At 49.5% G+C, this 72,089-nt stretch overlaps 1 pseudogene; it reads right to left on the bottom strand.

Moving 5' to 3' along the window:
• Positions 1-47,384: 47,384 nt before the first annotated feature.
• On the bottom strand, positions 47,385-67,636 carry LOC125941161 (uncharacterized; annotated as a pseudogene).
• Positions 67,637-72,089: the final 4,453 nt, after the last annotated feature.

The following is a 72,089-nucleotide window of genomic DNA, read 5'->3' as shown; positions in this document are numbered from 1 at the left end:
GGTTTGAATAGGCTTAATATTTCATCGGTGCGTCCCCTCTTGTGAGGCTGACGATCAAGTAAACGGGTAAATGCACGTGTTCCCATATTATTTTCGTTTATTTCGGCGGCAATGGCGGCCACCCACCACCTAGCTCAACGGGACGCTGCAGAACTTAACGTGTAAGGCTGCAGACGCCAGCCGTACATTGCTGCTATAACCCAATATAATATACCCAAGAGAGGGCACATACACAAGGTTAACCCAAGCCACCTATGAAAATGTATAAGTAACAGAAGAGAAGACAAGACAGGACGGGAGAGGAGACGGGGCATATAGGAAAGAAAACGTTCGGAGAGGGGGATAGGAAAAGGCGATCAGCCGATTTCGCCTGGATGGGTCAGCCCAGGGGTGCCGTCTATGTGAAGCAGAGGCCAAAGAGGTGTGTTGCCTCCGCCGAGGGCTCATAAAGGTCCACGCATTCAGCATTGGCTCAACCCCCAGGATCCCCTTTTCCCCGGACATGGCTATAAGCCGCGCACGGCTACACACGTGGACGTTTCAACCCTCATGTGCACGGGTACGTGGTGTCGCAACACACCAAACGCCTGCTTACGCAGACGCCCCTGCGGGCGCTTTCCGTACACTCAGCTGGCCGTTGATGGTCGAAAATTGCGGCATTAGGCAACGGAAGGTTAAGAATGCAGCTAAAACGGATCCTCAGCAAAGAAGAATTGGCAGAGCGATGTCGTATACATGCCGAAAGGGCTCGATAACGTTTTACTGGCACGCAAGAAGGTTTATTATACGAAAATAAATTCATGCTCACCGGCCGGTGCAAGTAGCGAGTGCCTGAGCGATCGGCGGGCAGCTATCTTTTATTCCTTTAGGAACGGGGCAGTCTCTGGCTATTCAGGAAAAAAGTCAGTTTTGTTCGGCATATTAATTCAAATTTAACGCGTACACGTCACTGTGACGCGGTTAGTCATCGCGGTTATGTGACGTCGCGTGACAGAGGTGAAGTGGGCGCTGCCCGAAAACTTTTGACCGATAGCAGAGGGGTAATGGAGAGAAGGCGTCGAATCAGGAATAAGTATTTTTCTTTTGTTGGGTTTAATCACGCGCACTCAGTGTGTACTCGTCATATCAGATGGGGAGCTCTCGCGGTATTGGTGACTTCGCGTGACAGACAGGCGGCATTGAGTTGGCCCGAACATTTTCACCAATCGCGGCGGGTTGATTGCAGAATTGGTATTGAAAAGTTTTGAAAAACTAGTCCTACTCCTTCCCCTCCCTACCTCCCCCCGGAGCCTACAGTGGGGGCGCGATGCCGCTTGGGCCGCCCGTAGTATAGTGCATACCCTTCCTCCGGAGCGTTGCGCGCGACTAGAAAACAGCACGCGTCCTTCCGGCTTCCCTCCCTTGCCTGCGCAAACATTAAGCCGCGATCGCCGGCTCACCCTCCCACGCTTTCACTCGCGCATAGGACATACGGCGACGATTTTATCGCCCTTGGACTTTATACGGAACCTCACGGCGACGACGACGGCGAGCGCAGAAATGAGCCTGGAGTGTCGATATAATTGCTATCGCAATAAAAATAAAGAGTAAACCTCTTCGGAGATTGCAAAATACTTTCTCAGTTTTTATCTTGTTGGGTCGTTAATTGAAGCTAGCAGTGCCACAAATTTGAAGACTCCGCTTCTGATATATATTGCGAGGCACAGGTAAACTGCGAGAATATACCCAAAGGGAGCAAATTATTATACTTTGTTTTGTTATTCATGCATTGAGCAAACTAATTTATAAAGCGAGTAGAACGGTAAAACAATCGATAGATGATAAAAACGAGGTTTTCTGCTGTCGGCCTTTGTTTTTTTGAAAATTGGATGGTTCGTATTGCTCGTTTCTGTAATCGACGTACCGCTATCGGATATTTTTTGAACGTTCTATTGATCTGAAACGTTGAAATTGAAATATTTAGCACATTTATTCGTAAGTAAATGCGTACGTACTTAGCGAACAATTAAGGTAACTAACATTAATTAGGTGGAAGTTACTTAATTACGTTGATTATCCTTCATTAGATTTAATAAATTCAATGTTATTCAACCGAAACTTGGCCTAATTGGCCTTAAGTAGCTTTAATAATTCTTACCGAGGAATACATAACTTGAGCGTAATTATCCTTGCATAGGCTAATTAATAAGTCCAGGTTAGGAATATTTAGCCGAAATCTTCTTAATTACCTTCAGTAATTCGTCATGTTAATTACCCTTGACTTATCTTGAGTAGTCCAAAGTAGTTCATTGTTAATCAATCGCAATATGTTTAATTTTTAGATCCCCTATGTGTTCTCGAATAGGCTTCATAATTGGTATATACCTTCCTTAATTATCTTCCTTAATTAGGCTTAATCAATCACTTACTGCGGCAACCGTAGTGGCCTGCTTTATTTCTGCACCAAATGTACGGTTTGGCCGACTGTATGGCATACTTGTTGCGGCAACATTCGTTGCCTACTTTCTTTCTTCACTAACTGTATAATATAGTTGTTTGTTGTAACTGTAGTGGTCTGTTTTCTTTCTGTAGCGATTGTATGGCATGGCTGACTGTATGGTATAGTACTTGTTGCGGCAGCTGTAGTGATCAGCTTTCTTTCTGCACCGACTTTTTTGTTTTAATTTAGCGTTGGTTCAGACACAGTGAAGACCTTGGATGGCAAGGCTAAAGGCAGGACATTCTCTGCCTGACTAAGACCTTGTGAACCGTACATTGCTCAACGGTCACTTAGCAATCATAAAATATATCATACATACATATCAGTAGCATGGTATGGCCGGCTGTATGCTACACTTGTCACGGCAACTGCAGTAGCCTGCTTTCTTTTTGCACGGACTGTATGGTATGGTCGACTGTATGGTGCACATGCTGCGGATACCATAGTGGCCTATTTTCTTTAAGCACTAACTGTATGATCTAGCTGTGGCAACTGTACTCTCTGCTGTCTTTTCGCGCTGACTGTTGCGGCAAGTGTAGGTGTTCTATAACCTTTCCTGACTAAAATCAAACGAACCCTAGTCTACTGTCTTGCATAGGCTTTGTTATTTTTTTGTCGAAACATGGTAGCGTTACTTGTTACGCAGACTGTAGTGGCCTACTTTTTTTCTATGCCGCCAGTAACTGTAGGGTGTTCCATATTTATAAATCTCAGTAGTCATACGCAGTCGCAAGGCACTGCATATGCACCCCCCATAGGACCCCGTATAAACCTATGTAGCGCATCGTGTCACGCGCTTAAGGCGGGCGGACAGATTTCCGAGGGAAGCAGCTCTAGAATGCTTACGCATTTAAAACAAGATCTAAACGCACCTTCGTCCGGAGTATCTGGGCAAAGGTAGATTACCAAAAGCTAAAATTACGCAGAAACTCCACTACAGTTCTTTAAAGGCACATTAAAGGCAAATATTAGGTCAATGTGGAATGTTAAAATACGATCACACAAACCTCGAAACGGTTGTTTCGTGCCAAGAAAATACTTATTATATGAAAAAATTGCGTCTGAAGCGTCCGCATACATTTAGCGCCATTTAAATCGCGCGCCTTCTCGAGCGAGGTGTCGTGACGTCATTGTCTCATAATGACGTTGTGCCGCCGTTGAGAAAGCGCCGCCCGCAGACGGCGCTACGGCTTTTTTGCGCAAAACGCAGGCGCGTGGCCAGAAACAGGGCCAAGAAGAGCCGACGGCAGTGCGAAAGCAGAAGAAAAAGCGCGCGCCGCATTGTAAACATGACGACTATCGATGCTCGTCGCAATGGACCTGACGACACTGACAACGACACATTGGCTCACGACGCTCGGCTCGATTTCGGCGATTTAAGGTCGGATGAGCGTGACATGCTGCTGAGGGCTCGCACTGGCGTGAGTGTTGCGTACTAGGACGGCGGCCTCGACACCGGCTCTTCCGAGCGCGAAAGCAGCGAGGACTCCAGCATTGCGACGTCGGGCGCCGAAGCTGGTCACCGTCTGGACGTGCCGTCGCGCGGACGGTTCGGGCATCCCGCGACATCAAATGGGCGTGGCATTCTGTGCTGCTTGCATTTTCAAGTGCGAGTTTAGCGAGCCAGCACCACAGCGCAGCACTACGCGATCTCGAAACTACTGAAACTCGAAAGCGCGCGGCGCAGAGTCTAGCGAAAACGAAACTTTTACATCACCCATGTCGTTATCAAGGGTAACGCCAAAAAGTTGTTTCTTCTAAGAATGTAATACAAGTAGGGAAGTAGCATTTTTTCCGTCTTATAATCCAACGAAATGATCTTTTTAATCCGAGTGGTTGAGTACTAGTGACATAATTTTTTTGAGGAGGGCCTTCGTCATCGGGTAAGTACCTGAATGTCCCTTGGGAGTCTCTTATCGTCTCTTGCATTTACCTCAATTTCTCAATTACTAAAGCTCTGTTCGCGATTATACTGACGCCTTAGACGTTCTAGAGCATTGCTCTACCATTTTAGCTTGCCTTTTTTATTTGCCTTTGGTGTCCCTTTAATTATGCATAAGTATTGTGCCACTTGCTCATCTCCACACAGTCTGGTGTCATTATCAATCTTATATAAGTTGATCCGGCCAGTATGCACCCTCAGCAACCGCTATCGGTCGTTATCAACCTTATCGGACTACATCATTCAGAGCTCGGTGGCATTTCGGTCGGTCAAGGAGAAGGAGCACAAAACATTTATGTGAAACCAGAGGCACGTGGTTTCTTCAGATGTGGGAGGCGACGGCGGTTATGGGTGAAGAAGCCCCCTCCCCATGGGAAGGGGCATCCCCCGACCACCTACACGCTTCGGGAATGACGCACGGTTGGCATTAAACTCGCTCAAAATGTGAATTTTCTAGATGTCTGCAAACCTCCAAGTCGGCTCTACATGTTCAGCGAAACATTTCTCCTTTGACATTTATCTTGTACCGCCGGTACAACACATTTGTATGGTTCAGATGTATATTCACCTACTGGAAGTGTGGGTGTTTAGCCCTATCGATAACAAACTCGCCTTCTGTGCGTCGGGTCACAGGTTTGAAATTCACCACCGCCAACGTTTTCCCTTTCGAATTTATTTTGAAGTATTTTAACATTAGTTTCTTTACGGCGATTCGTCTTATGTGACATACAGACTGACGGGTTTCCTTGTTGGGTAAGCACAGAAATGCTTACGCATTGAAACGGATATGTGTGTGAAGTGGAGGAATGGGTCACGTGGTGAATGCGTGAGTGATAACGATAAGAAGAGCGGTGTGTAGGGGCCTCAAGATGGGCAAGTTTGGCGGGTTGGTAAGGTTGCCAAGTGACCGATAAACAGTGCAAGAAAGACGATGCTAAGAAAAGAAGCGGACGTGACAAGCACTGTCACCTATAATTCTTCTCTTATTCCCCGTATGGTGAGCGATGTTAAATTCGTCACTATGCTAACCAAACACGTTCTCCTGCAAGTTCCGGAGAAGACATGGACTGACGGCGGTGCACATAAAGGGACATACGAGGAATACCGGCTGCTGTTTCAACGGGCGGAGAAACGCGAACACTTGGCAACTCTCCTCGCCGATGTGAAGTTTTTCATGCCAGAGGTGCGTCGGGCACCATTCAGAACTCCGTGTGATTGCTCTGATGTCAGAGCCTGCTAATGCAGCCAGTTAGAAGCTTTACAAATCTCCCGTACAGCTTCTCTCATAGTTTCAGTTACGCTACGGCAACTGGAACGCATTCCTCTTGTTAGTGTGCCAGAAGGTGTAAAGATAGGCACTGACGCACACGTTTTAAAGATATTCTAGGGCCTCATTCACTGCTCTCGTCCCATTCCTACTTCGGCGAAATGTCTCGGACTTCGTAGCAGACACAAATTGAAAAGCAAATCGATTGTCATGCTATTATGCATGAATTCATTCCAGTCGAAGAGCGGCCGAAAAACATTCCCGACTTAACCATTTCAGCCTGAATTCTTTTTAAAGCGCGGAAATCTTTTTCTTCGTTTTATATCTCAAAACTGAAAGCATCTCTGGAGTGAGCATATAAAAAACCTTCCTCTATCGATACTTTGCGGCCATGACTGGACGTATTCAAGGCATTTAAAGGCAGTGATCATGGCCAGGAGCACACGTATTAAATAAAATTTGTTGTGGCACATTCTGATTATATCGGGTAAATGCCCTGGAAAAGATTTGTTCAAATGTTCATTTTTTCGTTCCTACGAAAATATTCCCTTCAGAATATTGTCTACTAACATTTGCTCTAGAATCCACACGACTGTCTTCATGTTTTTTAACGTTGCGCCAAGTATTCTTGTTATATATCGCTCGTTGCACTCACCTTAATTTCATAAGTTTCTTTTTTACCTTCAAGATAGTGCTCGATATGTTAGTACCGATATAATGCAATGATCGCACTCTTCAAGAACTTCAAAAAAAGATCCGAGGTCACCTAAGCATTTCTTATTAGTTGTGAAGGCGAAAGCGTTACTGTCCAATGGAACGCCACTGAGCGGTCCTTCGACTTTTGCGCTGCGAGTACCGTCCGCTCTGCTCCGTCGAGGCGCGCTCGTGACGTGGCGTCACCGCCAATGGGAATTTAGGTGCTGTTTCACTGCCACAGACGCCGCCGGCTTTTTCACTCAATATACCATTTGATGATTTCGCATCAATAAGCTCCCGCTCTTGATTTTGGTGTGCCTGCCATATGCGTTTCAACCTATTCTGTAAATTTCATTCTCACGATCAGAGTTCCCGTTGAGTAATTGTGCTATATAAACACACTCTTGCACAGATTATAAAGGCTGACTGGAAATCATGAATTCTCGTGTTCTGAAAAATTAAAGAATTAATTAAATTATGGGGTTTTACGTGCCAAAACCACGATCTGATTATGAGGAACGCCGTAGTGGGGGACTCCGGAAATTTGGACCACCTGGGGTTCTTTAACGTGCACCTAAATCTAAGTAAACGGGTGTTTTCGCACTTCGCCCCCATCGAAATGCGGTCGCCGTGGCCGGGATTCGATCCCGTGACCTCGTGCTCAGCAGCCCAACACCTCGGGTTTTGTTCCAGGCTATTGAACACTACCTTGTCTTCTGTTGCATGCTAATCTTCAACTCTACTCCTACACTTTGTTGGCTAACGTCCTCAATCACTTGTTGCTAGTCATCCCCAGCATTGCTGAACAGGACAATGCCATGTGCAAACCATTGGTTTCATAAATATTCGTCGTTGATCTTCGCTCGTAAGCTTTCCTACTCAAATGGCTTGAATACTTCTAAGCATTCAGTGCTTAGCATTGGAGAGATTGTGTCTCCTTGCATCGGTATATCTTTTCGCTTTTCTTGTGGAGAATTAAGGTAGCTCTGCAGTCTTCATACATACTTGCTAAGGTATTCACATATGCCTAATTTACTCTTTCAGTACGTCATACCTCCAGGACTACTGGTATTTCCATTGAACCAGCATTCTTGTATGATGATGATGATATATGTTGTTTTCTGGCGCAAGGGCCAGCTATGGCCAAAGAGCGCCAAGACGTGGTGTACTGAGTGAGCAATGGTATGATCAATGACAGTGGGTAGGTGTAGGGTGGCTGTAAAGGGGCCTAATATCCTGCACACTAAAGTGGCGTAAAAGACAAAATTAATAAAATCATGACAATGACGTGATAGGGGCGCAATGAATATAATATAGTACAAAAACTTGTAAAAGATAGAAGGCACTACTGCCTCACAGAGACCCTTAGAAGCAAGGGCCTGGAGGAGAGTGCATTTCAAGTATGCGGTCGCAGCAGCGTCCTCTGAAAGAGCATGCCGCTACGAATCTCTCGGGCGAAGAACTTGCAAAATGTCGATGTCGTTTAAAAAGGCTAAAACTGAATCGTTCTGAAATATCGGGTCGTTATGTAAAAACATCGCTGGATGAAGGGGTATATTCTCTTTATAGGCTTGAACAAAGTGCTTTTTTCTTTCAGGTTCTATTATTGGACGCTGTATAGGATGTGAAGTACAGTAAGTGCTTCCCCACATCTAGTACAGGTCGGGGGTTCGCCTCCAGACAACAGGTAATTATGTGTGCCGTAAGTGTGTCCTATTCTGAGCCTACAGAATAGGGCATAATTTCTTCTAGATTTTGTGGTCGATGGCCAGTTCCCTAAACGGGGCTTAATTAAATGAAGCTTGTTATGAGTCTGGCCGTCCCACAAACGTTGCCAGTTGACTCTAAATCTCTTGCGTAGGTATGGCTTCATATAGAGAACAGGCACGAGCATAGATGTGTTGCCAGCTTTTGCCTTGATGGATGTGGCAAGCTGGTCTGCCAGTACTTTTCCCTCGATGTCTCCGTCTCCTGGCACCCAGCACACCACAACATGCTGCCCAGACGCATAAATACTACATATGAATGAATAAAGCGATACTATTACAGGATTTTTGTGCATCTTAAGAGATTTTAAGGCTTTTACTACGCTCAGCGAGTCTGTGTAGATGATTGCTTTTGGTATTTTCGATTGTTTGATGTATTTAAGAGCCGACAGTATTGCATAAGCCTCTGCTGTGAAAATGCTCGTTAGGGGGTGCAGGACGTCGGCATCTGAAAATGATGGACCAACCGCTGCATAAAAGACGCCAGCATGAGACTTTGATGCATCGGTGTAGAATTGCGGACAGGAGTATTTATTCTGCAGTTCAAGGAAGTGCATTCGAATGTGTGTAACCGGGGCGTGCTTCGTAACATGTAAAAAAGACAAATCACAGTCTACAATCTGCCACTGCCACGGTGAGACCTCTATAGTGGGTGTCATTAGATGATGTTCAAAGAGTGGGACATCCATTTCCTCAGCCAGACTTCTCACACGCAACGAGAAGGGCTGTCTTACTGCAGGTCGGTTATGAAAGAGGTGGGAGCTGGACAAATCATTTACGGTGGAATATGAGGGATGTTCACTGTTTGCATTCACTCTAAGGAAATACATAAAAGCTGTGTAGGTCCTCTGCAAGTGGAGTGACCACTCATTGGATTCCATGTAAAGGCTTTCTACAGGGCTTGTCCTAAAGGCACCTGTAGACAAGCGAATACCTAGATGGTGGACGGGGTCCAGCATCTTCAACGATGTTGGGGTGGCTGACTGATAAATTATGGCCCCGTAGTCTAGGGGTGTTCGTATGAGGCTTTTATACAAGTTTAACAGACACTTTTTGTCACTACCCCATGTAGTGCGTGACAACACTTTTAAAATGTTCATTTTTTTCATGCATTTGTTTTTTATATGTTTTAGGTGTGATATGATTTTTAGCTTTGTGTCATGAATTATGCCTAAGAATTTATGTTCCGTTTTTACAGGTAGACGCTGTCCTTGCAGGTCGATGTCGGGGTCGGGGTACAGTCCTCTCTTTCGCGAAAAAAGGACGCAGGTGCTCTTTTGTGGATTTAGGCAGAACCCATTCTCGTCTGCTCATTTAGCCACCCTGTTCAGACCAAGCTGAACCGGCCGCTCACAGATTGCAAGGTTGCACGATTTAAATCCAATCTGAACATCATGGACATACGTTGAATAAAACATGTTGCATGGGATGTATAGACGCAAGGAATTCATTTTTATAATGAAGAGAGTGCAACTGAGCACCCCACCCTGTGGCACTCCAGTTTCCTGCACAAAAGGTCGTGATAAAGCACTGCCAACCCGAACACGGAATGTGCGATTCAGCAGGTAACTTTCAATGACATTTAACATATTACCACGTATACCAAAGTGGGAAAGGTCTCTCAATATACCAAACCGCCATGTGGTGTCGTAGGCCTTTTCCGTGTCTAGGAACACAGATAAGAAGAATTGTTTGTGAACAAAAACCTCACGTATCTGTGCCTCAATACGTATCAAATGGTCAGTGATGGATCGAACCTCGCGATAACCGCACTGGTATGGGTCAAGCAGCTTGTTTGATTCTAGGAAATGTATCAGACGGCGGTTTATCATCTTCTCGAAGACTTTGCAGAGGCAGCTTGTTAGAGCTATGGGCCGGTAACTCGATACGGACGATGGATTCTTGCCCTGCTTCAGGATAGGGATCACTATGGCCTATTTCCAGGCAGAGGGGATCTCGCCGGAGGTCCATATAGAGTTATAGAGACAGAGAAGGGTTTTCTTCGTTTCAGAGGGTAGGTTTTTCAACATGTCATATAGTATACGGTCTGGGCCTGGGGCAGATTGCTTGCAACAGGTGAGTGATGCATGCAGCTCTCCTAGGGAGAAAAGTAGGTTATATGGCTCGTTCCCAGTGCTCTTTCGGTCTATCTTTTGTTTTTCTATTGCTGATTTATATCTTATAAAGGCTGGTGAATAGTGTGATGTACTGGGCACATGTTCAAGATGTGCACCCAGATGGTTCGCTTGGTCTCCAGGCTGTCTCCCTGCGTGTGTACCAGGGGAGGTGGATGTGTTTGTCGTCCTCTTACTCTATCGACCCTGCTCCAAACCTTGGCCTCATCCGTGTACGAGTTCATACTTGATAAAAATGTTTGCCAGCTGTCTCTCCTGGCTTGTCTGCGTGTTCTCCTACATTGGGACTTGATTTTTTCTTGAAATTTACAAGGTTTTCAGCAGTAGGATAATCGCGAACCTGTCTCCATGCTTTGTTCTGCTGCCTACGTGCATTCCGGCATTGTTCATTCCAGCACGGAACACGGCGTTTGCTAGAAAGTCCACTTGTTTGGGGAATACACTTAGAGGCTGCATCAATTATGAATTTAGTAAAATACTCGACGGCACCATCAATTCCGAGCGATGAAATGTCAGCCCACGAAAGCTTACTGGTAAGTGTTTGGAATTTATCCCAGACCGCTGCATCGACCTTCCACCGGGGGGCATGAGGTGGAGACTCGTATTGTCTTGTTGCTCTCAGCAGTACTGGGAAATGGTCGCTCCCGTAAGGGTTTTTTATAACTTCCCATTCAAGTTCTGAAAATAAAGATGGGAAAGCTATGCTATGATCAATAGAAGAAAAGGTTCTATTTGCGATACAGTAAAATGTAGGTTCCTTCTTATTCAGGAGACACGCACCAGAGGAAAAAAGAAATTGTTCAACAAGACGACCTCGCGCATCGATACGACAGTCGCCCCACAGACTGCTGTGTGCATTGAAATCGCCAAGAACAAGATAAGGTTCTGGCAATTCGTCTATAAAGGACTGAAATTCATGTTTATGTAAGCGGTAATGTGGGGGTATGTAAAGCGAACAAATGGTGATGAGTTTGTTCAGAAGGACAAGTCGAACTGCCACTGCTTCAAGGGGCGTTTGTAGCTGCAAACGTTGACATGCTATGCTTTTGTGAATTACAATGGCAACACCACCTGATGATGCGAGAGCATCATCGCGATCTCTACGAAACGTAACATACTGTCGGAGAAAGTTTGTTTTGATTTAAAGTGCGTTTCCTGTACACACAGCACTTTTGGATTGTGTTGGATAAGAAGTTCTTGGATATCGTCGAGGTTCCTAATAAGGCCTCTGACGTTCCATTGTATAATTAGTGCAGTAAATTGGTGCTGTGTGTAGAAAAAGGAAGTGTTGCCTTAGATTAAAGAGCCGTTTGTGGCCCTGTAATTTTGGTTTTGTCTTTTCTAGAGCGGTCCAAAGAATTTGGCCGCTCGTTATGTGCTGGCTGCACCACCTTGCTTGGAGTAGTGTCCATAGCCTCTTGCGAAGCGCTGCACACTCGTTCTAACGAGCGATGTGTACGTCGTGTAGCCTTCGCCTCGAGGGACGAAGGCTGTGGCCTCACCAGCCCGGAAGCCGATGGGTCCTCCTTAGCCTCTGAGCTGCGATGGCTGCTGCCAGCGCTGGTGGAAGCCTCTCGTGTGGCCGATTTCGAGAAGGGCAGGGCAGCCTTAGCTGCTCCCACCATGGGCGCGGGTGGCAGCCGCCTCAGTACGCTGCGCATGCTTTGGGCGACCGCCGGGGTCCGTCGTGATGCTGCCCCCTGTTGCACCACTTCGGCAAAAGAAGTTTTCATTGAAAATGAAGGTGACAAACGCTGTCGTGCTTCCCGGAAACTGATATTATCTTTGACTTTGATTGTAATTATCTCTTTTTATTTCTTCCACGCTGCGCAAGATCTGGAATATGCAGGGTGGTTGCCATCGCAGTTCGCGCAACGGGCCTCAGCAGTACATTCGTCAGCAGAGTGATCTTTTGTAGCGCATTTCGCACAAGTTTGTCGTCCTCGGCAGCTTTGAGAGGCATGGCCAAACCTCTGACACTTGTAGCAGCGTCGTGGATTTGGAATGCAAGGTCGTACACGCAGTTTAAGGTAGCCTGTTTCTATTGCATCCGGGAGTGTGCTAGAGCCAAACGTAAGTACTATGTGTTTGGTTGGTAGTTCTTTGTTGTCTCGCCTGATTTTTATGCGTTGTACATTTATAACGTTTTCTTCTTTCCGTCCATTTAGGAGTTCTTCATCAGTCAAATCCATGAGGTCGCCGTCTGAAACCACACCCTTGACGGTGTTCATTGTTCGGTGTGCAGTCACAGACATGGTTTTATCGCCAAAAGCCACCAGGTTTGTAAGTTTCTCATACTGCATTTTGTCTTTTACTTCAATCAGAAGGCCACCACTTGCCATCTTGGTGGCTTTGTAGCCAATTCCAATGACCTCCGTGAGACATTTTGAAACCAAGAAGGGTGAAATATTTGTCGCTTTCTTGTAGGTGTTTTCACAATGAATCACGTGGAAACGTGGGAAAATTTCGGTGGTCTTTGCGAAATTCAAGGTTTCATCGGTGCGCCCTCTTTTTATGAGAGGGCGATCAGGCAGTTTGGGGTATGAGGATGCCATACAAATTAAATTGATTTCGGCAGCAGTGCAAGCCGCCCACCGCGGAGCCCAACAAGGGGACGCGACAAGGTGTTATGAACAAGACCTGCCAACGCCAGCTGTACGCAACCACTATAACCAAATATGATATAACCAAGGTTGGCTATCTCACACAAGGTTAACCCTAGCTGCCTGGAAAGTCGGAAGTAAATAGAAGAGAGGAGAAGACAGGAAAGATTGAAAGTGAGAGAGAAAGACGAAGATTGAACAGAAGGATAGGAAAAGGCAACTACCGATTTCCCCCGGGTGGGTCAGCCCGGGGGTGCCGTCTACGTGAAGCTGAGGCCAAAGGGGTGTGTTGCCTCCACCGAGGGGCCATAAAGGTCCAAGCACTCAGCATTGGCTCAGCCCCCAGGATCCCCTTTTCCCCGGATACGCCTAAGCCGCGCAAAGTTAGACGCGGGAGGGGCCAACCCCCGTGTGCTCGGGTCCGTGGTGTCGCAACAAACCAAAAGCCTGCTAACGCAGACGCCCTGCATTCTCGTAATTTCTGAATACCGTACAGAGACGTCGGTTGTAGTACGCAAATCTCGGAAATACCTAATTGATGTCATAGATGTGATTCATTGTAGAATGCTGCTTCCTGAATCTAGCCTGTTCTCATGGTTGATTGAAGTCATGTCTCATAGAATTGGAAGTCATGTCTCTCAGTCTCGTATAAATTACCTTGTTGAATATTTTGTACCATACTGAAAGCAAGCCCTACCCCTCTCATCTCTACAATTCTAACCACTGAATGCTTAGGAGTATTCAAGGCATTTGAGTGGGAAAGATTACGAGTGAAGATCAACGACGAATATTTATGCAACCAGCGGTTAGCACATGACAGTTCTTTAACGCCTCCCATCACGTGGAATATCATGATGTTGGCTTTCTGCTAACTCTCTGGTACACTTGAAGCCTTAAGAAATTGCGTACAAAGGGTCAAGGTTTTCGAGTATGCTACCCCCTTCATCTGTGGTTAATCGACCGTTATTCCACCATCTCCTGCCACTTTTCCCTGGGACACGTCTTACACAGCCCTTCTAAGCTCATGGCTGGTTACACATGGAACTTCTGAATCCTGTTCGTCACTACATCTAGTCAAGGTTGCGTAGTTCATCTGTGTGCGCTGAAGTTTAGTATAGAATTGCACTACTGCCTGTACTACATCATCGAAATTGCTGATGACACTGCCGTGGTTCCATGGCAATTGTCTTGCTCTTTCCTACGCTAAGTACAATTCTCACTGATTTCATGCTGCACGCAGTGCTTTCTTACACACGTTTAATAAAGAGCGTGCAACAAAGAGGTCAGACAGAACCATGCTTTTGTTGCAAACATCGTGCTATTTCCTATGTCTGAATACCTCCTTACATAGATTTCATAAGAAAAAGCCTTCGACAATTAGGCCAGATAGAATACTTACGTTCGGGAAAAGTCTTGTAGTATCATTTCCAAAAAGATGTACCTGCAGTACTTTGCCGGTACTATGAACCCTCTTATGAAAGTATATGAAGTCGTTTACAACGCTCCAATTCACTCCATCGTATTTGCCGTATTCCAGTCCATTCTGGTATCCCTGTGTAACGAAAACAAAAGGTGGCATGTTGGCTTAGGCCGTGCGGTGTCTTCAAGAACCGCTTGGGAGGACACATAGTTAGGATATGGAGCATACGGGCTCAATGTACTGTATTGCAGCTCGCACAGAAGCGAGTGTTGAGACTTACACTGGCCATATTTGTCTAGGAAGTACATGTCAGTAGTGACGTGACGATGGGAATCGAGAAATGGCGATAAAAAGGGAGCCACCACCATGCCACCACCACCGTAGGTTTCATGTGCCTATAATAATTAATGCGTTATCTCTGTACAAATTTTTCGACGCGTAAACATTATATAGCATCAACGCATTCTGCGAAGCAAGTACCAGGTAGGCGCCAGCGAAGGACTACAGAAGTCCTGGCCAAAGAGCACCGAACACATGGTGGAATGAGTTGACAATGGTACATGACGTTAAGTATGTAACATGGCTTTAAAGGGGCCTAATATCAGTTGCTGCATAAATAAATAAAGTATACATCACTAAAAATATGACAATGACAAATGGGGTGTGCAATGACCATAAAATATTTGTTGCGAAGCGATTATAAAAAGGTAAAAGGTATGCAAGTAGCACTAACGCCTCACCCTGGCACTTGAGCGCACGCGTCCGGAGGTACATGGTCTAAGTCCTATTGCAGAAGTAGCCTTTGATAAGAGGCTGTGCGGCGGACCGCTTGGGTGTACAAGGTGTAATGCAACATCGCTTAAAAAATCTGAGACTAATTTACTGTCAAATAGCGGGTCATCGCCTACGAACATTGCTGGATCTAGCACGACTTGTTGGCGTTGTGGTAAACGAGAGTGTTTTCTTTTTTTTTCAGTGAGCCCCAATGCTCGACATTCCAGCAACATGCGCAGGACAGTCAACGTAGCGCCCCATTGATCACAGATAGGCGTCGTCGCCGGTCAAAAGGTACGAGTGCTTGCCATACGAGTGGTCCATTCTAAGTCGACGGATTATGACCTCGGTCCGGCGTATTTTTGATATGGGTGGCCAATTTCCTAACTGTGGTTTAATAACATGTAGCTTATTAGATATTTCAGTGTCCCAATAGCGTTAACAATAGTTCCAAGTGCCAATATAGGAGTTAGTGTCTTTTGTTGCTATTGATGTGGCGGTTTCGTTTGGAAGCATATTGCCCGCGATGCCTCTGTTTCCAGGGACCCTGCATATTTTAACATGCTGATTATGCATGTATGTTGCACACAGGAGTGAATAAAGGTCATTCAGTACAGGATTTTGACTTATATGGAACGAACGTAAGGATATTACACTTAGAATCAGTGTATATAAGGGGGTCTTGTGTTTTCGTTATGCCAACATATTGTTACGGGGAGTATTTAATTAACCGTAAACGGCTAGCGCTTGCCTAGTCAAGACTGCACAAAGTGCACAGGTTCCAGCAGGTTTCAGTCCGACATGAAAGCCTCTGACCCAACCCCACTACATTGTCTTTGTCTTTGCCATTGCTCGTGACATTATCCCCGGCCGATGAAGCACCGTCCCGGTGCTTGTTGTGATCAAAATGGATTATCACAGTTGTAAAGTTTGAGGCGGGAAACATGTACGATATCACTTCGCGGTGCGGCAGTCGATGAGGTGGATGCCATGGGAGATATCTCATAGGTGACAGGAGTCACCTGGCGCAGCACGCGGTAGGGTCCGACGTACCGCGACATTAACTTTTCACACAGGCCGACACGACGAGATGGGAGTCAGAGAAGGACGAGAGAGCCCGGTGGAAAATCAGTATCCCGGTGTCGACGTTCGTTGATGGCCTTTTGTGCGGTCTGCGATGACGTGAGCCGAGCGCGGGCTACTGTGCGCGCGACGAGCGCACGTGTGATGACATCTTGCGCATAGGAAGTCGTAGACGTGGAGGCCGGATCAGAAAGGAGCAAGGTATCAAAGGGTAGTAAGGGATGGCGTCCAAAAAGAAGATAGAAGGGTGAATAGCCGGCAGTTTCATGACGCGATGAGTTGTATGCAAATGTGACGAACGGGAGCGCAACGTCCTAATCATGGTGGTCATCGGAAACGTACATGGAAAGCATGTCGCTCAGTGTACGGTTTAAGCGTTCGGTGAGTCCATTAGTTTGAGGGTGATATGAGGTCGTGAAGTTGTGATGAGTAGCACATGATCGAAGTAGATCGTCAACCACACGAGACAGGAAGCAGCGACCGCGATCTGTGAGTAGGTGACGTGGAGCACTATGTTGGAGGATGACGTCGTACAGTAGGAAGTCGGCTACGTCTGTGGCGCAGCTGGTTGGCAACGCTCGAGTAATTGCAAATCGCGTGGTATAATCCGTAGCGACTGCAATCCATTTGTTGCCTTTCGTGGAAATTGGAAAGGTACCCAGCAAGTCCAGGCCCACTCGATAAAATGGCTCGGCTGGAACGTCAATTGGCTGAAGGAGACCAGCAGGTAGAGTCGCAGGTTTCTTGCCACGCTGACACAGGTCACAAGATGTTACGTAGCGGCGAACGGACCGATAAAGGCCCTTCCAGAAAAAAACGTCGTCGTATGCGATCATAAGTTCTGGAGACGCCTAAGTGCCCGGAAGTGGGGGCGTCATGAAACTGGATGAGGACATCCCTGCGGAGATGATGCGGGACAACGAGCAGGAGTTCTGCGCCGTCGGGGGGCATGTTGCGGCGGTAAAGAACGTTATCCTGAAGCAAGAACATGTTGAGGGAAGGGTCGAGGGTGCCGGATTGCAGACGGTCATTAAGAGAGAGCAAACATGGATCTCGACGTTGTTCGTCGGCCACATGGGTGAAGTCTGTTATCGCCAAGACATAGGTGTCGGGGTTCGTTTCAGTGGAGTCGAATGGTTCAACGGGATGGCGGGAGAGGCAAGCGGCGTCATTGTGTAACTTGCCAGGTTTGTACACTACCGAGAACGTGTACTCCTGTAATCGTACTGCCCAACGGCCGAGCCTCCCTGTGGGGTCTTTGAGTGTTGAGAGCCAGCAGAGCGCATGATGGTCTGTTATGACCACGAACGGCCGTCCATATAGGTACGGACGGAATTTCGCGACAGCCCAGACAAGAGCTAAGTACTCTAAGGATAGCACCAATGCCATGGCCGCTTGCGTCGGTGCGAAGTTCTGTTCCAGCAGCCGGAACATAATGAGCCAGCACAGGTGGTGTAGTGAGGGCAGAAATCAACGACGAAAAGGAAGACGCTTGGTCCGCGCCCCAAGAAAAGGCCGCATCCTTTTTGAGTAGGTCCATGAGGGGTAGAGCAATGTCCGCGAAGTTGAGAACAAAACGGCGAAAGTAGGAGCAAAGCCCAAGAAAGCTGCGTACTTCTTGCGTGGACCGTGGAACTGGGAACTCGCGGACGGCACGGACCTTGTCAGGGTCCGGTTGGACACCAGTAGCGTCGACTAAGTGTCCAAGTAATTTGATCTGGCGGCGCCCAAAGGTACACTTAGATGAATTGAGCTGGAGTCCAGCCCGGCGAAAGATGTCGAGAATGGCCGACAGACGAGGGATGTGGCTGTCAAAGCTGGGCGACAAAACGATGACGTCGTCCAGATAACAAAGACAGGTCGACCATTTCAGAGCGCGTAGAAGAGTGTCCATCATGCGTTCAAAAGTTGCAGGAGCATTACACAACCCAAAAGGCATAACCTTAAATTGGTAGAGGCCGTCGGGTGCGATGAATGTGGTCTTCTCGCGGTCGCGGTCATCGACGGCAATTTGCCAGTATCCCGAGCGGAGATCTAGCGACGAGAAATTTTTGGCACCATGGAGGCAGTCGAGCGCATCATCAATTCCCGATTGATGGGGAGTATTTGATAAGGAGTATATGATGGGCAGTCACGGGGAGTATTTAATTAACCGTAAACGGCTAGCGCTTGCCTAGTCAAGACTGCACAAAGCGCACAGGTTCCAGCAGGTTTCAGTCCGACAAGAGAGCCTCTGACCCAGCCCCACTACAATGTCTTTGTCTTTGCCATTGCTCGTGACAATATTTAACAAGCGACAGTACTGCGTATGTCTGAGCCGTAAGGATACTCGTTTCAGGACATTGATGCGTCCGTGTAGTGGTCTGGGCGTGAGTACTGTGCCTGAAGTTCAGAAGGTGCATCTTAATATGTGCCTCTGGGGCGTGTTTAGTGACTTAAGTCACTAAGCATGCTGGTAGATGATTGCATCTGACACATCGTTCATTGAATTCAATAAACGATGTGTCAGATTCAATAATTTACCACTGACACGGTCGTTCACACGACGCCGGAAGCATTAGGCGACGTTTTAAGAGAGAAACACTCATTTCTTCAGTGAACTTCCTCACACGAAGTGACAACGGCTGTCTCACCGTGGGTCGATTACGAAACAGCGTGCCACAAGTAATGGAATTAACGGATGTGTAACAAGGACGTTCGTCATGGTTCTAATGTACCTTAAGAGAATATGATGATGATTATGATGTATGGGGTTTAATGGCGCAAGGACCAATAATGGCCATAGCGCCAGGCCAGTGTTAATGAGTTCGAATTAGAGCGATGTATTAGGAGTGGTGGATATGACGTGGCTGCAAGGGAGCCTAAAAATAGTCGCTGTAAAGTGCATAAAATCTACATGTAATAAGATTATTGAAATTAGTAATGCCGTGTGCTATGATCATGAAATATGCATTCCAAATAAATGTTACTATATACAAAATATGTCAGATGGAGTAATTGGCAAACGCACTACTGCCTAAACAGAGCCCTTAAACCACAAGGGCCTGGAGGAAGGTGCCATACTGAACTACTCTCACAGCGGCATCCTCTGAAGAGAGGATGCGCTACGAATTTATTGGGCTTATAACACCTAGGACAACATCGTTCAAGAAAGCGAGGACTGCTTTTGTGTTAAAAAGTGGTACTTTACCAAGAAACATCGAGGAATGGAGTGGGACACAATAGCTGTATGCAAGAGGAAAATGCTTCCTTCTATCTGTTTCGGCTTCCCGACACTCCAGGAGGACATGGAGGACGGTCAGCCTGTCACCGCCGACCACAGGTTGGAGGTTCGTTACCAGTCAACAGAAAATTGTGAGTACCACATGTGTGTCCTATTCTGAGACGACACAAGAGGCCATCTGTCCTTCGTGTTTTCGTAGTGTATGGCCAAAAACCTAACTGTGGCTTAATCAAGTGGCGCTTATTATTTGTTTCAGCGTCCCACATGCGTTGCCAGTGGCTTCGCAGTTTTGTTCGCAAAAAAAGATCGAGATCTGAGGCAGGAATTGTGATGGTAAGATTAGTAGCTTGATATGTAATTGATGTGGCCATTTGGTCTGCTAGCACATTACCCTCGATGGATCTATGACCAGGAACCCAGCATATTGTCACATGTCTATGAGATGAATGAATATTGCACTAGTATGAGTAAAGTTCGATGAAAACAGGATTTTTGTGTTTTCTTAAAGACATTAGTGCCTTTAAGACACTTAAGGAGTCCGTGAATATTATTGCCTTCTGTAGCTTTATTTTCTTAGTGTGTTTTACAGCAGACAGTACTGCATAGGCTTCTGCAGTAAAGATACTTGTATGAGGGTTCAAAACGTCCGATTCAGAGAAAGAGGGACCAACAGCCGCCTAAAATACGCCAGCATGTATGTGACTTTGATGCGCCGATGTAGAATTCAGTACACGAATACTTAGATTGGAGTTCACGGAAATGCATTCGAATTTCGAGGTCTGCTGCGTACTTTGTAACTTATACAAAAGATATATCGCACTGTATCGGCTGCCACTCCCAAGGAGGTGGCAGTTTAGCTGGAGACATTATGCGATGTTCGAGCAGTGGGACATCCGTTTCAACGCTAAGCTCCCTCACACGCAGTGAAAAAGACTGTCTCACAGAGGGTGGATTATGGGAAAGTGTTGTACACGTCAAATCTTTAACGGTCTTAGAACACGGATGTTCATGATTAGAGTGGACTTTGAGGAATGATTAGAGTGGACTTTGAGGAAGTATGTGAAGCTGATGTATGATCTCCGCAGATGAAGTGACCATTCATTCGATTCTACATATAGGCCTTTCAATAGGGCTTGTTCTGAAAGTGCCGGTGGTCAAGCGGATACCCAAATGGTGAACGGGATATAGCATCTTTAGCACGCTTGGGGCAGCAGAGTGATACACTACAGCACCATAATCCAGTCGCGATCTAATGAGGCTCTTGTAAAGAGTCATTAAGCATTTCCTGTCGCTGCCCCATGTTGTGTGAGATAGAATCTTCATTAGGGTCGTTGTTTTTAGGCGTTTTGCTTTGAGAGACTTTATGTGCGGAATAAAAGTGAGCTTGGAGTCAAGTATGATGCCTTAAAACTTGTGTTCTTTGTTCACAGGTATTTGCTGTCCACACAGTCTTACACAAGGATCTGGGATCAGACCTCTCTTTCTTGTGAAAATAACACAAGAACTTTTGTGGGGGTTAACTTTAAACCCGTATTTGTTTGCCTACTTGGATATCTTGTTCAAGCCCTGCTGTACCTGTCTCTCGCACACTGTGAAGTTACAGGACTTGAAGCCTATTGGTTTGTCGTCCACGTAGACGGAATAAAACATAGCGGGTGGTAATGAGGCACGGAGTGTGTTCATCATAACGATAAACAGTGTGCAGCTAAGCACGACTGCCTAGGGTACACCAGTTTCCTGTATAAATGGATGTGACAATACATTTCTGATTTTGACACGGAAGGTACGATTAGACAAATAGCTTTCTATTAGGTTTAGCATATTGCCATGGATGCCCATTCCCGACAAGTCTCTCAAGATTCCGTAACGCCACGTTGTGTCGTACGCCTTCTACATATGGAGTAATATCGATAAGAAAAACTGTTTATGTACAAATGCGTCCCGGACATTTCCTTCAATGTGCACGAGATGATCAGTTGTGGACCGTCCTTCTCTAAAGCCACACTGATAAGGATCAATCATTTTGTTTGATTCGAGGTACTGAAGAAGGCGACGATTCATCACTTTTTTGAAACATTTTGCAAAGGCAACTTGTTAGCGCTATCAGGCGATAGCGGTATGTTTGCACTAAGGCAGGATGTTTACCCTATTTCAACACAGATAGGACAATAACTTCTTTCCATGAAGTTGAAAGATGCCCATCTGTCCAGAGAGTATTAAAGAGTGCGAGTAGTGTAATTTGTGTGTCTCTGTGAAGGGGCTTAATCATCTCGTACATAATTCTGTTGGGACCCGGAGCAGAGTTCTAACATGCGTTTAGGGAAGCTTTCAGCTCAGCAATGCAGAAAGGCAGGATGAAAGGTTCCCTTGAGCTACATTTACGGTTGAATGACTTCTGCTCCTCCGTTTGTGTTTTAGAAAACACAACGAATAGTGCATGGAGCTAGAACCGCTCTCAAGGTGCTCACCAAGAGCGTCAGCCAGGTGCTTCACACTCTTTCCGTGTTCGTTAACCAAGGGCAACGGATGAATTGGCTGACCCTTCAGCCTTCTCAGTCCATCCCAAACTTTAGCCTCCTGTGTGTATGAATTCATACCGAGGAGAAACCTCTCCCAGCTTGCCCTCCTAGCTTGCCTTCGCGTCCTCTTTCCCTGCGATATTATTTGTTTGAATGCAATAAGGTTTTCCGCATTAGGATATCGAAGGAGAATTTACCATGATTTATTTTGTTTCTTGCGTGCCTATCTACAGTCATCATTGCACTAAGGGACTCGTCTTTTGCATGAGTTACCATTTATCTGTGGGATGCATTTTTCTGCTGCGTTCAGTATAAAAGCGGTAAAATGTCCTACTTCGTCGTCGATGCTAAATTCACTAATAAAATATCGTGATAAATAACTTCCCTCTTTAAAATTATCCCAGGCAGCAGATGCTAATTTCCATCTATGACTACGAGAAGGGTTGTCATGCTGTCTTAGTAAGTTTAAGGTTACCGGGAAGTGGTCGCTTCGACGAGGATTTTTAATGACTTTCCATTCCAAGTCAGGCCGAAGAGAGGTAGAGCCAATTGCTAGATCTATCGATGAGTAGGAGTTGTGTTGGAAGTTGTAATAGGTGGGCTCCTCTTACTAAACAGGCATGCATCAGAGGTCAAAAGGAAATTTTCAGTGAGTCGCCCCCTCGTGTCACAACGGGAGCTTCCCCACATCGTGTTGTGAGAGTTAAAATTTCCCACGAGAATGTAAGGCTCGGGAAGCTGGTGAATGAGGTTACAAAAGGCTGTTTTTTTTCCAAGGTGATGATTGGGGGTATGTAAATGGAAGAGACAGTTACTAGTCTGTTAAATAGAACGGCCCTCACTGACACCGCCTCAAGGACTATCTGAAGGGCCACATGTCGACAAGCCACTGACTTCTGGGCAACTATTGCTACACCACCGGACGACGCGACAGCGTCGCCTCGGTCTTCACGATAGACGGTATACTGACGAAGAAAGTTTGCGTGTGTGGGTCTCAGATGTGTCTCTTGAACACACAGCAGCTTTGGGTTATGTTTATGTATGAGTTCTGTTCAGTCGTCTAGGTTATGAAGAAGTCCTCTAACATTCCACTGTGGCATTTGTGTCTCCATCAGTGGCGTAGCCAAGGGGGGGGGGGGTTGGGGGGGTTCAAACCCCCCCGAAATTTTTTGCACCCCCCCCCCCCCCAATAACCCACCCTTTGCTCTCGTCGCTTCGCGCTGACATATTTCAAGAAACCGGTGCTACTTTCACACTTTCATTCCTGGGCGCTTCCGTTTGGGTTGGTAATTTACAGCGAATCATGTCTGCATATGGAAAAAAACTGTCACGGTGTTTGTCAAGGCGTTGACACTCTGTGAGGTTTTGGGCGCGAATGTGGCGGCCGCATTCTGAAACAACAAATGCGCAACAAATGAAGCAACAAATGCGGCAGCCGCATTTTAGATGAAGGCGAAAATGCTCGAGGCCCGTTTACTTAGATTTAGGTGCACGTTTAGGTGCAAGTCCCCAGGTGGTCGAAATTTCCGGTATACATTTCCGCCGCTTCCCTTCAGGTGCCGGTTAGGCCGCGTTCGCGTAGGAACTTGGTCTCGAAGCTGGCGGAAGCGGCAAAATCTTGCAAAAATCCGCCCGCCTAGGCGGCAAAACAGGCAGAAAAACAGGCGGCGAGCCCAATTGGTCTCGGACCGATTTTTTCGCCATGGCGAAGCGGAAACGTGGCGGAAAGTCGTTCTGCTCGACCGGAAGCTACACTAGCATGTAAACTTCCGGTCGTAACATTGAACATGGCACCAAAAGTGTAGGCTGCAATGCTGATCGACGCGATCAAGAACCACCCCTTGCTCTACGACAAGAGAAGTACTAAAACGTACTGTCAGCAATACTCGCGATAGTATTCAACTTCGCGCGACCGGAGGCGCGGCAACGAAGCCAACGGAGTCGCGTGACCCAAGTTCTCGCGCTTTTGCAAAGCCAGGCGAACCCACCACCGCCGTTTCCGAGGTTTTCTTGTCTTCCGTTTATTCATTGTCCATTTCTAGAAAACAAGTAGGTAGAAGTATAAAAGCCATTTCTTCTTCCACTTCCATGACAGACAATAGTTAGGCAGATTCCTCGTTGGCGCTCCATAATTCTCCTCGCACGTGCACGGTATGTTGCAGGAGTCGCGGGGTGCTTTTCTCGTCGCGACGATAGATTGGGAGCGTAGGTCTCACGTATAGGACGCGCAGGCTTCGGCGAGCCTCAACACAAAGGGCCAGCCCGGGTTTTAGCTTTGGTGTTCCCGTTGCCACTTTCGTGTCCTGGAGGCGCCGAAAATAATACGAAATGATGAAATGTTATTACAACTTGTAAATATAAGCTATTAAAGAAATATAATCACGCCTAGGCAGCAACCTGTGACACAGCGCTACCGCGCCCGTGTGAGGAGAATTACAGAACGCCAACGAGGAATTTACCGAAGGTCGCAGATGACACGCGAAATTGCGCAAGATGATCACTTTTGATGACGGGTGGGTCAGTGAATGAACATACCGCTCCAAATAATGCGATAATGAGCGCCACCACGCCGACAAACGTACGCAGACTAGATGGATGTGGACGAAAGCGGCAGCGGCGGCCGCGGTGGTAGCAAAACAAATGTGAACTTGGGCATGCGCGGAAAAGATTTTCCGGCCGCTTTGGCCTTTCCGGCCGCTTTGGCCTCTCCACCCGCTTGCCGCTTCCCAAGTGTGAACGTAGCCATAGTCTGCAGCGCAAAACGTCTCTCGTTTGCGATTGCGCCACTACGGAAGGCTGGTAGTTACTGTTGTGTTGCTGAATCTCAAACCAGCAATTACGAAAGGCTGGTAGTTGCTGTTGTGTTGTGGAATCCCAAACCAGCAATGTACACACCAAAGGGTTGATGCCAGCAGTGAAATTCCACCGACTCGCAACAGAATGCACGAAACAGACAGCCGACAAGCATGGATTACATGTGCGCAGTACAGCGTAAGTAAACTCTTGTTGCAGGCGCTGACAGTTCTCGTCGGAGTTCACGCGTCCTGAGAAATTGATTATGTGCACTATGCACTGAACAAGACCGGAGTTCATTCCTGCATCACTAGTACACCAATCAGTCGAGATTCTGTGAGGTACAAGGCCGCTTCCCGTTTGCACTGGCCTAAGTGAAGCAGAAACGACTCGCACGCACTACTTAAAATGCGTACACATGTCATAACTATGCAGTGCGGTGAAATATTCTGTACAATTCTGAATCTGTTGACGTAAATGCAAATGACGCCTGCACGCTCGCACACAGCGGAAGACACAGCGGCCCATGCACTTGCCGCAGGAAATGCAAGGCGTCGAAAGCTTCGTAAAAAAAAGCATTACTCGTTTTTGGGCGTATTTCAGTTTTCTAGCGCAAAGACGCAGCGAGCAAGCTATTGCTATGGGAGTAGGTATATAGCCTGCATGGTCACACGTGCATTTTCACGTGTATAGCCGTCCTTGACTTGTGAAACGCACTTCGCCCCGACGAGGACGACGCCATCTACGCTTAACGGAGATTAACAATTAATGATGTCTTCTCCGATCGGGCGGGTCGTCTCAATGATGCGTTTTCGAAGACTGGTTCATTCAGTGGCGCGATGAGAGACGGTTGCTCCAAACGCCCACTGTACCTGTCGTACTTACTGTATTTTACTGAGCTTACATTACTTTTTACTTAATTTCTTCACAAGCACACACTAGAGCACTGCACGGGCCGATTTTTTCAGCCCGGGCCCGGCCCGGGCCCGGCCCGGGCCCATTATTACGTTGGGTGGCCCGCCCGAGCCCGATCAAAACTTTTATGGCGAGACCCGGGCCCGGCCCGGGCGCGGAAATAATCTACGTTACCCGCCCGGCCCGGCCCGCCACCCCTTTACCTTAGGCCCGAGCCCGGCCCGAGCCCGACTCTAAACCGGCCCGAACCCGGCCCGAGACCGAAAAATAATGTTTTTCAGAGTTGAGTCGCCCGAGAATAACTCACTGCACGTTACGTGCACACGACCAGAAAGCCCGAGCCCGGCCCGGGCCCGGGTCAAAAAGCACACGCCGTGCCCGAGCCCAGCCCGAGCCCGTGAAAAAACAGTTCTACCCGGCCCGGCCCGGCCCACGGGCCCAGGCTTTCGGGTAAGCCCGAGCCCGTGCAGTGCTCTAGCACACACACACGCGAGGGGGGAGGGGGGGGGGGTCCCATGTCTTTGAAATACATACACAGAGGGTGATTAAAATACCGATATTTATTATCGATCACGTCACGTAGAGGAAAGCAGACGCCCCCCCCCCCCCGGTCGGGCCGATGAACCCCCCCCCCCGAAAAAAATTTCTGGCTACGCCCCTGGTCTCCATCATCACAAAAGTTTGTGCTGCGTGTTTAAGAGACTAAGGTTAGCTCACGGGGCCCTTGCCAGGCGCCGTGGCACGAGTTTTGTCTTTTTAGAGCGGTCGAGAGAATCCCGCCGCTCCTTAGGCGCTGGCTGCGCCATCTGAATAGGTGTCGTGTCCATCACCTCTTGTGGGGCGCTGGACACGCGCCCATGAGAGCGCTGTGTTGACGTGAGGGCATCGACACGTCGGAGGAGATCTTTGGGGCCACCAACCCGGAGGTTGATGGGCCTCTCTTCGCGGACGACGAAGCAGCGCCAGCTGCTTCCACCAAGGGGGCTTGTGGTACAGCCGCAGCCACACTGTTTGTGGGCCGGGCCGGTACCGGAGTCTGCTGCGACGCTGCCCCCCCTTGCGCACCGCATCAGCATACCTTGCGGTATGAAAAATAGAAACACGTTGTCGTGCTTCTTGAAACAATATTGTTACGATGGGGTGCGTTTATTTTACAGATGAATTGATGATAAGGGGCCGCGCCGACACCGAGCCGCTACCAAGACAAGCGCACTTCGTTCTCCTCTTCCTCCGTCCTTGCCGTAGCTTTTGCGTAACACTCCTCCCTTCACAGACGAAGCCCGCTGGGCGAGTAACTGTTACGTCCACTCGGAGTCACGTGGATGACAGCGTTTCAGGCGAGCGACGTGAACAAGCTGCGTCTTCTTAGACCGGTAGCCATTGGACACGAGCCGAGCAATCGAGTAGGTTACATCACTTAGGCGATCGGTGATGACGAAAGGCCCGGTGTAACGAGCCAGAAACTTCTGGCACAGTCCGCGCTTGCGAAGTGGTGTCCAAAGCCATACAATGTCCCCTTTGTCGTATGACACATTCTTATGTCTTGAATCGTAGCGGATCTTGGAGTGGTCCTGGGATGCCAACGTACGGAGTTGAGCTATGCGGCGTGCTTCCTCAGCGCGGCAGAGAGTCTGGGCAATAGAAGAGTCCCCATGAGGAGTAAAAGGTAGAATGGTGTCAAGGAAGTTGCGGGGTGGTCTAACATAAAGAAGATAGAAAGGGCTGTAGCCTGTAGTTTCATGCTTTGCGGTGTTGTAGGCGTATGTGATAAAAGGCAAGATGTCATCCCAATTTTTGTGCCTGGAATCCACGTACATCGAAAGCATGTTGGTCAAAGTTCTGTTAGTGCGCTCGACGAGACCATTTGTCTGTGGGTGATACGGGGTCGCGTGGCGAAACTGGCAAGCACAGAGACGCAACAGCTCTTCGACTACGTCGGCCACGAACTGGCGACCGCGATCACTCATAATAACACGAGGGGCTCCATGACGGAGTATAACGGAGGATAGGAGGAAGCTCGAAACATCAAGAGCCGTGGCCGTTGGCATCGCTGCGGTTTCAGCATAGCGCGTCAGATGGTCGACGCAGACTATAATCCAACGGTTGTCGTTTCTTGAGCGCGGGAATGGGCCGAGAAGATCCACTCCAACCATTTCGAAAGGAGATGATGGTGGCGCTACAGGGTGAAGGAGTCCGACCGGAGCAGTATTAGGGCGCTTGAATTGCTGGCACTTGTTACAACTGGCCACATACTTCTCTATATCCCGTCGCATACTGGTCCAGTAGAATCGGCCCTGAATCCGGTGGTATGTTCTGGTGAAACCCAGGTGCCCAGCGGTCGAGTCGTCGTGCATAGCACGGAGCACGTGGGTTCTTAAATTTTTAGGGACCACTAAGAGGAGGCGGGCACCATCAGCCGCATAATTCTTCTTGTAGAGCAGGCCACTTTGGATGACAAAGCCATTGTTGCCTGTTGGCTGAGCAGCTGAGGCGAAGAGGGCATCCAGGCTGCGGTCGTCACGCTGCTCTTCCCGGAAGGTGGCCAGATCAGGAAAAAGAATGTCGTCGATGGCGGCCAGAAACTCATCGAAATTGTCGGCGTCACATTCACTTGTTGGTAGAGGGAGCCTCGAAAGACAATCAGCGTCCGCATGATGTCTGCCACTCTTGTAACGGACTGCAAAGTCAAATTCCTGTAAACGTAGCGCCCATCGAGCAAGGCGGCCAGACGGGTCGCGGAGACCAACCAACCAACATAGTGAATGGTGGTCCGTAACGATTGTGAAGCGACGCCCGTAGAGATATGGCCGGAACTTCTGGACTGCAAAGACGACGGCAAGACACTCTTGCTCAGTGACGGTGTAATTTTGTTCGGCCCTGCTCAACGAACGGCTGGCGTAGGCAATGGCATGCTCGGCGTCACCAAAGCGCTGCACGAGGACGGCGCCGAGGCCGATTCCACTCGCGTCGGTGTGCAATTCTGTAGTGGCAGAGGGGTCAAAATGACGAAGTATGGGTCCAGAAGAGAGCAGGAACTTCAGTTGACGAAACGAGGAATCGCAATCTGCTGTCCAGGTGAAAGGGTTATCCTTGTGCAGCAATGAAGTCAGGGGGTAGGCAGTATCGGCAAAGTTGGGCACAAAACGTCGGAAGTACGAGCAAAGACCCAAGAAGCTCCTCAGCTCGCGTTGTGACTGCGGTTGTTTAAAGCCGCTAACTGCAGCGACCTTCTGTGGGTCTGGTCGTACCCTGCTTGTACCGTGCTTGTCCACCAGATGTCCTAGTACTAGCGCCTCTCGTTGGCCAAAGTGACATTTTTTTGAATTGAGTGTAAGGGCAGCTTGTTCAAGGCACGTCAGAACAACGTCCAGTCGATGGTTGTGTTCTGCAAAGGTGCGGCCAAAAATGACGACGTCGTCAAGATAACACAAACAAATCTCCCATTTCAGGCCGCGCAGTACCGTGTCCATAAACCTTTCGAATGTTGCAGGCGCGTTGCACAAACCGAAAGGCATGACGTTGAACTCAAACAAGCCGTCTGGGGTCACAAAAGCGGTTTTCTCTTTGTCAGCTGAATGCATGGGTATCTGCCAATAGCCTGATCGGAGGTCCACAGATGAAAAGTAGGATGCAGAATGAAGGCAGTCAATAACGTCATCGATCCGGGGAAGTGGATACACGTCCTTTTTCGTCACAGAATTGAGACGCCGGTAGTCGACACAAAACCTCCAGGACCCATCTTTCTTTTTCACGAGGATGACCGGCGCAGCCCAAGGGCTAGAGGAATCTTGGATGACGCCCTTGGCTAGCATCTCGTCGACCTGTTCAGCGATGATCTTGCGCTCTGACGCGGACACGCGGTAAGGCTTCTGCCTTATGGGATGCGCGGACCCCGTGTCAATCCTGTGGCGCGCCCGCGTAGTTGGAACGCGAACTTTGTTAGCGTTCTGCGCGAAATCAAATAATGACACATGTTTGCTAAGGACGCTGACCAGGGCTTGACGCTTCTCTGAAGACAGTGACTTGTTGATCATTCTGAGAAAAGGCAACGAGTCTTCAGGGACACCGGGGCCAGCCCCGTGCTCTCGGGATTCATGTGACGTGTCATCAGTTAAAGCGCCTATGCTGAGTCTGGTGTCCACTTCAAAAGAGGCGAGTCGCATACCGCTGGGTAGCACAACAGACTGGGAGGCTAAATTTGACACCCACAATGTAGTCGTTCCGCAGGCCACAGAGAGGACGCATCGAGGTACGAGCACACTTTTCTTCACTACCATCGAAGGCACAGGCTCAACAATTGCATCAAATGTATCGGCGTCGACACCGCAAGCAGCAACCCGAACTCTGGATACGGAACGTGCCGGTAAGACTGCATCTTCAATGACGGCGAGAGTGCATGAACAGGTAGCAGGTTGGTCGGCAAGCGAAGAGAGGAACAGCTCGCCAGTACCGCAGTCAACAGTGGCACCACACTGTTGTAGGAAATCGAGGCCAAGAATTACGTTGTGAGTGGATTGAGCAAGTACGGCAAATTCGGCTTGATACACCTTATCGGAGAAATAAACGTTCGCGGTGCACACTCCAATTGGTCGGAGCAACTCTCCACTCACAGCACGAAATGCATTAGCGTTATTCCAGCGGAACATCACTTTACGGCCTAGTCGGGTTTTGAAAGCCAAACTGATAACGGAGACACTCGCTCCCGTGTCCACTAACGCCAACGTAGCGACATTGTCCACTAAAACATGAATCTTGTTATGACGCATGGTGACTGGCGGAGGCATAGGGGCGTGTAGCTGAATTTGACTGGCGACCTCACCTCCATTGGTCGCGCCGCCTAGTTTCCCGGCGGCGGTGACGTGAGACGTCGTCGCGGAGATGGAGACCTGCGCTGGCGTGAAGGCGGTGGCGTCAAGCTCCGCACAGAAGCTGGAGAGTCACTACGGTGATGCGCCTGGTGGTTTGTCCTGCTATCGGAGTCAGAAGGCCAGCGTGTGCCGCCGCCGTGCCGGTTGCTACGCCGATAAAACGTGCGCGGTCGCTCATACGACGGTGGTGACATGCGTGGGCGATGAGGACAAAATCTGGCGACGTGACCGCGAATACCGCATTGGAAGCAGATGGGACGCTCACGGGGCGCACTAAAATTGTCATTAACAGGATAACTGGCACGGTCATCCCACTCGTGAGAAACTGCAGGTGCTCTGGGTGAGTAACCGTCGTGGAACTTATAACTGGGATACGCGTTCAGAGTAGGGTTTGGCGCTCTTGAACGAGGAGCGAAGTTGTTGGCGTCTATGGAGGCGGCAGTGATGGACGTCTCACCGAAGTCGCAGTGAGAAAGGGGCTCTCGAACCCGCGGAGTAGAGAGGGAAGCCGCCTCACGTCGGTCAAGCTCTTCGCGCACCACTTGCCCAATAACTGACGCAAGGTCGGATGGAGTTGGGACCAGGTCAACACTGGCGACGTTAGTTACATTGGCCAGGCGGCCGAACTTCGGTGTGATACGCCGAGCTTTCAAGGCTTCAAACGTGCGGCAGTGTCGAATGACGTCGCTTACGGAGTCCAGACTGTCTTTGCCGATGAGGAACTGGTACACGTCCTCGGCGATCCCTTTTAGAAGATGACCAACTTTGTCCTCTTCTGTCATCTGAGGGTCCAGGGCCTTGCACAATTTCAGGACTTCCTCGATGTACGTCGTGCATATTTCGCCGGGAACTTGGGCTCGCTGCATTAGGGTTTGTTCTGCATGCTTCTTTTTAGCTGCCGGATCTCCGAAGCACTTCTTGATTTCATCTACGAACCGTTCCCACGTCGTCATGCTTTCTTCGTGGTTTTCAAACCACACTGACGCGGTTCCCTTGAGGAAGAAGGCAACGTTGTTAAGCTGGGCGGTGGCATTCCAGCCATTGAACCGACTTGCGCGCTGGTAAAAGCTGAGCCATCCGTCCACGTCTTCCCCGGCTTTTCCGGCGAAGGTTCGTGGTTCGATGTAGGGCTGCCATTGGGAGCTGGAAGACGGCGGCGGGTTGTCGCCGTCGGAAGCCATCTCTGGTGGCAGACCGGCAATTCGGCGACTTCGGCGAAGCTCCACGGATTGCACTTCTGCGGGCGGTTGGTCGTCGTTGTTCGGGGACGCCGTTGTTGTACCCAGCACCGTCCACCAAAACTGTTACGATGGGGTGCGTTTATTTTACAGATGAATTGATGATAAGGGGCCGCGCCGACACCGAGCCGCTACCAAGACAAGCGCACTTCGTTCTCCTCTTCCTCCGTCCTTGCCGTAGCTTTTGCGTAACAATAGGTTTTGTTTGATTTTCAATGTAATTACTTTTTTTTCCAGGTGTCACAGGATCGGGAATTTGCGGGTTGGTCACCTTCACAGTTCACACACAGTGGCGTGTTCTGGAACAGTTTTCGATAGTGTGATCTTTACCAGATTTTGCGCAGGTGAGTTGACTTCGTGAGCTTTGCAAGTCGTGGCCGTACTTCTGACACTTAAAACATCGACGAGGTTTGGGAATGTAAGGTCTTACACGGATTTTGGTATAGCCTGTCTCAAGTGTTTCTGGTAGCACACTAGAGGCAAATGTAATGATCAGATGTTTTGTTGGAATTTCGTTGTTGTCTCGCCTGAGCTGGACACTCGCTTTTGCGAGCGGTCTATTCGCTTTGAAGCCCTAACCCTGGTGACCATAAACCCAGAGGTCGATGAGCCCTCTTTCGGCGACGGCGAAGCAGTTCCGGCTGCTGTCGCCAAGGGGGATGGTGGCGTAGCCACGGCCATAGTCTTTGTGGGCTGGGCAGATGCCGGAGTCTGCTGCGGTCCTGCCCACTTACGCATCGCCGCATCAGCATACCCTTAGGTATGAAAAAAAAAAAACAATACGCGCTTTCGCGCTTCCTCTAAGGAAATACCCTTGTTTACTTTTAGGGTTCATAATGTACTTTTCTTTCTTCCACGTAGGGCAAGCTCGGGAGTAAATTGCGTGTCCACCGTCACAATTGAGACAGTGGAGTGCCCCACTACACTAAGCTGAGAGGTGATGGTGGTCGCCGCACTTTGCACAGGTTTGTCGGCCTCGGCAGCCTTATGAACCTTGGCCGTATCTCTGACATTGGAAACTGTGATGAGCAGGTTCTTTCGTGTTATATTTTCTGGCGGTTCTCTGAGGCGAAGCCTCCCAGAACCCAATCGAGGACAAAGCCGTTTGTCGGGAAACACACACACAAGCTTTTAATGAAACTAGAAACGAAAATTAACCCATAAAAACAAACACACAAAGATAACATGAAAACACGTAGCTGGAACGCTAATGTTATGAGGCAAGTTCGGGCAGGCTGCGGGTGTGAGTATGCACTAGAGTCTCGATGCGGCGAAGCGGAGACGACGATAGAAGCGTTGTTTGTCTCACCAAAAGGTCGTTGTCGGAACGTCGTACAGGCTACCAGAGCGTGGCAGCTCTGTCTCGGTGGGAGAAGACAGGCGGCTCGGCAGCACGGGTTGACGGCGGCGGCGTCCTGGCCGGGCAGCTGGTCGTAGAGCTCGGGCCCGTAGCCCGACAGCTCTCGTTCTGCCCACGGGCGCAGACGCTCACCGGCCTCGGGCAGCAGCAGTTGACAATCGGGCAGGGTGGCGATGCCCGGGAAGGCAGGCGGCTTGGCAGCAGGGGTTGACGGCGGCGGCGTTCTGGCCGGGCAGCTGGTCGTAGAGCTCGGGCCCGTAGCCCGACAGCTCTCGTCCTGCCCACGGGCGCAGTCGCTTGCCGGCCTCGGGCAGCTGTTTATGATCAGGAAGAGTGGCGACTCCCAGGAACGGGTTGGCAGGAGGCCCCGGCCGGGTGAAGTCCTGGTGGCTCGGGTCCGGAACCCGACGGCCGTCTTCAGCTCCCGATGCGGCGGCCGACCTTGTCCTGGTGTCGCTTCTGGAACTCCTCCCCCTACTGCCAGCGCGGCTCCTTTTTCTGCTGCTCTGGTCGATTCGTCGACTTCTCGTTGGCTGTTCGAGGCTCCGTGTTCCTTTGTGATTGGATTCGCTTTTTTTGTGTGTTTTTCTTGTGCCGCGTGTTCACGCGCCGGACGGTCTTCGGCGTCGTCGTTTTCGGCGCGGCGCGGTAGAGCGGCGCGTGCTCTCCTTGTCGTCTGCTTCTTGTTTTGAATGTACCGCATCTTGTCGCACACCACAAATATATTCGTCGCGCACCACATATCACATAAGCCCCTTTTTTGGGACAAGTTTTTCCACAGGAAAAACTGCCGGTCAGTGCGCGACACCTTTCACACTTATGCTCAAAACACAACACTCATTGGGCGTTCACTGTTCAGCCGGCAAAGTTCGCTGAGCATACACAGCATAAAACTCACAAAAAAAAACACTTCAAATAATTCAAAGTTGCAGACCAAGTCCTCTATTCACAACGAAGACGTTTCTGTCCAAGGTCGAAATCCTGATATGGCAACCAGCTATTCAATCGCCTTCTTAAGTTATTGCGTCCCAGATGAGAGGAACCGCGCGTCTCTTCTGTGTTCGAGACGACACTAGCTGTGCCAATGCTATGTGATTTCGAAGTGGTGAGCATCTGCTCTTTCCGGAGACCTGACTCAGACGCTTAGCTGTATTGCCGACCTCTATCTGGTCCTGCAAGAATTTCGAACGCGTCTTAGCGGAAATTACCCCGCCTAACCCAAGAGATGACTGCTCTGCTTCCTTTGTCATGGGGAGATGCAAGGTCGACATGTCACCTTTGTATTCTCTCGCACCTGTTTCAGATACCTCCGACGTGTGCTCTTTAGCGGAGTCCAACTTTCGTTTACCGACGTCTACTGCAAGCAGGCCATCATGTTGACCTTGCGTGCATACGTCGTCACTAAGTGCTACCCTGCACAGTGGCTTGCACTGTAAGTCACATGACTCTTTCGAGCCTACTCTGCTCCTTCCTCCGAGAACCTCGGTACCTGTCTTCTTGCTGAGTATCTCTGTACTCATATCTATTGCACAATGACCTATCAGGCCTTCAGAGACGCAGGCAGGCGAGCTTATCCTCACATGAGGTGAGGTATTCGAGTGGTCCTCAAACCTATGGAGGCCACTTATCACCACCGCAAGTGGTACACCGGAGGAGTGGGGGAGCATTTCATCGCTCGCCTCGCACTCTTCGAGGCCATTGGCTTTGCGAACCTTTACCCAATTAGTCGGGCTTTCTTGAGGTATCTGCACCTCTTTATGCGATGTGCTTTCAAATGCACTGGTTCGCAAGCGTACCTGCTTGTCGGTGGTGTCCTCTTCGAGGTCACTACCACTGCGCACCGTTGCCCAGTCAATCGGGCTTTCTGAAGGCATTTGTGCCTCTTTATTCAATGTGCTTTTATTAGCACAGATGCGCACGGGTGCCTCGATTACATGAGAAGCTGCCTGCTGTCTGCTCCTTGAGCTATCCTCAGCCTCCTTGAGGTTCACGCCAGGACCTAGGCTGATCCGTTTTCTGCTCATTTCTCTGCTGCCCTCTTGTTTAGTGCCTTTTCCTAACAAAATCCCGTGAGGGTATTCGGGGTAATCACTAAACAGAGATTTCGAACCCCCGAGTCTGGAGCCCGTGTCAAACGCTTGATCAATAGAGCTTGCATACGACTCCAGCTCGCAAATCTCTCTCAGCGAGCGTGCCCTTTCAGCCTCCGCGACCCTCAGACGCAACTGCAAAACACGTGCCTCGCGCTCGATCTGTTCTCGTTTCGCTTCTCGCTCCGCAGCGCGTTCTTCTCGCGCTCGCGCCTGCCGCTCGGCGAACCACGCTTTTAGCTCAGCTCCCTCAAGCCCCATGCGTTCCGCTAAAGCTAACAGCTCTCGCGTGCTAGCCATGTTTTATTGCGATAGCAATTATATGGACACTCCAAAGCAGATTTCTGCCGTCGGCGTCGCCGTCGCCGTCGCCGTGAGGTTCCGTATGACGTCAATGGAGATGAAATCGTCGCCGCGCGCCGAACGCTGTATGTGCGCGTGAAAGGGCGCGAGGGACGCACGCTTTCACGGGGAGTGAACCCACGGCGGAGAACAAACGCGCGTTCTGCGCCATGCTCTCTTAAGGGCTGCAGAAGTAGGCGTCTCTTTCCTCCTTTACAATCACCATATATGTAAGCAAACGCGCCTTCTTCCGGCCGCACGAAAGGCCGTGGGGGGGCCGGGGGAGGTGAGGGAAGGGAGGCGACGCTTAGCTGCGGCACCAAGTACCTATTTATATCCGAGGCTCCGGCAACAGTCACCAACGCCGCCCGCATTTTGTGCGAACGCGGGCAAAACGCTGACGGCGTCGGCAACAGTTCTGCGCGTTGCTGGGGCTGCTGCGTGTCCAAATTTATACAGCTGATAAAACTACTAACCTTACTCCGTATAGCTCTCTACAAATTTGCTATCGCAATTGATGCTTCGCCTTTCAGGTGAAACTGCGACAACTTTTTTTAAAGTGAGAATTAGCAGTAAAATCCAAAACGAACGGCTTTGTCCTGTCGCGGACGCCAATTTGTGATGAGCAGGTTCTTTCGTGTTATATTTTCTGGCGGTTCTCTGAGGCGAAGCCTCCCAGAACCCAATCAAGGACAAAGCCATTTGTCGGGAAACACACACACAAGCTTTTAATGAAACTAGAAACGAAAATTAACCCATAAAAACAAACACACAAAGATAACATGAAAACACGTAACTGGAACGCTAATGTTATGAGGCAAGTTCGGGCAGGCTGCGGGTGTGAGTATGCACTAGAGTCTCGATGCGGCGAAGCGGAGACGACGATAGAAGCGTTGTTTGTCTCACCAAAAGGTCGTTGTCGGAACGTCGTACAGGCTACCAGAGCGTGGCAGCTCTGTCTCGGTGGGAGAAGACAGGCGGCTCGGCAGCACGGGTTGACGGCGGCGGCGTCCTGGCCGGGCAGCTGGTCGTAGAGCTCGGGCCCGTAGCCCGACAGCTCTCGTTCTGCCCACGGGCGCAGACGCTCACCGGCCTCGGGCAGCAGCAGTTGACAATCGGGCAGGGTGGCGATGCCCGGGAAGGCAGGCGGCTTGGCAGCAGGGGTTGACGGCGGCGGCGTTCTGGCCGGGCAGCTGGTCGTAGAGCTCGGGCCCGTAGCCCGACAGCTCTCGTCCTGCCCACGGGCGCAGTCGCTTGCCGGCCTCGGGCAGCTGTTTATGATCAGGAAGAGTGGCGACTCCCAGGAACGGGTTGGCAGGAGGCCCCGGCCGGGTGAAGTCCTGGTGGCTCGGGTCCGGAACCCGACGGCCGTCTTCAGCTCCCGATGCGGCGGCCGACCTTGTCCTGGTGTCGCTTCTGGAACTCCTCCCCCTACTGCCAGCGCGGCTCCTTTTTCTGCTGCTCTGGTCGATTCGTCGACTTCTCGTTGGCTGTTCGAGGCTCCGTGTTCCTTTGTGATTGGATTCGCTTTTTTTGTGTGTTTTTCTTGTGCCGCGTGTTCACGCGCCGGACGGTCTTCGGCGTCGTCGTTTTCGGCGCGGCGCGGTAGAGCGGCGCGTGCTCTCCTTGTCGTCTGCTTCTTGTTTTGAATGTACCGCATCTTGTCGCACACCACAAATATATTCGTCGCGCACCACATATCACATAAGCCCCTTTTTTGGGACAAGTTTTTCCACAGGAAAAACTGCCGGTCAGTGCGCGACACCTTTCACACTTATGCTCAAAACACAACACTCATTGGGCGTTCACTGTTCAGCCGGGAAAGTTCGCTGAGCATACACAGCATAAAACTCACAAAAAAAAAAACACTTCAAATAATTCAAAGTTGCAGACCAAGTCCTCTATTCACAACGAAGACGTTTCTGTCCAAGGTCGAAATCCTGATATGGCAACCAGCTATTCAATCGCCTTCTTAAGTTATTGCGTCCCAGATGAGAGGAACCGCGCGTCTCTTCTGTGTTCGAGACGACACTAGCTGTGCCAATGCTATGTGATTTCGAAGTGGTGAGCATCTGCTCCTTCCGGAGACCTGACTCAGACGCTTAGCTGTATTGCCGACCTCTATCTGGTCCTGCAAGAATTTCGAACGCGTCTTAGCGGAAATTACCCCGCCTAACCCAAGAGATGACTGCTCTGCTTCCTTTGTCATGGGGAGATGCAAGGTCGACATGTCACCTTTGTATTCTCTCGCACCTGTTTCAGATACCTCCGACGTGTGCTCTTTAGCGGAGTCCAACTTTCGTTTACCGACGTCTACTGCAAGCAGGCCATCATGTTGACCTTGCGTGCATACGTCGTCACTAAGTGCTACCCTGCACAGTGGCTTGCACTGTAAGTCACATGACTCTTTCGAGCCTACTCTGCTCCTTCCTCCGAGAACCTCGGTACCTGTCTTCTTGCTGAGTATCTCTGTACTCATATCTATTGCACAATGACCTATCAGGCCTTCAGAGACGCAGGCAGGCGAGCTTATCCTCACATGAGGTGAGGTATTCGAGTGGTCCTCAAACCTATGGAGGCCACTTATCACCACCGCAAGTGGTACACCGGAGGAGTGGGGGAGCATTTCATCGCTCGCCTCGCACTCTTCGAGGCCATTGGCTTTGCGAACCTTTACCCAATTAGTCGGGCTTTCTTGAGGTATCTGCACCTCTTTATGCGATGTGCTTTCAAATGCACTGGTTCGCAAGCGTACCTGCTTGTCGGTGGTGTCCTCTTCGAGGTCACTACCACTGCGCACCGTTGCCCAGTCAATCGGGCTTTCTGAAGGCATTTGTGCCTCTTTATTCAATGTGCTTTTATTAGCACAGATGCGCACGGGTGCCTCGATTACATGAGAAGCTGCCTGCTGTCTGCTCCTTGAGCTATCCTCAGCCTCCTTGAGGTTCACGCCAGGACCTAGGCTGATCCGTTTTCTGCTCATTTCTCTGCTGCCCTCTTGTTTAGTGCCTTTTCCTAACAAAATCCCGTGAGGGTATTCGGGGTAATCACTAAACAGAGATTTCGAACCCCCGAGTCTGGAGCCCGTGTCAAACGCTTGATCAATAGAGCTTGCATACGACTCCAGCTCGCAAATCTCTCTCAGCGAGCGTAGCCTCCGCGACCCTCAGACGCAACTGCAAAACACGTGCCTCGCGCTCGATCTGTTCTCGTTTCGCTTCTCGCTCCGCAGCGCGTTCTTCTCGCGCTCGCGCCTGCCGCTCGGCGAACCACGCTTTTAGCTCTGCTCCCTCAAGCCCCATGCGTTCCGCTAAAGCTAACAGCTCTCGCGTGCTAGCCATGTTTTATTGCGATAGCAATTATATGGACACTCCAAAGCAGATTTCTGCCGTCGGCGTCGCCGTCGCCGTCGCCGTGAGGTTCCGTATGACGTCAATGGAGATGAAATCGTCGCCGCGCGCCGAACGCTGTATGTGCGCGTGAAAGGGCGCGAGGGACGCACGCTTTCACGGGGAGTGAACCCACGGCGGAGAACAAACGCGCGTTCTGCGCCATGCTCTCTTAAGGGCTGCAGAAGTAGGCGTCTCTTTCCTCCTTTACAATCACCATATATGTAAGCAAACGCGCCTTCTTCCGGCCGCACGAAAGGCCGTGGGGGGGCCGGGGGAGGTGAGGGAAGGGAGGCGACGCTTAGCTGCGGCACCAAGTACCTATTTATATCCGAGGCTCCGGCAACAGTCACCAACGCCGCCCGCATTTTGTGCGAACGCGGGCAAAACGCTGACGGCGTCGGCAACAGTTCTGCGCGTTGCTGGGGCTGCTGCGTGTCCAAATTTATACAGCTGATAAAACTACTAACCTTACTCCGTATAGCTCTCTACAAATTTGCTATCGCAATTGATGCTTCGCCTTTCAGGTGAAACTGCGACAACTTTTTTTAAAGTGAGAATTAGCAGTAAAATCCAAAACGAACGGCTTTGTCCTGTCGCGGACGCCAATTTGTGATGAGCAGGTTCTTTCGTGTTATATTTTCTGGCGGTTCTCTGAGGCGAAGCCTCCCAGAACCCAATCAAGGACAAAGCCATTTGTCGGGAAACACACACACAAGCTTTTAATGAAACTAGAAACGAAAATTAACCCATAAAAACAAACACACAAAGATAACATGAAAACACGTAACTGGAACGCTAATGTTATGAGGCAAGTTCGGGCAGGCTGCGGGTGTGAGTATGCACTAGAGTCTCGATGCGGCGAAGCGGAGACGACGATAGAAGCGTTGTTTGTCTCACCAAAAGGTCGTTGTCGGAACGTCGTACAGGCTACCAGAGCGTGGCAGCTCTGTCTCGGTGGGAGAAGACAGGCGGCTCGGCAGCACGGGTTGACGGCGGCGGCGTCCTGGCCGGGCAGCTGGTCGTAGAGCTCGGGCCCGTAGCCCGACAGCTCTCGTTCTGCCCACGGGCGCAGACGCTCACCGGCCTCGGGCAGCAGCAGTTGACAATCGGGCAGGGTGGCGATGCCCGGGAAGGCAGGCGGCTTGGCAGCAGGGGTTGACGGCGGCGGCGTTCTGGCCGGGCAGCTGGTCGTAGAGCTCGGGCCCGTAGCCCGACAGCTCTCGTCCTGCCCACGGGCGCAGTCGCTTGCCGGCCTCGGGCAGCTGTTTATGATCAGGAAGAGTGGCGACTCCCAGGAACGGGTTGGCAGGAGGCCCCGGCCGGGTGAAGTTCTGGTGGCTCGGGTCCGGAACCCGACGGCCGTCTTCAGCTCCCGATGCGGCGGCCGACCTTGTCCTGGTGTCGCTTCTGGAACTCCTCCCCCTACTGCCAGCGCGGCTCCTTTTTCTGCTGCTCTGGTCGATTCGTCGACTTCTCGTTGGTTGTTCGAGGCTCCGTGTTCCTTTGTGATTGGATTCGCTTTTTTTGTGTGTTTTTCTTGTGCCGCGTGTTCACGCGCCGGACGGTCTTCGGCGTCGTCGTTTTCGGCGCGGCGCGGTAGAGCGGCGCGTGCTCTCCTTGTCGTCTGCTTCTTGTTTTGAATGTACCGCATCTTGTCGCACACCACAAATATATTCGTCGCGCACCACACATCACAGAAACCCTCTGACATCGCTCGAGGTTTGGGATGCATAGTCGGACTCGGGCTTTCGTGTATCCTGTCAGCCCACTCGGCGCAAAGTTGAGGATCAGATGTTTGGTTCGAATTTCTTTGTTTTATTGCGATAGAAATAATATGGACACTCCAAGCGGATTTCTGCCGTCGCCGCGAGGTTTCGTATAGAGTCCAACGGCGATGAAATAGACCGATCCCACCAACCGATCTGCGCATGCGCCGGTTTTCCGTAAGTAGCACTGCCACCATCTTGGTTGTAGTCAACTGGTCAACCACACCACCGCAGTTAGAGTGACCTATCGCAGTCCGCGCTCGTTGAGTACTGCGCACGAGCTTCCCGGACATCTCAGCGACTGCACCAGAGAAACAATCGACATGTATTTTTAGAAATTACATCGGCTGTTCATTGCAGCATGCGAGGCGAACGTTGAAAAGTGCCTGCTGCTCTTTCAATTCGGTTGTTACCCGCTGATTACGCGTTGAGTATCGTATTTGTGCGAGCTTTGCATGTAGTACATGCTGACGTACGTGGTCGTTTTGCGTTACTATTTTTGCACACGTCCATCTCGGTGACTGCAACGTTATGTTTGCTTTGCGACGGACAAAATAGGATTTGTTTACCTGTTGGAGACAGGTTTGAAATGCGCCGAAACTTTCATGTCCTAATGATGCTTAATAACCTACATGGGTTTCGCGCACTACTTGCAGACTTCGGTAACAGCGATATCTAGTTCTTAGCTAAACTAGGCGGCGATTTTAGCATAAAAACGCCGATAGCCAATCAATAGCTAATCCATAATCGATCAATAATCAATAAATTATTGAAAATTCTGGGGATGACTTGGTAGTGCTTAGCCTAGCCCAAATACATAGCCAATACCTTGCGATAGCCAATCGATAGCCAATAAATAGCTAATCGATAATCGATCAATTATTAAATCCTGGAAAATGCTGGGCATGACTTGGTAGTTCTTAGCTTAGCCCATATACGTGACCAATACCTTGCCTTAGCCAATCAATAGCTGATCGATAAATAATCAGTAAATTTCAGGAAATGCTGGGGATGACTTGGTAGTGCTTAGCCTAGCCCTAATACGTGACCAATACCTTGCGATAGCCAATCAATAGATCATCATCATCAGCCTATATTTATGTCCACTGCAGGACGAAGGCCTCTCCTTGCGATCTCCAATTACCGCTGTCTTGCACTAGCGTATTTCAACTTGGGCCTGTGAATTTCCTAACTTCATCCCACCTGGTTTTCTGCCGTGCTCGACTGCGCTTCCCTTCCCTTGGTATCCATTCTGTAACCCTAATGGTCCACCGGTTATCCATCCTACGCATTACATGGCCTGCCCAGCTCCATTTCTTCCGCTTAATGTCAACTAGAATATCGTCTATCCCCGTTTGTCCTCTGATCCACACTCTGATCTCTGATCAATAGATAATCTATAATAAATCAATAATGAATAAATTCCGGAAAATGCTGGGGATGACTTGGCAGTTCTTAGCCTAGCCCAAACACGTGGTCAATACCTTGCGATAGTCAATCAATAGCTTAAAAATAGCTAACCGACAATCGATCAATAATCAATAAATTTCTGGAAACACTGGGGATGATTTGGTAGTGCTTAGCCTAGCCCAAATACGTGGCCAATACCTTGCGATAGCCAATCAATAGCTAATCGATAATTGACAAATAATCTATAAATTCCGAGAAATCTAAGTATACGGCTGTTTTCGCATTTTGCCCCCATCGAAATGCGGCCGCTATTCGTCCCCGTGTTTCTTCTCGCGCTGTGTATTACCAGTACCGCCTACTAATCCATTGGATCCACGTCTCTCGGAGCTTTCGCTCTTTAATAAAGACAGAATCCGAAGCCTTTGTCCCTTGTTTGGTTGTTGTAGCACCCTGGAACGCAGCAAGTCAATCCACCCATCGCACGATGGCTCTACACGAACCATAAAAATTGCCAAAAATTGTTCAGAAACAGGAAGCACAGGCCATCCGGGCGGCTGGAGCGGCCGGATGACTACAAGTACCAGCATGCACCGCGGCAGCGGTGGCGTCGTGAAACTGGCCGGTGGGATCGGTCTATTGTCGCCGCGCGCCGTATGCTGTATGTGCGAGTAAAAGCCCGCGAGGGACGCGCGCTTTCACGAGGAGCGAACGCACGACGGAGAGCAAACGCGACTTCTTCCGTCGCGCGTAAGGCCGTGGGGGGACGAGAGGCAGGAAGGGGAGGTGACGTTTAGCTGCGGCACCAAATGCGTATTTAGCGTATTTATATAAAAACGTTGCGAGGCGGGAAGGTGGTAAAGACTTCCGACGCTGCTCGACGAGTGTCCCGTTCTGATCTCGTCGAAAGCCTCCGAGCCGCCCCCATGAGGCACCGGCAACAGTCACCAAGAACGCGCGAGTTGCGTGCGAACGCGGGCAAAACGCCGACAGCGTCGAGAACAGTTCTGCGCGTTGCTGGTGCTGCTGCATGTCCAAGTTTATACAGCTGATAAAACTACAATCCTTACTCCGTATAACTCTACTAATTTTCCATCACAATTGATGCTTCGCCTTTCGGGTGAAACTGCGACATTTTTTCAATTTAATTACTATTATTTGTACACTGGCAACATTCTGTTCCTTCCAGCCATCTAGAAGCTCTTCCTCGCTCAGGTTGAACAGATCATCAGAAATCACTCCTCTACTTGTATTCATGGATCTATGTGAAGTCATTGTGATTTTCACATCACCGAATGAGACTAGGTTTGGGAACTTTTTGTGCTGTTGCTTATCGCGGACTTGAAGCAGGAGGTCGCCGCTGGATATCTTTGTAACTTTGTAGCCGGGACATAGTGTTCCTTTGGCACATTTCGCAACAGTTAAAGGTGGGAGGGTTTTGTCTGTGTATGGCATAGTAGCGTGGGAAAGTTTCCTTGCTTTGAAAGAAAAATTAGTTTTTTCTTCGCTGCGTCCTCTTTTCGTGAAAGGATGATCCGGCAGTTTAAGGAATGATGTCGATGCCATAAATGTTTATTGATTTCGGCAGTGATGGAAGCCGCGCACCACGGAGCCCAACAAGGGGACGCTATAAGGTGTCAGCTAGGCACCAATGCTATAACCTTATATACCCAAGACTAGATACAATACAGTAGTTTAATCCTTGCCACCTGGAAATTAGGAAGTGACGAGAAGATAATTTCAGACATGAAAGATGTCAAAAAGACAAAGAAGGAAGTCGCAGTTTCGACCGAAAGGCGAAGCATCGATTGCGATAGCAAATTGGTGCACAGCTATACAAAGTAAAGATAGTAATTTTATCGGCCGTATAAACATGTAAACATATGCACTAAATTAACAAGCATGGTGTGACGCGCGCACAGGCAAACATGAACGCATCGCACTCGATGACCGCGGAAACTGGCTGTCAAATCGCTGGAGTGAGTGAGCGCAGCAGCAGCAGCAGCGTATACAAAAACGTTGCGATGCGGGAAGGTGCTAAAGACTTCCGACGCTGCTCGACGAGTGTCCCATTCTGGTCCCGTCGAAAACCTCCGAGCCGCCCCCAGAGGCACCGGCAACAGTCTTAGCCGCGAAAACAGAAAGGGTGGTCTGTGCTCCCGCCGCAGATGGCTGTCAAGATACAGCCGCGCGGGCGGCCGCTCGCGGTGCAACCTCCCCACGGAACCTTCGCTCGCGGCGGGACGGTGCGGCCACAGTAAAGCGCGGCCCCTCCACCTCCCTACCCTCCCTCCGGAGCGTTGTGCCTGACTGGTAGACTGCGCGCTTCCTCCGCTCTTCCCGCCTTGAAGGTCGTTTCACATGGCGCGATTTTCACACAGCGATACAGCAAATTCCGTCGCTCAGTGACCGCCGCGACGTCGCGGGCTCTCCGCGACGGGATTCCAACATGTTGGAATTTACGCCGCTGAGTCGCAGCGAACGGCGCGATGTGGGTGGAGCAACGTGACGTAACAGCAAGTGCCGTCGAAATAGGCGCTTTCCTGTTTTACCGCGTGCTGGAAGCTCAGCGGAGCAATGTCGCGCGCAAGTTTCAACGATGTTTTAATCGATCAAGTCGCGATGGCGTCGCCTTTTGTGGAACGCCGCGCTTAATGACTATAAGAATCCCACGAACAGGTCAGCGTTGTGGGAAGAGGTGCTGGCAGCAATGAAGACCATCGACCCTAATGGTATGTGTTGGGCCTTTTCATTTCTTCCTATGTAAATAAATGGACTCCTATCCATACACAGGAACTTAGAAATCGGTTTTCTCAGCAACCACTGCACTGAATTTGATGAGATTTGTTGCGTTTTAAAAAGAGATTTCAATTCTAGTGACTGTGGTAAGCGGAGTGTTTATTTAGGGGGTCAATTTTCTTACAAAGTTTTTTGAAGATAGCAAAACTTTTGTAAAACACAACTATACGTTTACAACGTGGCATTGAAAAATGATATCACAGTTCTGTGAGCTGCACCTAAAGGAGGGGGGAATTTATACATGATGTACCTCCGAAATATAAAACTAATTTGTAGGATTTTGTAAAAGCCCTGAAGAGATTGTAACAATTACTTCACGCAAGCTGTAAATTAATATATCAAATTTGTCCGCTATACATATGGTCAGCGCCAGCTAGTTCTTTTACATGATCGTCGCTTCCCGATTACTATGATTTCTGTACTATGGCACATATCCACAACGAGGGATCGGCCAAGAAGAAATGAAGAAATACAAGCCAATATACGTCTGCTCAGCATGCCAAGTTTAGACAAACTATTTCAATTGTGTGCAAGGCGTCGCAGAATGCAAGGTGTTGATCTTTCAAGGTTCCTTTTTAAAATTCCCCAGCTATTTTGGGACCACCCACTGAAGGACGCGACCCGGTTCCGGGAACATTTAAATGCGATCATGAATTAGCTGATGACATTTTTTTAGAGATTGCGCTACCCATTAGGCGACACACTTATACCGAGATGAAATTTCTGCACATAATTTATGCTTTTACATTTCGTTATATTGCTTCGAATGTTTTTCAGTGACCATGGTTAAATACAAGCCGTTGGAAAAACCTAAAAGACACATTTCGGCGAAAATTGAAAGAACTTTAAGATGAGCATAGGAGTGACTCAGGTGTCACCAAAAAAAAAAAGCAAATCTAGCAACTCGCCACACATGGAAAGGCTGAGGTTCATGGCAGATTTGTTTGAACCACGCCGGTAAGAGCAACTGCACGTATAAATGCACGATTGCTCATTAATAAGCTACATGTATATTACGCAAGAGCCACAGCAATAATTCACCCGAGGAAATCAATTCTCAAAATGAAAGCGCCGTAGCAGAAGAAAAGGTTGTCATCCCTAATGAACATTGTGAAACAGAGGAGATTTTTGAAGATATGTTTGCGTCGCCTGGGTCCTCCTCTAAAACAACTCCATGCACAAACAAGGAGTCATCTGTGACCTTGCATGAGGCGACAGAGCGGCGGGCGCGAAAGCGACAAAAAACAAGGAAGGAAATGGAGGCAATCGATCTTAGAATCGAAGCCATAAGCCCTCACAGCAAGTCATTAAATGGACTAACTCACTTTGTGCTATCACTTGTGCCAGCTATGAAACAAACGCCTAATACCACGAAGAAGCACCTGCGGCTACAGCTGCAAAACATTGTCACATCCTATAGCACCGGCAGTTATCCTACTCTGCTAATTAGAAATTTGGAATAGTACAAGTGTAGTCAATTTAACTGCAAAACAGGCAAGAGTGCAAGAAAATATTTCCCGGCTGATCACGTTTGTTTACTCCAGTGTGGAGATAAGCACAACATATAAACTGTTAATTAACTGTGAAGTCTTTTTTATTGTTCTTGGTCACTGTGTCAAATTGTTTTTGACACTTGTTTCTAGGTTGGCACCTGAGGAAAGATGAAAAAAAGATGAGCATTAATCTTTTTTTTATTAATTTTTGGAATTGATGTGGCTTTGTATTGGAACACATATTTGCTTTATTGTTATATGCTTGTTATTTGCGAGTAGTTCGCGTTTGATATATATTTGCACATACTCGCACACTTGTCTTTTTCTTTACTTGTTTTCTTTCGTGTGTGTATATCTGCTCAACTTGTTCTCTTATATTTGTTCAATGTTCTTACCTCTATGTTAATGTCATATCGCTTTAATTTGCTACCATATGGTAATTCCTCTCACCACCCAACCTTGACCGGAGGTCCCAATACAGTCTGACTATTGGACCTCCTTTTGTATTTCATATCTACGAAAACATGTAACCACAATGAAGCTATATTTTTATATACTCTTTGTCTGTTTGCAGTCCAGTGGCAATACAACAAACCAAAGTAAATGAAGCTGTTAAACATGAATGAAGTGGTTTCCGTTTTGCCTGTTAACTGACAATATCACAAAGGGAAGCGGGGGGGGGGGAGGGGCCATAACATAAAAAGTAATGACATGCAGTGTAATAAAAAATGAATTAACTAAAAGTAAAACACGGAAGTCAAATAAAAGATGTGCACTGTTCCATTCGAAAGCAAAGTGCGACATAATATGCCGCATTGTTGCTTCAAACAAGTGTAGTACACAAAGTACAAAATTCACCTTTTGTGCTCGTATTTCAATATCCAACCACAGAAATGTCTGTTTTCATTTATATATTTATTGACTTATGCGAAGTGTCACTGTGCCAGACGTCAAACAAGAAGCGGCTAGCAGACAGCACATCCAGCAAAACCTGGTGGCTGCTTGTTTTGTCTCTCACGGCCGAAGACCAGCAGATTCCCGTTGCCAAGGCACAGAACTCTCCCTACTCACAAAGTATGAGCAGAGAAGGTCTCTTGTTTCCGCTGCCGTCCTTGTATAATTGTGCGCAGTGGAAGGTTGCAGACTGAACATTGCTGAGATGCCACTGTCCTGGGTGGTGCGCCACTGGCCACTGGTGATGTTGCCATATGCATCTTCACTGTCGACATAGTTCGCCGTCATGTAGATCACGTCATCGCGCAAGAAGTTGTGTTGAACACAACACGCCATGACAACGTAGTCTGCATTTTGTGGTTGCAGGTTGATGGCACGTCGAAAGATCCTGAATCGGGAGGCCATCACTTCAAAAGCGTTTACAACGCACCCCTGCAAATTGAAGTTTAAAAATATAATTCAACATACGCAAAGGCAAATTTTGTGCTTTTAGTTACCTGACTCTGATTAGACGGTAATTAAAGATGCGCTTGCTTTCATCCTCGCCCCTCCCAGAATATGGCCGCAGAAAATCTGGACGAATTTTAAGTTGAAATGCTTCGTCCCCGACCAAAATGTGAGGAGCAACGATGTTTGTGCCTGGCAGCTGCTTCGGAGATGGAAGGCCGAGCAAGCCCTCGCTCTTCTAGAGATTTTCCAAAGCAAGAAGCAGACAATGTGCCACCATCACTTTGACGTCCATAAGCCCCAACATCAACACATACGAATTTCAAATTGCTGTCAACAGCGGCCCTGAGCACAATGGAGTATGTTCCCTATAAGAAAATAAAACCATAAGCACATGTTATGGAAATGTGACTTACCGCATTAATTACCTTGTAGTTGTAATACAAGCTGCCTTAATGAGCAGGGGCTTGTATCTCAACATGCTTGCCGTCGACAGGTCCAATACAGTGAGGGAAATTTCATTTTTTCTCGAATCCTTGGGCTACCTCCTGCCAGGCTTCCGTTGTCGGCACCTTCACACATACAAAAAAAATTGCTCTTAGGTTGTGGAAAAAAATTTGTTGGACAGAAGTGTAACCGAAGCAAGCTAGTCCATGCACACAGGTACTGCAGAAAAGTACGTAGCTGGCGGAGTCGAAGTTCGTAACCATTACAGTAATAAACCGCCTCCATGTACAGTGGCTCAATGCGTACCTTTAGGTACAAAGGTTGCAGTGTTCTGCACAGCAGCCTTCACACGTGATGCACAATGGTCGCCACTGTTGAGATGCCAACCCTGAAGCTAATAGCAACATCTTGCATATACGTGCCAGATGCGAGGTAGCTGAAGAACAAGGTGTGAAAGATTGATAACAAAGAACGCGGTTTAAAGGGAAAAAATTAAAGGAACCTTATATTATGTTCAGCAATACAGGAGAACAAGGAAAACATCGCAGCGTAATAAGACACCTTGACGAGCAGTGCAAAAAGAAAGGAGAAATCACAAGCACACAGGACGGGCACACTGTGCGCTCTGTCAGGTCTGAAGAGCGTCTGTCCTTCTCGCACACACACATACACATGCACACACGGTCCGTCCCCTCTGGTCGTCGAAACTCCACCCCAGCTCCAAAATGTAAACACAACAGAAGCGACACCCTGCTCTTCGTCAATCACCGAGGGCAAAGGTTGCCTCCGTGGAGGTGGTGCCGTCGCCATGCAAGAATACAAAAATACAGAACAAGGTTCAATGAAGGTTTGAACAACAGTACGTGTTCCGCATTGTTTTTCTATTTTGAACTGATAGGAATAATGAATGTAAGGTTAAAATCATTTACATTGCCATTATATGTAACACAGTACGAGGTGTATACGCGCACCTTCTTGACGTGCTGCACCAGAAGCGGCCACCATAGTTTTTCAAACCTTCGTGGGGGAGTGGTCCACTTCTCCCAGCTGCCAGGACGCTGGTTGTGTGGTAATTTGGAAAGTATTGTCTTTTTGAAGATGGCGTTTGCAGGGCACTCCCACAAGATGTGTTTATTTGATGGATAGGCCCCGCACTGTTTACAAGTGGGGGAGCCTGGGTCCCTGTTAATATAATGCGTATAGTGTGGTGTGAGTAATATGTGTGTTTGTGCTTTTCGTATGATAGAGGCGTCCTCTCTCGAATGCGTGTAGGATGGTGCGTTGATGCTTCCCTGCGAGACTTCAAGATATGTATCCTTTCTTTCCGCTGCATCTTCTGCTCTTCTCTGGGGTTGTAAGTATCTTCAACAGGCCAAAGGATAGGAGGTCCCGGATTTTCTGCGCGGGTGAGCTGGTGTGCTCTTACATTTCCTCGCAATCCTTGATGGCCTGGAACCCATTGTATGCGTATGCGTAGAAGGGGGTGAGCATGCATGTACATGTGGAGCTTTGTGCGTATGTGGTAAGGAAGGTCATCATTTTGAATGTCTCTGCAAGCGCTTTGACTGTCTGTTCGGATTGTGATCGTGTCAGATGTGTGTGTCATTTCCGTTATGGCGAGCATTACTGCCAGCAATTCCGCGTCGTGAGGCGTAGGGACTCCCAAGTAATTTTTGAGAAGCGTCGAGGCATGGCCCACGACCGCTGCTTTGCTGATTTCGGCATTATGACTGTCATCTGTGTAGTACGTGCTTTTATCCTCTGTCCTCTGCATTATACTTGTTCTTTTTGAGCGCCTATTTCGATTCTTTTCCGGGTGCATATTTTTTGGAATGGGATCTACGGTTATCCTTGGCAGATCATTCCATGGTGGTAGTTTCGGGGGAATTGGGGTAAGTCAGCGGTTTCGTATCACAATCTATCCAGTATTCGTTGACCCTGATTAGATGATTTAAGTCTCTGTATTTGTGCTTGATTGTGCATGTCTATTCTGTCTTTTAGTTAGTTAAAGAGGCCGGTTGCTTCAATTTTATGGTTAGGTGCAAACTTAGAAACTTTCAGGGCAAGTCTAGCACACTTTCTAATTATAATGTCTATCTTTGTGCGCTGAGTGCTGGTTATCTTAGCGTATGGTAGAAAGTACATTATCCTAGAAACGATCAAGGCTTCTATAACCTTACGAAGTTCATGTTCTTTCATTCCTCTCCTTTGTCTAGTTATTCTACGTATCATTGCAAGGATCTGTTCCAGTTGTACGGTCAGCTTCTGCACCCATGTTGATGGCTTACCATTGTCCTGTAGAAAAAAAAACGTGGATTCTTATGGTATTCTTGCGGGGTAAGACTGCGTCTTTCATTCGAAGTTTGTTTAAATTTTTATATTCTTCGGCGCAAATTCAACGGCTATATCCAAGATCCTCCGACAGACGGCCAATACATCGCGGCTGCTGAAACGGGTGACCAACCGGCGACAGGGCATGAAGGAAGAAAGCGTCATTCGCCTTGTTCAGTCGTTCGTCATCTGTCACATCACATACGTCGCCGCCTTCCATAATTGGTACAAAGCAGAAAAGACTAAATTGGACATCATTATACGCGGCGCCTACAAGCTAGCCTTAGGACTGCCAAACAACACCAGCACTGCATTTCTACTCCAATTAGGACTCCATAACACCCTAGACGAATTAATCGAAGCACAGCGTCGGTCTCATCTGGAGCGTCTCACCCTCACAGAAACGGGCCGGCACATTCTAACTAAACTCGGCATCACCTACCACCGTCAACATGGAGACAAATACCCAATTCCACGCGACGTACAGACTTGGCTACATGCCGACCCTATTCCCAAAAACATGCATCCGGACTACAATAAAGAATGTCGGAAGGCAAGGGCTGCCTCCCTCATTAAAGCCTATGGCGACACCACGGGCGTCACCTTCGCCGACGCAGCTGAATATCAAGACGGGCACCGCTTCGCCGCGGCTGCCACAGTAAGCGGCTCGCTCAAACATGCCGCCAGCATCCTAACCCAAAACGCCGAGACGGCCGAGGAAGTGGCCATCGCCCTGGCCACCCTTGATCCGGACTGCCATACCATAGTGAGCGATTCCCGCACGGCAATCAGCAATTACATCAAAGGTCGTATTTCAAAACAAGCGCTACGCATCCTAAACCAAGCCCCTCACTCACTTGAGAAGCAAATCACTCTCGACTGGTTCCCAGCGCACGCTGGCGACGTACATGCGCACCTCACCAACCTCAACGAGGTCGCTCACTCCGTAGCACGAGGCCTTGTCAACCGTGCCGGAGACAGCGCAGGTGCACCCGCGGAACGCGATCGCCTCACCAGCTACAACGACCTCACGAAATCATTCTATCTCAACAGAAGAACCTTCCCCATCCCTCATCACAAGCTAAACAGAGCACAGGCAACCACCCTTCGCCTGTTACAAACACGTACCCCTCACTAACACGTTACCACAGGATCTACCCGGACACCTACCCTAGTAACATTTGCAAGGTCTGTAAGACTGAGGCAGCATCGCTTCCCCACATGCTATGGGAATGTAAAAACCAATATCCGACAAATAATACCGTGACCCTCTCGTCGAGATGGCACGCCGCCCTGCGCAGCTCCCAACTCGACGACCAACTCTGGGCTACCCAGCAAGCCTGCGAGGCGGCGAAGAGGCAAGACCTCGATGTCCCCACGTGGGAGGCCTAGGCCCAGCGAGCTAAACTGCTGGTTTAAATAAAAGTTTGTTCCTCCTCCTCCTCCTCGGCTCGCTTGCTAACGTCTTCACTAATGACAATATATTCTGATTTCTGAGGGGAACATTCTAGCTCTAGTGTTTCGGCGTAGTCACGTATAGTATCTAGTCCACGTTGAATAATGTGTTCTTGCCATCCTGGTGATCCTCGACAGCACCAAATAGTTATATCATCGGCGTAAGGATTATGTTCTAAGTTTGGTATTTGTTCTAGTAATGCGGGTAGCTTCATCATCGCAATGTTAAATAAAGTCGGCGAGAGAATAGAACTTTGGGGTGTTCCGCGCGTGATTGGATGGCTAGGTGACACATATTCATCAATTTCACTTTAACCGTCCTTTCACTTATGAAGTCCTTAACATAGTTGTATACTCTAGGCCCAGGTTTAGTCGCCTTGAGGTTTTCTAGAATTGCGCGGTGGGTGACACTATCAAAAGCTCGTGGCATATCGACCCCTACGATTGTTCTTAGCTGAGCTGTACTTGGTAAATCGAACACCTGGTTTTTGATCCTCCGCATAGCGTCCTGAGTGCTAACATGTTTTCTGAAGCCTATCATTGTCTCGGGTAAAAGTTGAAGGCCTTCCAGGTGCCACTCAAGACGTTCTAAAACCATCTTCTCCATTAATTTTCATATACAGTAGGTTAATGATATGAGCCTAAAATTGGATACTTTGTCGGATGGTTTTCCTGTCTTAGGAATTGGTATTACTACTGCCTCTTTCCATTGTTTTGGAATTACACCTTGTTCCCATGCTTTGTTTACATTGTCACGACCTCGCAGGAGACGTGGAAGCAGGCGTACAGCACGTATACAAGTACTTTATATGAGCAGCAAACGCAACGTCGTTGTCGTCTCTGTTTTTCTACCCGCGCGCTACTTCAGCGTCGTTTCCATGGCCGGGCACAAACCCGCGGCGACGATATAGCATGTGGCATTTGCCCCTCCTTTGAAAGAAGCATCGTCCCGATGCGCCAAGCGCCCAAGAAAGTGCAGTGATGGTGCAAAAGTGACGTCATGATGCAAAATATGGCTTCATTCGAAGCACGTGCACAACCTCGGACAGATGCTGCCTGCGTTTGGAGCAGTAAGGACTGTCGGGCACAACTTCATAATTCACGTCACTGATGCGGCGTAGAACTGTGTACGGCCCGAAGTATCTTCGCAGGAGCTTCTCAGATAGCCCCCGCCGACGAATAGGAATCCAAACCCACACCTGGTCGCCGACGTTGTACGTGACGTGTCTGTGTCGAAGATTGTAATGTCTGGCATCGTAGTTCTGTTGCGCTTGGATGCGCAAGCGTGCAAGCTGCCTTGCTTCCTCGGCGCGTTGCGTAAACTCCTCGGCACCAGTCTCGTGATCACCACACTCGTGTGGCAGCATCGCGTCCAACAGTGTTGTTACTTCCCGGCCATAGACGAGGCTGAAAGGTGTCACGCGTGTTGTCTCCTGGCGAGCCGTGTTGTACGCAAATGTAACATAAGGTAAAATCTCGTCCCAGTTATTGTGGTCGACGTCGATGTACATACTCATCATGTCTGCCAGAGTCTTATTCAAACGTTCTGTCAGCCCATTGGTTTGGGGGTGATAAGCGGTTGTCTTGCGGTGAGTTGTACCACTTAATCGCAACACAGTATCCAGAAGCGCAGCCGTGAAAGTAGAACCTCTGTCGGTAATGACCACTGCGGAAGCGCCATGCCTTAGGACGACGGCTTCGATGAAAAATCGTGCTGCTTCGGCTGCTGTTCCCCGCTGGAGAGCACCTGTTTCGGCGTATCGGGTAAGATAATCAGTGACGACGATTATCCATCTATTGCTGGCAGAAGACACTGGAAATGGACCTAAAAGGTCCATGCCAACTTGTGCAAACGGCGCATGTGGTATCTGAACAGAATGCAGCAGTCCAGCAGGCTTGACGGGTGGGGTTTTGCGGCGCTGGCAATCCAGGCATGTCTGGACATAACGTTTCACGACCGGCGCAAGTCTTGGCCAGTAATACATTAGCCTAATTCTGGATAATTTGCGGGTGTAGCCCAAGTGACCAGCGGTCGGCTCGTTGTGACAGGCGTGTAGGACTTCGTTCCGTAGAGATGCGGGAACGACAAGTAGGTAGCTGCTGCCACTGGGTGAAAAGTTCTTTTTGTAGAGAACGTCGTGACGCAAGCAAAATGAAGGCAGCGCTCTGGCGAATAACCTCGGCACGCAGCTTGTTTTTCCCTCTAAGTAATCAATAAGAGGAACCAGTTCTGCGTCCTCGCGTTGCAGGCGTGAAACGGCGACAGCGTCTACCATGCCTAGAAAAGCCGCGTCGTCATCGTCGTGCAATGCAGTCTCAACAGGCGACCGAGACAGGCAGTCGGCGTCGGCGTGCCGCTTCCCCGATTTGTAGACAACAGTGAAGTCAAACTCCTGGAGCCGAAGGCTCCAGCGTGCTAGCCGACCAGCTGGATCTTTTAAATTAGTCAGCCAGCAAAGTGCATGGTGATCACTGACGACGGTGAAACAGCGACCGTATAGATATGAGCGAAATTTGAGGATGGCCAAGACTACCGCGAGGCACTCTTTTTCTGTAGTGGAGTAGTTATTCTCGGTTCTGGATAGGGTCCTGCTCGCGTACGCAAGCACTCTTTCGGTTCCGTCCGGCCGCTGAAGAAGCACTGCGCCAAGGCCGACATTGCTAGCATCGGTATGAAGAATCGTCGGGGCGTCGTCGTCAAAGTGTGCGAGCACAGGAGGCGTCTGCAGCCGCTGCCGTAGCTCGTCAAATGCCCGTTGCTGCTCTTCGCCCCACACGAAGGGGACATCTTCGCGGGTGAGATGTGTTAATGGACACGCGATGCGCGAAAAGTCCGCAATAAACCGCCGGTAGTAGGCGCAAAGGCCCAGAAAACGTCGCACGGCGTTTTTATCAGATGGCGTTGGGAAATTAGCGAAGGCAGCGATTTTCTCAGGGTCAGGTCGAACACCTTCATGACTAACCACGTGACCGAGGAATTGAAGTTCCTCAAAACCAAAATGGCACTTTTCCGGTTTCAAAGTTAGGCCTACTGAGCGTATTGCCTCAAAGACCGTCTTCAGTCTCCGTAAGTGTTCGTCGAACGTGGCGGAGAAGACAATCACGTCGTCGAGGTACACTATAGTCGGATACAACTTTAGAAGACAGCGGCATTTGCCCCTCAAAGGCGGATGCACACGAGCTGGCACCAATAGGCGCGCACTTCAGGTGACGTCATGAGCCGGACGGCCGGTGTCCCCGCCGACGGAGAACATGCCTAACATGGCCGCCCTCGCTTCGAACTGGGCCGAGTCGCGTCAGCTCTGTGCGTCTCCCTTCGTCAGAGTGAATTCAAAGTGTTTGTGGTGGTCTGTCATGCCGGAAATATTATTGTGAGCTTACGATGCACAATTTGTGCCGCGTGCGTTTGTTCTGAGCCGTGAGCCGGCGAAGAAAGATTGCAGCGAACATCGGTGACGCTGCGCTTCGTGTGGAAACAGGATACCGCGGCGACATACCGCTGCAAACAAACATCGTACGTGTTTGTTCCGTGGTATTTTGTTTTGCTCCTAAGTGAAGTTACGACGAGGAGAGTTCGCCAAAGTCTGGTACCTACTGTGAGCGGCGGGTGTGTTTGTGTACTGTGCCCCTGCGTTTCTCGTCGGACGTGGTGAAGTGATGGAGCAAAAACATTATCAGGATAAATGAGAAAAGCGTGCGCAGCTGAAACCAACCTGCGAGTTTCTCAACAGAAAAGATTTGTGAAATCAACCTCCAACGCAAAGATTCGTTGCTGCCAGCTCAGCGTGAAAACGACCGATCGTTGGCAGCAGTGTGATAAGATAGCCGAGCGTCTAGCAGCGTCGTTCGAGTGTTGTGTAGCACCGTCGATTGATTGTTTTCCACCAATGCTAACAATCAGTGACTAACACGAGCTGCTTGAGCGAATGTCATTGGATTGTTAACGGTCAGGCGTTTGGAAGCAGTGTTTGTTTCCTTAATTTCAGCCTGAATGCTAATATAAAATTATGCCTGATACACTGGTGCCGTTGCAAGGGAGCTTGGCATGTATTCGCGTCGCTGTGTGGCTTAGAACTCTTCGCTCACTGCACTCGCCAGCTGTAGAAAGCCTGCTGTGATACAATCGCGCATAAGCTGTGCTGTCAGCGCTCGACTTGCTTTCCCACAACATAGCTTTGCGCTTTGTCGTGATATGTCGCTACTGAAAAATTTCTATGACAGTGAAGGCAACAGAGCCAATGTGTGCATTAAAAAAAGTACGACCGAGTAGGCACAGCTGCTTGTGAACTGACTCCTAATAGTTCTACTCGCGTCTGCGTTAAATGTGTGTGCGTGTTTTCTTGGGTGTTTGTGTATATTTGTTATTTTGCTCTTTTTTGTATTTTAGATCTTAGTTTTCGCGTTTGTGTTCACGTGTGTGAATATGTGTGAATATGCGAGTGCTTTCGTGCGTGTGTATTTATTCCTATTTTTATCCTTTTATTTTTGCATTTGATCTTGTAAGCATGCTGCAGCCACGAATTTCTTTACAATTCCATTAACTCGTCTCATTCAAAGCACCAAGTCCTGTGAATAGCAGGGCTGGCCTCTTCGATGTCATTAAAGCCATTCTCTCTTGTCTACCTTGCCTCCTCAGTCTGTCACCTTGCTTTGTTTTCTCCTACTATTCTGACCTTTCTTCTTGTGCTGTTGCCGCAACGTGATTAGCCAACTTGCACCAAAGAAAGTTCTGTCAGCTGTGACAACAGAAACATTGACAGATACAAAATGTTAAAAGCATCACATTGCTTGCACAGTTACTTCGTCTCTTACCCCTGTTAATGTGTTTATGCATCAGTGCATACGGTAGCTTGCCAGAAGTGCACATGAAAAGGTGCCATATTGTGAAACAGCACCTTGCTATGTTGTTGCATTCAGTCTTAATAAACAGACGGTTTTGCTGCCCGTCACATGTCGTCGTACACATATATAACATTGTGCAGTGGGGTATCATTTCCTGTCTTGACGCTTTCATCATTACAAATGCAGTTTTCTAGTGAATGGAGTCCAGCAAAGCAGTGCTGTGAGAGCTTTTGCAACTTTCACTATTTATTACTTCCCCAATATCACTGTCTGAATCTGTCCGTCACTTTGCCTACGGCTTGTAATGAACAAAGTGACTCACTAAAACACGTTCAACTTTACTGAGCATTTTTCCGGTACGTAAACATGACAAAAAATGCTAGCAAAGTTAATCACGTTAATAATTGTGCTTGCATTCGCATTACTTGCTCGAGTCAGATTAATAAATTGAAAATTGGCTATGACAACACTTAAATTTTCAGTGCAGACTGCTAACAGAACCATAAAGCGTGCTCTGACTACTGCTATTTCACTATGGGGCGCGTCAAACTCGACGGTGGCTGCCTGAATGAGCATTTTGGGCCTCACTAAGCTGATGATGTCTTATATTTGTTCTCTTAATTGCATTACTTGTGTGAGCCAGATAGCAAAATAAACAATGCAACCACATGAATGTGCTTTGGCATTCAAGCTGCTGACTGTGGCTGTCAGTTTCGTGTTGTCTGCTGCTATTTCACCACCACTCTCTATGACATGACTGCGATTTCAAGTGCAGACTGCTAACAGAACCATAAAACGTGCTCTGACTACTGCTATTTCACTATGGGGCGCATCAAACTCGACGGTGGCTGTCTGAATGAGCATTTTGGGCCTCACTAAGCTAATGATGTCTTATATTTGTTCTCTTATTCACATTACTTGTGTGAGCCAGTTAACAAAGTAAACAATGCAACCACATGAATGTGCTTTGGCATTCAAGCTGCTGACAGTGGCTGTCAGTTTCGTGTTGTCTGCTGCTATTTCACCACCACTCGCTATGACATGACTGCGATTTCCAGTGCAGACTCATAACAGAACCATAAAGCGTGCTCTGACTCCTGCTATTTCACTATGGGGCGCGTCAAACTCGACGGTGGCTGCCCGAATGAGCTTTTGAGTCCGCCAACGATAATCAGGGTTAACAATAGTGTTTCAATTCAGATATGCCAGCATTTAAATGTGTTTCTATGCCACTTCTTACATCGAGCACAATGTGTGCAGGACGTTGCTTATCAGAATTGAGCTTCTATTATAAGGAATATGCCATAAATGGAACTGCTTATTTATTTGACAGGTCACGGAATGGATGGTTGGTTGTTGCGAACCCACCAGCAAAATTTTGGTAGCCCTAATAAGGGCTGTTCTTTTGTTAATAAGAAGCCTTTATGCTTCGTCGAGTGGCTCAATGCCAGACAGCTCGCAGTCGGAGTTGCTTTTTTCAGTGTCATCTTCACCCAGCTGGATGATGATGGGATGATTGTGCTCACTCCCAGACATGTCAAGTCTGAACTTTGCCTCCAAGTCCATCACATGCTGAATGCTCTTCCTCCAGTATTCCGCCGCTACCTGCTTGATTTTCTCGCTCAAGATGACGTCGACCGTGGACAGCTTGAAGTCTCTGTTGTCCGCAGCGATGCCATTTTTTACTTTGGCCCACACAAGCTGAATAGGATTAAATTCGCAGTGGTACGGCGAGAGCCTGAGTACTATGCAACCGGCCCTTACAGCTGTGTTGTCTACGATGTAGCTCAGAAAGCGTGACTTTACAGATGCCACCAGCTCAAGCAGCTGCTTCTTTATCATCCTTTCACCGTAGGTGATGTTCTTGCTTGTGAGCCATTCCTGTATCTTTTCCTTCTTCCAGGGCGTCGTCGGCAATTTTTCTTCTCGCCGGCTATGGTAAGGTGCATTGTCTAAAACAATGACGCTACCAGCTGGCAACTTCTGCAGAACGTCCTTGAACCAGCCCTCAAAGCGATTGCCGTCCATTTCTTCATGGTAGTCGCCTGTCTTTTGGCCTCTGAATACATCCAAGCAGCCGTCGACGAAACCATCCTCGCTGCCGATGTGGGTCACGATCAGGCGCTGACCTTTCCCAGAAGGTTGTTTTAGACACGTCGTCAGGCCATTTGCTCGAGCGAACAGGCGTCTGCGCTTCTGCACCACGGTGTCTGTCCACACGATCGACCGAGTGTGTCCCGCCGTCACCCATGTCTCGTCCAGGTAGAAGATCTTTCGGCCTTCCGCCCGGTAGCGCTCCGCGTCACGGAGGTAGCGATTCCGCCAATCGGTGATGTCATCCCGGTCGATAAGCAGCGAGTTGCGGTTTGTCTTTTCGTGCTTGAAGCCGATCTCGGCAAGCAGGCGACGCACAGTACACCGCCTTAGTGATGGGAGTTCCATACGCTCCGAGAACTCTGTAGTTATCTTCTCGACCGTGGGTATCTCGTTGCGGCGAAAGAAATCGTGCACACATGACCTCAGCGCGCACAACGTGAAGCTGTCAAACTTCGCGCTGCGTCTTCTCTTCTCCGCATTGCGTAGGCGCTTTCGCGAGGGCGTCGTCAGTTTGCCACCCGAAAAATGCGAAGCTTTAACTTCCTCCCTCACCCTGAACACAGTCCTTTCGCTGACACCGAGCATGTCGGCGACAAACTTGCTCGTGTCCTCCACGCTGCGTTCAGGCTGCCTGTTACGTCAAAACGTGTAGCAGTGGAAGATCATGTTGCGTGAATCGCTGTTCAGGATGTGGCCGCTCTTGTTCTTGCCGAGGCTCCTTGGTGGTGTGGTCATCGAGGCGACACAAGGCTCGTTCGGCAACAAAGGATTGCGTTCCGATGTCACCTCGCTGGGCTCCATGGCCGAAAACTGGCACGGAATGCCGCGCGCGATCGTGCCCGAACTTACGAGATCGCGACCGCGAAAAAATAGAAAAAATATAATAATTAAAAATAACCCCAACACATTAAAAAATAAGGTTGTGCAAACACACAAAAAGTATATATGAATTTTATGCTATTAAGCCAGCGACTGCTACGCCCGGTGCCGTCGATCTTGCTCCGTAGCAGACGACGCACAGCGTTGTAGAAGGCATGGAGTTATTTTTCTCTCGCGATCCGGCATGTGCGGTAGCATTTCCATCATGATAGTTTTACCAAACCACTCGTCAAGATACACAAATCTTAATTATAGCGACAAATGCGCGTTTTAGAAGCAGTCACAATTTTTTGAGCGGGACTATTTCTTTAGTCGCGGAGGAATTGGCTGCTGCGCTTCGGTCAACTGGGCGGGGCCTCCTCCTGTCTTCTAAAGTTGTACCCGACTATAGGCAGGTTTGCCATTTGAGGCCTGAGAGTACCGTGTCCATGAGTCGTTGAAACGTTGCTGGCGCAGAACACAAACCGAAGGGAAGCACCTGAAATTCATAAAGTCCATCGGGTGTCACAAAAGCGGTCTTTTCACGGCTCTCGCATCAACTTCGATTTGCCAGTAGCCGCTTTTCAAGTCCATCGACGAAAAGTAACGTGCGTTTCGTAGCCGGTCCAGTGAATCATCGATACGCGGTAGCGGATAAACGTCTTTCTTTGTGATCTGGTTGAGTTTTCGATAGTCGACGCAGAAGCGCAGACTACCGTCCTTCTTTTTCACCAATACGACAGGCGGTGCCCACGGACTCTTAGATGGCCGAATAACTCCGCCCTCAAGCATCGTCTTCACTTGTTTTTGGATTGCCTCCCGCTCTTTTGGTGCTACACGATAAGGATTCTGCCGGATGGGTCTTGCGTCGTCTTCGGTGATAATACGGTGCTTGGTGAGCGGCGTCTGGCTAACTCTTGACGTTGATGCGAAGCAGCTGTTAAACTCATTGATGATCGCAAGAAGGCTGTTGCGTTCGATGGGCGATAAAGTTCGACTGACATCAACCACAGGTGCAGGCATAGGCGCGGTGGACGCCGCGTGCTGCACTGAGAGGCAGTCTTGTATTGGGGCAATTTCGTCGAAGTAAGCAACAGCAGTGCCTTTAACAATCTGTCGACGTTCTCTGCTAAAATTCGTCAGCAGGAGTTCAGCATGTCCGTCGAGTACATTAATTACGGCTCTGGCGACGGAAACACCCTGACTCAGTACTAGTGCGTTGATGTGTTCAGCGACGCCAGGCCCGGTGTGCAAGTTATCGCAGATGACAGGCACGAGGGAACAACTTCGCGGCGGAAGCGTGACGTCGTCGTCGGCGATACGTAAACGCGGTCGCTGGTCATCCGCGGGGTCAGCGTCTTCGTAGCTCATAGCAAATGTCACCATGCGGTCGCGGACATTAATAACTGCACCGTACTCCCTCAAGAAATCCATTCCCAAAATATGTTCTTTACAGCACTCAAAGAGAATGACGAGGGTGGCAACGAAGGCTGAACCGGCGATTATGATTCTGGCTGTGCATTTTCCAATCGGCGTCATCAACTGGCCCCCGGCAGTTCTGATGTTGGGCCCGGTCCAGGGTGTCTTCACTTTTCTTAGTCGGTCGGCTAGCTTTAGACTCATTATCGAAAAATGCGAACCAGTGTCAACGAGAGCGGCCACTTGGTGGCCGTCAATGCTAACGACAAGATCGGCGCTGACGGCGTCTGTTACATGTGGTGTAGTTTGAATCGTCGGAGTCGTAGAGTCGTCGATCGTCGGTGATGGGGGTTCTTGGGAAGGTGGATGGTTTGCAACCTCACCCCCGGAGGTCGCTGCCTCTAGTTTCCCCGGCGCGGGCTAGGAGACCTGCCCCTAGAGGCGTCAGGAAAATCACGACGGGTTGGTTGGGTGTAACGAGCCGGTGATTGGGAACGCGATCGAGGCGTCGTTGAACTTTCCGGTCGAAAGTTTGAAGGATTTTCGTCGCAGGTACGTGGAGCGTCAACCCGAGGGTAACTATAGTTGGTGGGAAATCCGGGAAACCCAGCTGCGTGGTAGTGGCAAGCTCGATAAACATGTCCTGCTTCACCGCAATGAAAGCATAGCGGCCGGCGGTCAGCGGTGCGCCACAAATCGGTTTTTCGTAGCGGATAGCCTGCAGGGAGTTCTCCGTAAGACCGCGGCGCAGCGATCGGCTGTCGGCGATACGGCATTGCTGGCGGCGGCTGTGACTGTCGAAGATAGGGCGTCGGGGATGGCGGTGGTGGCTGCGTCGGAGTGGTCGACGGTGTCAGCAGCATCGAAGTGGCGGGAGGTGGACGACAAAGAGCTTCCGCGTATGTGCATCGTCGCGGCGCCGCTTGCCAGTCGGGCGAAGAAAAGGCCTGTCGAACTTCCTCCCGGATGACATCAGCGACAGAAGCCACCGCTGGTGCCATGGGAGCAATTCCGAGCTGCCGGATCTCCTCTCGCACAATCTCTCGGATAACTTCACGCAGAGATGTGCCGCCGCCCTCAGGTAGCAGTGAAGCATTTGTTGGCGAGTTCGCGCGATCGTATTGGCGGTACCACTGCTGTTAGTGCCCGTTCGATAGCGGTAGCCTCCTTGGTAAATTCGGCCACTGTCGTCGGTGGATTCCTCACGAGTCCGGCAAACAGCTGCTCCTTGACTCCCCGCAAGAGATAGCGCAACTTCTTTTCTTCGGCCATCTCAGGATCTGCTCTGTGGAAAAGGCGGGCCATATCTTCTGCAAACATGGCAACGCTCTCATTTGGCTTCTGAACACGAGATTCGAGAAGGCGCTGCGCATTGTCTTTTCTGTCGCTGCTAGTGAATGTGTCTAGCAGCTGGGTGCGGAAGGCATCCCATGTGGTCAGGCTCCTCTCCCGGTTCACAAACCATGTCCGCGCACTGTCTCGAAGAGCAAAATAGACATAAGACAGCTTTTGCCGGGAGCTCCATTCATTATGACTGGCGACACGCTCGAACTGGTCCAGCCAATCTTGGACATCTTCAATGGCGTCACCATGGAAACTTTCTGGGACCATAGGATGCAGTAGCGTCACCTGCAATGGAGTTGCAGTGGCCATGTCGGTAGTACTTAGACGCGGTCCGGCAGGATCCTGCAAGGGGTTGAACTCGGGCGTCAGGCCTAGCAGGCGGCGGCTGTACCGGTGAACCGGAGTTTCGACGAGCGAAGGCGATTCCGCGTTCGATGGATGGCTCCGCGAAGGGGTGCTAAGCATGAGGCAATCCTACCCAGCTCCTCCACCAGTGTCAAGACCTCGCAGGAGACGTGGAAGCAGGCGTACAGTACGTATACAAGTACTTTATATGAGCAGCAAACGCAACGTCATTGTCGTCTCTGTTTTTCTACCCGCGCGCTACTTCAGCGTCGTTTCCATGGCCGGGCACATACCCGCGGCGACGATATAGCATGTGGCAATATGTTCCATCAGAGCCTCTTGATAATTATCTGGCAAGTTCCTCAACATTGCGTACGTCATTCCATCTGCTCCAGGGGTAGTGTTCCGTTTTAAGCTCTGCATGGCGGCATGTAATTCACGAAGGGAAAAAGGCGAATTGATGCCTTGGGCATTGTCGTTAGCAGACTCGTCGTAAGGAGAAATAAAAGAAAGCACCGTTCGGCGCGAAGGTGGACAATAGGCAGGGGGCAATTATGTTCCCCCTCGTGGACTTGTCGAGGTGCACAAGGCATGGCACCGGAGATCGAGGCAGTGAGGCGACGCAAATTCGCCATGCAGGACAGGGAATTCGAAGTGCGATACCTAGAAGGCATATGGCCTGCACGTACAGTGTCAGGGGGCAGCAGCGAGGGTATCGTTTGTATTTCCTGGTTGACAAGGCAGGCTTTCAGGCTGCGCCCACCCCGCGTACGGCTTAAAGATAAAGACGCAAAGCTGGGCTATTCAGAATGAAAAGTCGTAAAACTTTTTTGTGTATAGTTCTTTGTTTTGTTTATTTTAGTGTCAGTGTAGACGTTTCAGATCTTGAAAGATCGTGGCGAGAAGCAAATTTTTAGCTTTTTTAGCTTGCTTATTTTAAAAGCTCGCTGATATTTGGAAACAGATGGTATGCGCCATGAAATTTTGAAACTTTGTTTTTCGATGTGTAATTTTTGTGAGGTATCTGTTAGGAGCCTCCAATGGCGCACCGGAGGATCCGTTCAATTTTCGGAAGTGTTCGCAATATATTTTGTTTTTCTTGGATAAAAAAAAAACACGTTATTTGGAGAAGCCATTATTTAATTGAACTTTTGTAAAGTGCTAAGACCGTTCCTTTGGATCGTATCTTGCTCAGACACAGAGATGTAATGCGTTGGTGCGTGTCTCGCACGTGTATACCAAAGACAACAGCGTATTGAGTAGCGTTTAGAACGTACGTGAAGTAGTTAGAAATAAGCTCAAAATTTTGGGTAGCGCCGAGCGTGTAATTTACACCAGGAACTTTTTTGCTTATTTCTTTAGTGTGAGTCCATTATGGACAGAAATGTTAGTGCTTGAATAGCACGGAAGTGAAAAAAATTGTGGGGCCGAATTCGGAATATGTGGATTGTTTTAAGGGGGAAGCTTTGACTTCACGGCCTGTGCTTGACTCGCTAGACCCCAACCAACCGTGGTCTAGGTGTCCTCATTTCGCAGCAATACAACTTCAAGGTTTTGTGTTAAACAAAAAACAACGTGTTTAGTACGTATTGCTATCAAGTTACGGAGATAGTTAACTAAATTCTGTCTTGCCGAGGGCTGACTACGAAAAAAGGGGAGGGAGACAGAGAGAGGGAGGGGTAAAATTTTGCAAAGTGATGCGGGGATCATAGCGTCCGGTAGGCGTGTCGCTCGGGCACACCGACCAGAGATTGTGTGTTCGTGTGTGTGCTTGTGTTTGCCTAGGAAGAAGGCCGCAAGACGCGAGTGCTGGGACCCCAGCTGTAACGGGTCCTCAGCCATCACCTCGACGCTTCGGGCAACCGGACAGCTGGTCACCCTCAGGTCGAATCTATTGGTGGCGGAGGAGTCTGTTACGTATCTACATGGGCCAGAGTATAACTTGTACGTTCCTGACAAGGCAGCCCGTTTCGTCAGCGTCGCCCAGACGGCGACAGTGCTTGACACCGACGGTGGCGGGCAGACAGGCGCCCCAACTCGGCAGTGCCCATTCTTTGAGTGCTTTCCCCCATGCCACCCCTTTCATCAGCGTCGCCCAGACGGCGACAGTGCCGTTCGGAGAAAGCAGCTCACTTAGAGGCGACCGACCCCAACCGCCACCCTTCGTTAGAAGCGGGGATTAGCGTGAGGGCCATTCTCCCGACCCTGGCAAGATGACCGGTGGAGGGCAAGAAACTAAGTCACCGACTTTCGTGGAAGGAGTGCCAACCCCCTGTTTCCGGATTGCCTCGTCCTTGCTTCGAAGGTGACACATTAGAGGCGGAGTTCGGCGAACAATACGACCCATCTGATTGGCCGCGTCAAGGTCATCTGATTCCCTAGTCGGGTCAACTAGGGAAGACGAATGTTTTATAAGGAGACACTTTGCGTGCAGTGGAGGGCCTGACGTGTTCTGATATGTGCTCAAACATGTAGTGAGGGAGGGTTGACGTGACCTGAGACGAATAGAGACGTGGAATATGCTCCTAATGGAGTGGTATTCCGTACCCGGAGCCAGTGTAAATTATGTAAATTAAACCATTTTCCTATTTCCTACAACCGTATATACTCATCAATGGGCTTGGTGGATTCCTTGGCGCAAACGCCACCACGAGAGACGCAACAACACCCGGCTTTAGCTCAATCCCAGGATCCCTTATTCTCCGGACACGGCTAAGCCGCGCATGGCTCCACGCGGAAAGGCGCTGCCCCCATGTGCTCGGGTCCGTGGTGTCCCAACACACCAATGACCTGCTTACGCAGACGCCCCTACGGGCGAGCGGCGCGATAGTGAGGAGATAGCTCCGTAGAGGGCAGCGGGCGGAGCGTATCTTTGGGAGAGAAACCACCGCTGAGCGGTGGTTTGCGGCGTTAAGAATGCACTGGAGAACGTAGAATGTACTGTAGATGTGCATAAATATCGTTCGTAATTACCATTTGAATATGTAAGAAAGGAGAGAGAAAGGAGAGAGAAAGTGCAGAAGCTGTCATAGACAGGATTAAGTTTTATGCTGAGATCGGCGGACAACTTTTGATAGAAGGTGGCGACAACACACTGCTGTCGCTGAAATTGAGCATAAGACTCTGGCTTTCTTTAAGCGAATCATTGATTGCCAACCGTTTGAGAAAAATTTTGACCGAGAATGTAGCGCCAGTAAGCACAACTTTGTTCTGCATCATCAAACAATAAAGTTATTTCACTCACTCACTGACAAACTTTGTACATACACCATCCGCTCGTAGCAATCTCTAAAGCATACAACGCTTCTATACAATAGCGTATCACCCGCCGTGGTTGCTCAGTGGATATATGGTGTTGGGCTGCTGAGCACGAGGCCGCGGGATCGAATCCCGGCCACGGAGGCCGCATTTCGATGGCGGCGAAATGCGAAAACACCCGTGTACTGAGATTTAGGTGCACGTTAAAGAACCCCAGATGGTCCAAATCCTGCCTGATAATCAGATCATGGTTTTGGCACGTAAAACCCCAGAATTTTTTAATAGCGCATGATACTAAGGGTCGTCTTAGATTTTACTAATTACTTGTTGGGCTACCCCATTCTTTGGCAATTTGGTATGCACTACTAGGCTTGTGCCACTCGAAATGCGCTGATTAGTTAGCCAATTCTCAGGAACGGTTATGTGCTGTTGCGGCAGCAAGGGCTATACACTCCTTTAACTGTATTGTAAAGGAGGGAAGCAGACAACAGCTTATCCCGGCGATTGCCTGCTTAGCTTTGCCTTCGTTTCTAGCGCCCGCCTTGCGAGCGCCCGAACCCAAGCGCTTCTCTTTTTCTTCGGTGCCCTCCATTCTCCATTCCGCGCGCTGCCTTGTGCTTGTCTAATGATGCCAATTCTTACACTTGGCCATGCTGCAAGTTTAGTTTCCGCTGCAACTTCATGGCCACTCTGGTCACCGAACATGGCTCTGGCGGGCGCCATTGACTGTTTCGGGACGGTCGCAGGTGTCGCAGACGATTATCTCATTGCACTTGGCAAAGCACGGCAGGCGATCTTGCCCAGTGAACACCTGCTCGCTGTACTCACGCGTCCTGCTAACAGCGAAATCCTCTGCTTAACCGTCGCGTTCCTCTTCGCAGCGTTGCCGGTGACGGATAAACGTTTGCTGCTGCGCTCGAACCTGCCCAGCTCGACAAAATGCCGCCTGCTGCTAAGTCGTCTTTCTCCGAAGGTGGAGTCAAGAGTGATGCCTCTTTCAGAAGCCGCGATCTTTTCCGGGCTCGTACCGGGAACAGATGCATCTGCGCCCGAGTATGCGGTCTCGTGTCCGCCTGATAGGAAGCTGTGGGCGGTAGGTTAGCCTCCTTGGCTTTGTTTCGGTAGGTTAGGATGCTAGCCTCCTTGGCTTTGTTTCGAGATACCTTAATCAGTGCTACGCGAATGATCGCACGTTCGGTCGATGACTGCTGCGAGATCCCGACGTAAGACTCCGATGAGTCCAGAAGTATCTCTTTTGCAGAATCCATAGACAAATCGCCATTGCGCAGTGGCAGCGGTCTATCATCGTAGCTCGATGGGCCCACGATGTTCAGAGGCATAGGCGGCCGTCGCTCGTGACCTGAAACTTCGCTTCCGCCAGCCGTTGTTATGGGTTCAACGGAGCTTTTGGAAAGCGTGAGCACGGAGGCCACCTGGCGGTGGGTTACAGCAGGAGCAGCTGTTTGCATGGGCGATGCCCACCGGCTGGAGTGAAGCCGATGGCTTCACCCGGTGAGCCGGCGCTTCGTTGTGCCCAGATGATGGAGAGCTTGTAGGCCGCGTCGTTGACCGATGTGGATGGAAAGTGGGTCCAGGCGGTGCACCTCGCGAGCCCCGACCGCAAAACATTGCTTGTCGGAGTCGCCGCAGGCATAGGCGAGGGGGCCGAAAGCAGCTCCCAAGCTTCCAAAGGACAATCCCCCAAAGCACGAGGACTGTCCTTAAAGCAAACCTACAATCGGCCTCCGCCAAAACGCCTGTTCTCTATTCTCTTAGCGCCCGCAGTACGCGCACCCGAGCCTGAGTGCGTCTCTTTCTCTTCATTACACTCGGCCACGCTACTGAATGTAGCTCTGGCTGTTGTAAGGGCACGCCGGTGATGGAAAACGATTGCATACAAGACTTGGGAATGGAAGTAGCCGTCGTTAATTCCGTCCAGTGCGCAACCACCTTGTCTGTGGGTCGGCACTGACTGTTGCGCTCTGGTCGCAAATCTCACGGACGATTACCTCGTCACAGTTGGAAAAATGGTGCAGGTGATCTTGGACACAGAACCTCCGTCTATCTCACAAAGTGGTGTCCGTCGCACTGGTTCCGGTCGGTCGCAGTTCGAAGGTGCTTAGAGGTGCTCGAACCGGCTGGTCTTGACAAAACGTCGCGCGCAACCAGACTGTCATCTTCAGAAGCCGTACCATCAGCATGATATGACTGGCCTGCAATATGCCTTGTTAAAGGCGGTGCTGCGAGCTTTTCAAGGCTCTAAGCAGGGGACAGCAGTGTCTGCGCCGAAACAGATGGTCCCTTGCGCGCCTGCTCTCTTGCCGTCTTTCGATATGGCCTCTTGTGCGTATTGCGCGTTCATGGTCGCTTGTGCGTCTTGCAGTCTCTCAGCAGCGAATCAATGTCTCCGCATTCTTCCAAAGACTGCTGCGACGCCAGGAGGTGTGGTTTCGACGGGGTCAAAAGTGTTTCATGTCCAGGATCCGTGGAAAGGATCCGTGGATGGGGTCCTGGAGTGGTAGCGCTCCAGCTTCGGAGCTCGACTAAATACTACATGATGGTTGATCTTTACCCACGGCACCGGGAGATGATGACAGGCACGTGATACACAGCGGGAAAGATGGCCAGTGCTCTTGAACTTGAACCTCGTTCTCGGCGCCCGTCGTTCCGAGCTGAGCCTCATGACAGCTCGGTGGTCCGCCGAGTGCTATCTACTCATGGTGTGGAATTGATATCGTCGTCCGGCGAGCCGGCGCACCCATGTGTCCAAGCAAAGGCGAGATTCGAACTTGCGTAGCCGAGTGCGGTCAATGGGATGTGATCTCGGGCTCCGACAGTGATGGTGTGGTGTAGGATGTCGAAGCAGTCCGAAGCCCGCGGCGGAAAAGGTAGCTGGCAACCAGGGTCTACAGCAGTGCAGGTCGCGATCCCATCTGCCGAAACCTTTTCGGGTGCAACTAAAGCTGCGAGATCGTGCTGCTCCCAAGCTTGGCGAGATTGCTAGCACAAATGCTCGAGTGGCATAGACGGCCATGTCAAAGTAGGAGCGCGTCGCCCACTTTTTCGACGGTGACACCCGATGAGCCTGTACCTGAGGCACGGCAGCCTACGGACCTCTCTCTCGAGGCGCTGCTGGTCCTGACTGCCCCGTCAAGGCGGTGCACATCACGCGCCCCGTCCACGGAGCAGAGCTGGTTAGAGTCGCCGCAGGCATAGTAGAGCCGACCGTAAGCAAAACCAAAATCGGCGGACTACGTTCAACCCAGGACCAGTACCTGATTCCGGCGTACTCATGCCGTGCTTTGGCACCACCGCAAAATCGGTTTACTGCAATAGCCAATTTCTCGTGGTGCGGCCAAGCATGGCGAGCGTCGAGCGCGTTTCCTGTTTCCACCCAAACGATGGCGTCATCCTGGAAGCCACGGAACTCCAGCAATTCTCGAGCAACTAGCAACAGTAAATATGCAGGCGAAAGCCCGGAGGTTACCGAGAAGTAGTAGTCTGGTCGCTGTGAAAGCAGTGATATCGCTCGCATAACGTCCCTGAGGTTGTCTGGTGAGTCTCTCGAGGAGCCCCGGGCGGCGTGCGCGGAGGATACGGCAGCCCCGGTACTCTCGCTACCTAGATATACGGTCAAGGAAACATTTATAAAGACTTAGAGATTGACTCCAACCAAATAAGGAAATTTACTAGCCCGACGTTTCGGAACCAATTCGGCTCCTTCTTCAGGGGGTATTCTTCGGAGGTGGCGGTGTGCCGCTTTTAAAGGTCCGTCGTAACAAAGGAGAGGAAGGGAGAGAGAGCCTAAGGTGCGGAGACACTTGTCCTGGCACCTGTTCTAGACAGACCAAAGGGGTGGTGGGGTGGGGTGGAGGGGGGGGGGGGCTTCGGCGTCGCTGGTCGGCTAGGATGACCGGTGCCGGGCGCCCTTTAGTCGCGGGAATTCGTTGACGAGGGACGGGGGAGGGGGGGGGGGGAGGACGAGTTGTTTTGGTGTTGCTGACCTAGAGCGGGGGGTCCTTTCTTCCCTTCGTCGCGTCTGCCAGGCCATGAACATACAAGGAAGGAAGAATGCCCTTCACGCGGTTTATATTACCCGCCGTGTTCTGAATGTGCCAAGACTCGAGTAGCAGCCTTTTTCGCCAGTTTGTCTCTGTTTGAAGGATTTGGGTTTCTTGGAAAGAAATCTTGTGGTCGGCGTCTTCGGAATGTTCGGCGACGGCGCTGCGTATTCGGTTGAATGTTCTGACGTCGTTTTCATGTTGTCTGATTCTTTCTTTTAGATTTTTGGTTTCCCCGATGTACGACGCCGGACAGTCGGCACAGCTGATTTTATAGACGACGCCTTGAGCTTTTTCTTTTGGTGGACGGTCTTTTGGTTTAGGAATGAGGATATTCAAGGTGTTCATCGGTTTATGCGCGACTTTGAGGCCTTCTTTTTTCAGTATTCGGCTGAGAGCTTCACTGGCACCTTTGACGTATGGGATGGACACTCGTTTCTGTGGTCGAGGGGGAGTCAACGGTTGTAGGTCTCGTAGTTTGTTTTTTCTTTTTTGTTGTCGGGTTGTTTTTCGAATGAATTCCGTTGTATAGCCGTTCCTTTTGAGTTCGTTGAGAACCGTTCTCCTTTCTTTCTTTTGATCTGATTCCAATGTGCAATGAGTTTCGACTCTTCTCAATAAAGAATTTACGACCGATGCCTTGTGGTTTGCCGGATGGTTGGATGAGAAGTGTAGGTAGCGGCCTGTGTGGGTTGGTTTTCGGTAGACTGAGAATTTTAGATTGCCGTTGGTTCGTGTAACTTGTACATCTAGGAATGGTAGCGATCCGTTTTGTTCGCGCTCCGACGTGAACTGTATATCCGGGTCTATGGAATTTAAATGGCTCTGCAGGTTTTCGACTTGCGACTCCTTCACGATACAGAAGCAATCATCCATGTACCTGAGGAAAACTTTTGGCTTCGGGGAAAAAGTACTCAGAGCTCTGTCTTCGATATTTTCCATAGTTAGGTTAGCCATGGTGACGGAAATTGAGGCCCCCATGGGAGTTCCTTTTACCTGCTTGTAGTAGCTGCCTCGGAAGGTGAAGTAGGTATTTGATAGGCATAGCTCGAGAAGGCGGCAGATCTCGTCTACACTCAAGGGGGTTCTCTCGTCGAGTGTGTCGTCGCGTTCCAGGGCATCCCTTGTTGCGGATATAGCTAACTGAATGGGTACTCTGGTGAACAACGAGATCACATCAAAAGAGACCAGGCATTCATCATCTTCGAGGCGTACATTTGATATCAGCTTGATGAAGTTTTCGGGGTTGCGCACGTGGGATGCTGTCCTTCCAGTGAGTGGTGATATAATCTGGTGCAAGTATGTGGATAGTGATCGAAGTGGGGAGCACGAAAAGTCTACGATTGGCCGTAAGGGGATTCCGGGTTTATGGAGTTTAGGCAAGCCGTAAAAGGCTGGTGCGGACCCGTTCCTGCACATTAATTTTAGATAAAGATTTCGAGAGCTTGGGTGGTTTCGGAAAATTTCGACGAGCGTCTTATTCAGTACTGATTGGGTCCTTGTGGTGGGGTCCTTTTTTAATTTTTCGTAGTCCTCGCTGTTAAGGAGGGTGGACGCCTTTTCCTCGTAGTCCTGCGTGTTTAACACGACGGTTGAGTTGCCCTTGTCCGCTGGTAGAATTACAATGTCCCCATCTTCCCTCAGTGAGAGAACCCCCTTGAGTGTAGACGAGATCTGCCGCCTTCTCGAGCTATGCCTATCAAATACCTACTTCACCTTCCGAGGCAGCTACTACAAGCAGGTAAAAGGAACTCCCATGGGGGCCTCAATTTCCGTCACCATGGCTAACCTAACTATGGAAAATATCGAAGACAGAGCTCTGAGTACTTTTTCCCCGAAGCCAAAAGTTTTCCTCAGGTAC

This window comes from Dermacentor silvarum, chromosome 10, assembly GCF_013339745.2.
Source record: "Dermacentor silvarum isolate Dsil-2018 chromosome 10, BIME_Dsil_1.4, whole genome shotgun sequence".
In the NCBI taxonomy this organism is placed as follows: Eukaryota; Metazoa; Arthropoda; class Arachnida; order Ixodida; family Ixodidae; genus Dermacentor; species Dermacentor silvarum.
The sequence above is the reverse complement of the archived record's forward strand: the minus strand, read 5'-3'. Positions and strand labels throughout refer to the sequence as shown.